General features: G+C 48.1%; 1 protein-coding gene and 2 long non-coding RNA genes across 4 annotated transcripts; 1 reads left to right on the top strand and 2 right to left on the bottom strand.

The window, feature by feature from the left end:
• Positions 1 to 102: 102 nt before the first annotated feature.
• On the top strand, positions 103 to 933 carry LOC140384918 (uncharacterized). Its single transcript, XR_011933216.1, has 2 exons — positions 103 to 219; positions 622 to 933. It is a non-coding gene; the product is annotated as an uncharacterized lncRNA (long non-coding RNA).
• Positions 934 to 39,312: 38,379 nt separating this feature from the next.
• tnni2a.1 (troponin I type 2a (skeletal, fast), tandem duplicate 1) lies at positions 39,313 to 48,326 on the bottom strand. Its single transcript, XM_072466312.1, has 5 exons — positions 48,151 to 48,326; positions 47,922 to 48,053; positions 47,115 to 47,204; positions 41,258 to 41,440; positions 39,313 to 39,469 (listed from the first exon to the last, which is right to left on the bottom strand). The coding sequence occupies exons 1-5, from the start codon at positions 48,178 to 48,180 to the stop codon at positions 39,380 to 39,382; spliced, it is 525 nt and encodes a 174-aa protein (XP_072322413.1). The 5' UTR covers positions 48,181 to 48,326; the 3' UTR covers positions 39,313 to 39,379.
• A 4,443-nt stretch (positions 48,327 to 52,769) lies between these two features.
• Positions 52,770 to 57,078, bottom strand: LOC140384535 (uncharacterized). Of its 2 annotated transcripts, none has more exons than XR_011933079.1 (3): positions 56,912 to 57,077; positions 55,965 to 55,997; positions 52,770 to 53,969 (listed from the first exon to the last, which is right to left on the bottom strand). It is a non-coding gene; the product is annotated as an uncharacterized lncRNA (long non-coding RNA). The 2 variants fall into 2 exon arrangements; XR_011933080.1 differs by having other exon boundaries at positions 52,772 to 53,969; positions 55,965 to 55,994; positions 56,912 to 57,078.
• Positions 57,079 to 71,845: the final 14,767 nt, after the last annotated feature.

The following is a 71,845-nucleotide window of genomic DNA, read 5'->3' as shown; positions in this document are numbered from 1 at the left end:
GTCTGATATTCATGGAGCGGTGGTTGTAAATATAAGACCAGGGCTGAACCTTCCAAGAAGCAGCAATCATTATCGGACTGCCATTTGTTTACACAGTGCTGGAGCTACTCATTCTTGGCCCAGAATTCCAGGCCTCTGCAGAAATGTGGATCACATCTGTTCTGGTCGACCTTTTTCGCGGAGCACGATCGTCAGGAGACGGCACAGCCTCTTTTTTTGGTAAGTCTTCATTCACTCACACAGTGAAAAGCTTTGGGACATTTAAATAGTTTAACTGTGTAGGATGGAAGGATGGGTAAAGGTGACAGGGTGGTAGGTGGAAGTGTGGTGGGTGGTAGGATGGTGGGTGGCAAGATTGTAGGTGATGTGGGAAAGGTTGGAAAAGTGGCAGGGTTTGTAGGGTGGCAGAATGGGTAGAGTGGGTATGGTGCTGGGACTGGGGCAGGTCATGTCAGGGGGTTGGGGGGAGTCAAGAGTTGAATTGAAGGGTCGGGGGGAGTCAAGAGTTAGGAAAGGTCAAGGGGGAGTGGGGGAGGGGTCAGTTCTATGGCTATCCAGGAGTTAGATATGTTTTGTTTTCAGTCTAGCATCTCCTGAGTATCTATTCTGATTATTTGGAAGGTTCAAGATGCAAAGGAATTGGAAGCTCCTGGGAAATACCCGCAGGGTCCTTGCTTTGGCACCTCCGAGGAGTTCCCCAGAGCATCTTCCAGTGTACGTTGGGCTACGACCATCCAAAGACCTGGGTATCTCGGCCATTGATTCCCCACGGATGCTGCGAGTCCTGTTGAGAATTTCCAGGAGTTTCTGTTTTTATATTAGTATCAATGAGCTGATCACTGACACTGTCCAGGCTTCCTGGTTGAAAGAGGAAGATTGACAACTAATGATGAAATTGGTGGAAATGAGAAACAAATAAAATTATGAAAGCTGTATGTTTTAATTTTATTAATGACATAGTCAAATCAGAAGAAATACTCATAAATCAACTTGAGTGCATACCCAAAATCAATGACAAAATGAACACACTATAAGTACTTCCATTCAATGTCATGAATAGGGACAGAAAATAATGACAAAGGCTATTATAATGCTGGCCTTTATATCTAGGGAACCAGAATACAAGGGAGTAGAAGGCATGATACAGCTGCACAAAGCTCTGGTTAGACTACACAGGGAATGCTGGAAGCAGTTCTGGGCACCTTAGGAATAATAATATAATGACAGCACAGATATATAGAACACAATGGGCTGGATTCTCCGTAGCCCCGTGCCAAAATCGTGTTTGGCGCGGGGGGGCGGAGAATCGACTGTCGCGCCGAAATTGGGCCCAGCGTCGGTCCGGCGATTCCCCGGGACCCGAGAATTGCTGTTTTCACGAATTACACCCACCGGCTGGAGGGCAATTGCCAGAGGCCTGCCTAGGGATTCTCCGCTCCCGACAGGCGAGTTCCGACGGCGTGGGACTAACATGCTTTAGCCGGTAGGGACTCTCGTGTGGCGGCTGCGGACTCAGTCCACGGCTGCCCTGGTGGGGATGGGGGGATTGGGCACCTGGGAGGGAGGGGCCTTATGGGCGGCGGGGGGACAGATCCAGGGTCAGATGCAAGGGCTCGCAACCGATCGGGGGGCCTACATCTTGCAGCTGTCTCCGCAATCCGAGTCCGCCATGTTGTCCTGCTAGCCCAATGCAGGGCATTGAATTGGCTCAAACCTTCTTCAAGAATCTTCGGAGTGAAACGCCAGCATTTTTAGGCCGGCGTGGGTACAGAGCCCCATTTTGGGAGAATCCAGCCCAACGACGAGGAGCAGGGGTAGGCAATTTAGCCCCTCGAGCCCGTTCCGCTGTTCGATACAATCATGGCTGATCTCCTCTCAGCCTCAACTCCACTTTCCTGTCCATTCTCCATAACCCTTCAACCCATTACTAATTACCAATCCCATGAACCATAGTTTTGGATAATAACCTCCTGTGTGGCATCATGAATGCTTAGCCATTTTAAGGGCAGTTAAGAGTCAACTGCAATGCTGTGGGTCTGGAGTCACATCTGTAAGGATGCCAGATTCCCACTAAAGGACATTAGTGAACCAGATGCATTTTTACACACAGCATGGTAGCCTAATGGTTAGTACAGTTGCTTCACAGCTCCAGGGTCCCAGATTTGATTCCCGGCTTGGGTTACTGTCTGTGTGGAGTCTGCATGTTCTCCCCGTGAGTGCATGGGTTTCCTCCGGGTGCCTCGATTTCCTCCCACAGTGGGTTAAGTGTATTGGCTATACTAAATTGCCCTTAGTGTCCAAAAGAAAAAAAGGTTAATTGGGTTAAGGGGATGGGGTTGAGGAGGTGTGTGCTTGAGTGGGGTTCTCTTTCCAAGGGCTGGTGCAGACTCGATGGGCTGAATGGACTCCTTCTGCACTGTAAATTCTATGAAACAATCAATTATGATAACCATGAGACTAGATTTTCAATTCCAGATTTATTTACTGAATTTAAATTCCACCAGATGTCAGTGTGGGATTTGAACCGTACCCCTATAGAATTTGCCTGGGCCTCGGATTATTCGTCCAGTCACATTACCACGACACCACCGTCTCCCTCAGAAGCTTTCTGAAAGTCCAAATAGACAACATTCATTGGTTCTGTCTTATCCACCCTGCTCGTTACGACATCAAAAAATACAGTAACAAATTGTCAGACAATGTTTTCTTTCCATAAACCCATGTTGATTCTTTACAATTGCATTATGACTTTTTCTCATGATTTGAAAGGGCAGAGTTGACACAAATTTATGAAAGGGACAATTTCTGGAAAAATCAAAATCAATTCATCTACTATCTCTGCAGCCACTTCCCTTCAATCACTGGGATGGAGAACAACAATTGATATGGAAAGAGGCATTTTTTGTCTTTTAATTCCATTAATGTATCTTGTATTTGTTTCCTAACACTAATTTACTTTATTCATCATTCTAACTTGGTTTCCCAATACTTCCAAAATGTTTTTCTGCCTTCCACTGTGAAGGAAGATAAATGATTTGCTTTATGTTTCTGTCTTTTGTTTATTCCCTGTTATAATTTCTCCCGTCTCTGCCTCTAAGGCATTTCATTTTTGTTATCAATTCCTTTGTACATCGCTATGGAAGATTTACAATCTGTTTTTATGCCTCTTGATTGACTCTCAAATCGCATTTTCTCTTTATTTATCAATTTCATGGTCATTCTTTTTTGAATTTTAAAACACTCCCAACCCTCAGGCTTGTTCTTGTCAGCCTTTTCCTTTAACCTGGTGCTATCTTTGACTTCTCTCTTCAGCCAAATTTGGACAAACTCCCCCCTCCCCGGTGTTTTTAATTCCATTAGGGAATGTACATCTGTTGTGAATAATGAATTAACTCTCTAAATGTTTGCTATTGCTTATCTATCATCATTACTTTTAATCGAGTTTCCCAATTTGCTTCAGACAACTTTGTCCTAACAACTGCAGAGTGGCTTTGTTTGGATTTATGACCCCAATTATAGACATAACTAAACCATTCTCAAACTCAGTTATAAAATGTTAACATATTATGATCACTCTTCCCTACAGGCTCCTTTATTGTAGGGTTATACATTGAACAATATTACATCTAAAATTGCCTGTTGCCCAGTTGGTTCCTAAATAAACTGATTGAGAAAGCTTTCAAGAATATACTTCCAAGCACTCATCCTCAACAACGTTTTTCATCTCCTAGTCTTGCTCTTATGATCTTATGATATTCTGTGAGCTGATAAATGGATACAGTGAAAATAACTCAAACTGTTTTTACGGAAAGCAATTATGTATTAACTCTTAATTTTCTGGATTGCAAAGGACTTTCTCATATAATTATAGTTAAACCCTGCACATTATTGCTGCATCACATTCCATTCGGGAAAGTCCCCATCATCTTGATTATAATAATGCCAGACACAGGCACATACAACGTGATTTTCCTGCCATTTGCCCACCACTCTCTCCACCCCTCCCTCAGGGAGGGCTCAGTGGTAATGGTTGGAGACCTGGGGCAAGATTCTCCGACCCCCCCGCTGGGTCGGAGAATCGCTGGGGGCTGGCGTGAATCCCGTCCCCGCCGGTTGTCGAATTCTCCGCCATCGGATATTCGGCGGGGGCGGGAATGGCGCCGCGCCGATTGGCGGGCCCCCCTCCGCGATTCTCCGGCCCGGATGGGCCGAAGTCCCGCCGCTAAAATGCCTGTCCCGCCGGCGTAGATTAAACCACCTACCTTATTGGCGGGACAAGGCGGCGCGGGCGGGCTCCGGGGTCCTGGGGGGGTGCTAGGTGATCTGGCCCTGGGGGGTGCCCCCACGGTGGCCTGACCTGCGATCGTGGGCCCACCGAACCGCGGGCGGGCCTGTGCCGTGGGGGCACTCTTTTCCTTCCGCCTTCGCCATGGTCTCCACCATGGCGGAGGCGGAAGAGACTTCCTCCACTGCGCATGCGCGGGAATGCCGTCAGCGGCCGCTGACGCTCCCGCGCATGCGCCGCCCGGAGATGTCATTTCCGCGCCAGCTGGCGAGACACCAAAGGTCTTTTCCGCCAGTTGGCAGGGCGGAAATTCGCCCGGCGCGGGCCTAGCCCCTTAAGGTTGGGGCTCGGCCCCCAGCGATGTGGAGCATTCCGCACCTTTGGGGCGGCGTGATGCCCGACTGATTTGCGCCATTTTGGGCGCCAGTCGGCTGAAATCGCGCCATTTCCGGAGAATTTCGCCCCTGAATTGTGCACCACATCCACAAAAACCTTCCAGTTGACAGTGATTATTAGAAACAGGCAGATACCTTGGCACGGAACAACAAACCTAAACATCGATGCACTAAATGGCAGTATTCTGAAGGAGGCCACCTCTGCATTGGATATATTCAGACCATGCTTGCATCATGCTGAGGATCATTCTAATCAATTTGCCACCCCAGTCCCACCTTAAACTTGCCGTCTGTGTTCATCCATTATTCCTAATCTAATTGTAAGTGCATGTCGCAGGGTGACAGCCCAGATCTTCGTCTACAAATCTCCTGTGAGTAACCCCAAGAGGTTGGTGGTGTAGAGAGAGAGGTTCTCCAGTGACTTTATAATTAGCTGGTGAGTCTCCTGGCACCTGGGAACTAATGGCAAGACCTTGATCAAGCACCTTTTAGTTCTAGTTCCCAAAAACGTGGGCCAGGCTCAACGGCATCTTGGCACTGCCAGCCTGGTATCTTGGAACTGCTATCCTGGCACTGCTAGGGTGCCCAGGTGGCACTTCCAGGCTGTAAGGGGCACTTCCAGGGTGCTATGGTGGCAGTGTCAGGGTGTCCATGTGCTAGAGTAGCCGCGCCGGTTGGCGGGCCCCCCTCCGCGATTCTCCGGCCCGGATGGGCCGAAGTCCCGCCGCTAAAATGCCTGTCCCGCCGGCGTAGATTAAACCACCTACCTTATTGGCGGGCCAAGGCGGCGCGGGCGGGCTCCGGGGTCCTGGGGGGGGGTGCCCCCACGGTGACCTGGCCCGCGATCGGGGCCCACCGATCCGCAGGCGGGCCTGTGCCGTGGGGGCACTCTTTTCCTTCCGCCTTCGCCATGGTCTCCACCATGGCGGAGGCGGAAGAGACTTCCTCCACTGCCAAGGGTCGGGGCCTGAAGGGGGTCAGGCCCATGAAAGAGGGAGTGGGGGGGGGGGGGGCGGTTACGAAGGGTGTGCAATGAAGGGCAGCTATGAAGGGGCCTCATAAAGATTGGGGGGGGGGGGTGGGGGGGTGCTGAGGGAGTTTGAGAGTCCTGAAAGCCGGGGGCGGCTGGAAGGCAGGGGCGGGGTAGCCTGAAAAGGGGGGCTCTTAGCCACCCCATAGCGGGGTGACCTCAATTGGAAGGGTATGGTTAATGCTCCTGTGTATGGGTGGGGATGTGGGTGACCCTCAAGCTCATTCCTGGGGCACCCTTTCAGAATGGCAGCCTGACTTATGAGAAGACGGTGTGGCCGGCGAGCTCAGCTTCCCAGTGATGAAAACATTTCTAAGTGTGGGCTTGACTGGGGAAAAGCTCCCCACGGCCCCCCAAAAAAGACTAAGGGCGTGATTTAATGCCCAGAAACAGAGTCCCATTTTGGGCGCATATAATGGGGTCGTGTGCCGAGAACGACTCCGATACCAAACCGGATTCTATTTTTTGGGGCCTCGGTTGGTAATGCCAGCTGAGGCTGCACTTAGCTAATTTCCGCAGGAAGATGTCGGGGCACCATTTTTAAATGCATCCCCGATCCCTGGCTGTCCTCAGGCTTCCATTGGGGCCTCTGGACCCCATCCCCCCCAATGCCCCACCTTACGTGTTGGGGGGTGCTCGAGATCCCCATCACCCCACGTCATAAGGGGCATAGATAAGGTAGATAGTCAACACCTTTTCCCAAAGGTAGGGGAGTCTAAAACTAGAGGGCATAGGTTTAAGGTGAGAGGGGAGAGATTCAGAAGGGCCCAGAGGGGCAATTTCTTCACTCAGAGGGTAGTGAGTGTCTGGAATGGGCTGCCAGAGGTAGTAGTAGAGGCGGGTACAATTGTGTCTTTTAAAAAACATTTAGATAGTTACATGGGTAAGATGGGTATAGAGGGTTATGGGCCAAGTGCGGGCAACTGGGACTAGCTTAATGGTAAAAACTGGGCGGCATGGACTGGTTGGGCCGAAGGGCCTGTTTCCATGCTGTAAACTTCTATGATTCTATGATTCTATAAGGGCAGGGGACCCCAGGCCCAATCCCTAGCATGGGCAACATGGCACCTTGACACTGCCAACCTGGCATCCTGGCAGTCCCCCTGCCAGGCTGGCAGTGCCATCCAGGCACACTGACAGTGCCATGGTGGTCAGGTGGCAGTGCCAAGATGCCAGGTGGCAGTGCCAAGGGGCCCGGGTAGCATCAGGGGTGACAGAGTACCATCCTGTCCAGAGCCCAACCATCCAGGCCTTGGAGACCATCCTAGGTGCTGTTGCGCCTGGTCCACATTTGAGTAGACCAATGGTAAACAACGCCACAGCTAGATGTGCCAGGCCTGGGCATTCGCTCCCGGGCCTCAGGAAAATCGGGCGCTGACATATTTAAATGAGCCTAATGGTTCCCGTAAATATGGAAATCTAAATCTTGCCTAGCGAGGGTGAGATCTGGGTTGCAATGTCTCACGAGATCTCATTAGATCTTAAGAGGCATTCCTAGCGTCACAAACCTCACGAAAGACCTCTCTCAAGATTTAACTGCCTCGTCATGTCAAGGAGTTTGGTCGATGAGGCTTTTCAATCTTATCTTGCCCATATGGTTGAATAACGGTGTGGATCTCACCCAAAAAGCCAGCGACAAACAACCCGCCAAACACATCCAAAATGATACTTCAAATTTTTTTTTTAATGTATTTTATTCCAAACTTATTCTAAAGTTCCAAAACATAAACAGTTTGGGGAACATACTCCCCCACACACAATTATACACTTAGCACAAACATTTTCCCCATTTTCAACTCGCTCCACTCCCCCGTGACAAACAGCTCCTCAAACCTGGCCACGAATATCCCCCCCCTTGCCTCAAAGCCCTCCGCTGAACCCCTCAATTCGAATTTAATCTTTTCCAGATGCAGAAAGTCGAATAAGTCTCCCAGCCAGGCCGTCACCTCCAGGGGCGTTGCCAACCGCCATTCCAGTAAGATCCTTCGCCGGGCGACCAGAGAGGCGAAGGTCACGACATCAGCCTTCCTCCCGTCCATCAGCTCCGGCTGCTCTGATATCACGAATATCGCCGCCATAGTGTCTGGCCCAACATCCTCCCCCACAACCCTGCTGCAAACACTCCCGGCCAGTATCTCCCCAGCTTCTCACAGCCCCAGAACAAATGCGTGTGGTTTGCTCATCCTCACCTACACTTTTCGCACTCATCTGCCACCCCCTGAAAGAACCCACTCATTGTTGCCCGAGTCATATGCATCCTCCGTACCACCTTGAACTGTATCAGGCTCATCCTCACACACAAGGAGGTCGCATTTACCCTGCGTAGCGCCTCGCTCCACACGCCCCAATTTATCTCCGCTCCTATTTCCTCCTCCCATTTTTCCTTAATCTTCATCACCTGCCCACCTTCCTCCTCCCCCAGCCACCTGCATATGTCTCTGATCCTGCCCTCCCCTTCCACATCTGGAAGCAGCAGTCACTCCAGCAGGGCATACTTCGGTAGCTTGGGGAATTCTTTCCAAACATTCCGCTTGAAATCCCTTACCTGCAGGTATCTAAACTCACTTTCTCTTGGGAGCTCTACCCTCCCCTTCAGTTCTTCCATACTGGAAACCTCTCCGCCAGATTCAGATCCCTCACCTCAACCAGCCCCACATCTCTCCACTTCCTATACATGCCATCGATCACCCCTCAAAACCGTGGTTTTCGCATATCAGCGTTAACACCGACTTCCCCTCTATCTTAAAGTGCTTCCTCAACTGGTTCCAGATCTTCACTGTGGATTGCATCACTGGGCTCTCTGTATATTTCCTTAGGGCCCGTGGCAGCGTCGCCATCTCCATAGCTCTCAGGCTGAACCCTCTACAAGATTCCTCCTCCAACCTAACCCCTTCTGCCCCTCTCCTTTCAACTACCGCCTCACTTCTCCACGTTTGCTGCCCAATAATAATGCAGCAGGTTCGACAACGCCAACCCCCCCCTTCTGCCCCCATCTCTGTAACAGGGTCCTCTTAACACTTGGTACCCTCCCTGCCCACACAATCTCTAAGATAACTGTATCCAGCTTACAGAAAAAGGCCGTTAGTATGAAAACTGGAAGCATCTGTAATACAAATAGAAACCTTGGGAGCATGTTCATCTTCACCACTTGGATCGACCCTACCTGAGTCAGATGCAGCATGTCCCACCTCATCAGATCTTCCCTAACCTCCTCCACCAGCTTTGTTAAATTCCATTTATACAAAGTCGCCCACTCTCCAGTTACCTGAATCCCCAGATATCTGAACCTATCTCTGAGGTGAGTCCCCTGCAGAAAGACCACCTCAAACCACCTCCGCCTTCAAGGTGACTGCAGGCAGGTGTGCGAAAACCCGAGATCTTTTCACTGATCCATTAAGCCCTTGCACGTTCCGTGTTATACGTCTCCATTCCCCTCACTGTCCGTCATTCTCCCCTTTCAGCTCTGCCCCTTCAAATTTCCAAGATGGCCCCGTTCGTCTCCCCTGACCATGCTTCTTCTCCAAGCCTGCTACGTTGCATCTCCCTCCCTTCCCCCCTCGGCCATCCCTCACGGTCATCTCCCCCACCTCATGTCCGTTCAACAGCATTACCTGCCAGTGTGGCAACTCCTGACCCCCCACACTCACCTCTATGCTCTGTGTAGAAGGCTCCCCGCAGACCTCCCCCTCACCCACCCAAACAAAGACACATTTCGAGCCACAGGTCGCCTCCCCCAAAGACAAACAAAAAGAAAAACACTGCCAAAGGCACCAGGAAGGTTGGGGGGGGGGGGGGGGGGAGGGGGGGGGGGGGGGGGCGTCTCCTTACAAACCTTTCACTCCTGCTATCCATTGTCGACCTAACAAAAAAAAAAGAAAAACTCTCCACCTGGGAGGAAAAGAAACCTTCCCCCCACCCTCACACTCCAACACCCACTCTACCTGTATCTTCCATTACTCCAAAGTGCCAGCACCTTGGTTTCCCAATAAAGTTCAGTTTTCCCCCAGTTTGTGCTCCTTAATAAAGTCTTTGGCTGCTTCTGGGGTCTCAAAATAATATTCCCGGCCCTCATCAGTCACCCATAGTTTTGCCTGGTAGAGCACCCCAAACCTGATCTGCCGTCGATACAGCACCGCCTTGGCCCTGTTGAACTCCGCACGCCGTTTTGCCAGTTCACCTCCAATGTCCTGTTTTATTCGGACCATGTTCCCCTCCCATTCACAGTTCCGCTTCTCCCTGGCCCACCGCAGGATCTTCTCTTTTTCACAAACCTGCGGAGTCTCACGATCAGCGCCCGTGGCGGCTTCCCAGCTCTTGGCTTCTGCCTCAGAGAACTGTGCACTCTATCCACCTCTGGGGCCTTGTCCCTCCACCACCAGCCCCACTAGCATCCTCGAGACATATTTCCTGGCACTCGTGCCTTCCACTCCTTCAGGCAGGCTGATGATACACAGGTTTTCCCTTCTCGACCTGCTGCCTTGCCCTTCTACATTTGCTGTCAGCGTCTTGCAAAGGTCTCCTAAGAGCCCCACCTCCGCCTCCAATGCCAGCACCTGATCGCTGTAGTCTGACATCACCCTCTCCAACTCTCGGATCTGCGACCCCTGTGTCTGCATACACTTTTCAACCCTTTCCATCGAGCCCTTCAGGGTTGCCACAGTCCCTTCGATGCCCTTCGATTGGTCCTCCTGAATCTCTTGCCTTTGCTGGCGGAATTTTTCCCTGATGAAATCCATCATCTGTTCCAGCTGGGGCCTTCCAATTTGCACTGACCCTTCCCCCTCCGCCATCTTTCCAATAGCTGCTTCACCACAGGTCTCTTCCAACTGCTTGGCCAGGTCAGTCATCTTCCCCTGCTGGGTTTGGTAACCAGCAGACATGCCACACCCGGCAGGGAAACTTCTCCTCCGACCTTCAGCCACACTTTTCCATCAAAGTTACTCCCATTTTGGGGTAAAAAGAGCTATTTTCTATGCCTTCAAGCAGGAGCTGCCCTGTGTGTGATCTCTCACGCCATGGCTGCCACCGGAGCGCCTCGATTCTTCAAAGAATTTTGGCAGCATTCTGCCCATAAAGTATGTTTATGCCCCACAAATTGGAATATGAAATATCCAAAGAGCCTCAGGACCTCCCCGAACTTGTTTCGAGAAAGCCAGCCAGTGGCTTCCCACCAAGAGATTTTCTTCTTTACGATGATTTCCATGATCTTTTGTGATACCATATGGAACTCTGTGTAACTGTCACATTGATTGATCTTCTGTTATTAGACAAATAATGATATCTGTTCCCAATGGATTTGCAGAGGCAGTTTTATGTTCTGCAAGAGTTACAGCACTGCCTTATTGTAAACAGACTGTGAGGACGGAGAGGAGAAAAATGAATGGATCCTGCTCATTCCACTCAACCACAGAGTGCTGTTTATTATAATGGATTCTTTGGCCAAGGACAACTATTCAGAGGCTGTTTCACCATGCAGCTGGGGCTGGTTTAGTACAGGTCTAAATAGCTGGCTTTTAAGGCAGGCCAGCAGCACGGTTCAATTCCCGTACCAGCCTCCCCGAACAAGCGGCGGAATGTGGCGACTCGGGGCTTTTCACAGTAACTTCATTTGAAGCCTACTTATGACAATAAGCGATTTTCATGTCATTTCATTTTCACATGGCAGCTCTGTTTGATAACCACATTCTTTTATAACATATAAAATGCCGGGGAGTTCATAAAATCTCTCCCTGATATTTTCTGGACACATTGGCGGACAGGAGCTGATATGAATTTGGCAAGTTCATGGCATCTCCTTCTTACTGATCTGCAACTGCAGAAATGAGCTGCAAGGTCATTAGGAATTTCAATTCAGGCAGCATTGTGCTCTGAGAATATATTAAGGGCCCGATCCAGTAGCCACGCAGCGTCTGAAAAGCAGCTCGTCACAGCGCAGCATGGCCAATATAAGTTGGGAGTCCCCACTCCCAGGACCTAGCCTCACTTTAATGTGTAGATTCCTGAAGTACTTGAGGCTTCGGGATTTAGCCCCTTCACCTTGGAGACCTTGGGCGAGCGCTGTTTGGTACTGGTCTCCATAGAAGGGCACCAGATGGAACGGCATGAGTGGGGGTTTCCCTGGGGATTGGAGACCCCCAGCTGTATGCCCTTTGGGCAGGGTGGTGCCCTGGCACTTCTGATGCCACCTGTGCACCTTGGTAGTGCCAGCTTGGCACCTGGCAGTACCAGCCTGGCACCCTGGCAGTTCCACCTGGGTGCCATCCTGGCATTGCCAAGGTGCCTGGGTGGCACTGCCAGCTGGAATGGGTACTGCCAGGTATCAGGTTGGCACTCCCAAGCTGGTATTTTTTGCACATGTGTGATCGGCCTGCGGGTGCCCTGAGTGGGTGTTGGGGATAGTGCTGGAGGGGGGAGGGGCGTAGCTGGGGACCCTCCCCATAGCGCTTTTGGGCTGGAGGGCATCGGGGATAACTTCAGGGACCTCAGACTGTCCAAAATGGGGCTATGTGGAGGCTTGGTCACATGTTCCGCGCTGTGGCCCCTTATACAATGCAAGTCGGGTTGTATAGCCATGTGTTTCTTAGCGCTGTGAGCGGCAGGAAACACTCGACTAAACGCGCTCACTGTGGGACTTTCTTCCGAATTGGTTGAATTGTGCCCTCAGTAATTTGATCTAACTTGGCCAGACTTCGCCAGCCATTGGGATTCTCTGTCTCTGCAGGCAGTGCACCCGCACCTATGGTTTCCCAGTGGCACGGGGTGGCATCAATGAGAAATCCCATTACCAAGTGGCAGGAAGACGGAATCCCATCGCCAGCGAATGGCGTGCCGCCAAGGCACACACGGCTGGGGAACCGGAGAACTCAGCCCCTTATGGCTGTTCAAGTGTTTATCTGAAGCAATGGCATCAGTTGGTGGAATAAGCCATTCCCTGTATAATGTGTACATTCGCAGGAGCTTTTAAATGCATTTCCAAAGAAAGATCTCATTAAGAAGACATTTAATTCTATTTCAGGAGCAGTAAGTGTTATGAAAACAGAATATGCTTGGAAAACGTCAGCAGGTCAGACAGGACTCATGAAGAGTGAAGCAAGTTAATGTTTCAGGTTGATGGCGAAAGGAAAACAATCTGAAAGGTGTCTGGTTCTCTCTCCACAGATGCTGCTAGGCCTGCTGTGTACGTCCATCTCTGGGTCTGCCGGCAGGATCTTCCAGTCCAGCTGTTGGCAACCCCAACGGGTTCTTGGTGGCACAGCTGGCAAACAATGCAAAAGGCCATAATCATCGGCGGGACTGGAAAATCCTGCCCGCTGGCCAATGCCGACCCACCCCCACCACAAGAAAGCACACTGCTGAGGAGGGGCGGAGAATGCCGCCCTTTGTTTTTCTAACAGTAGTTGTTCCCTGGGGTGGATAAATTTAAAATGAAATCTAAAAAAGAGTCCTTCCAATAAATCTGGGCCTAATAGCATAAGGAAAAGCCAACTGGGGCACAGAAATGAGGTAATTTATAAATAGAAAAATAATTTAGAAACTAAGAGGAAGTGTGCAGGAAGATTTTGTTAGATATTTTACAAACATTGGGGGTGATTTTCAGCCCATGTTTGCCGTCAGAGAGAACGGCAATATGGGCGGAAAATCTAAAGAGAATCAGGAAACAAGATTCTCTTGCGAGAGATCGCGTATCCTGATTTTCCACGCCCCTCGCTGGTGACATCATGAGGTTCATGCCCACAAAGAAGAAGAACCTAATTTCAATGGTTTTGCATGCATTTTAACATAAAATGCCTCATGATTCCCCCTCACTGAATATTTATACCTCGCCAAGGAAAGTCATGTCAGCGAGGTTTACAGAAGATTTTGAAAGACGAGATTCAGTTGAGGGGATCCCTACAGAGGCGCAAAGGTAAGTACAGCCCCTGTGGGAGTGGGACATGCCGGGCAGTACCCTGGCACTGTTGGAGAGTGACTTAGAGGGGAACCTCCAGGTGGTGGTGTTCCCAGGTATCTACTGTTCTTGTCCTTAGAGATGGTAGTGACCGTGGGTTTGGAAGGTGCTGTCTAAGGAACCTTGGTGAGTTACTGCAGTCCACCTTGTAGATGGTACACATGGCTGACACTGTTAATCGGTGGTGGAGGGTTTGAATGCTTGTGGAAAGGGGAACAATCAAGCGGGCTGCTTTGTCCTGGATGGTGTCACGCTTCTTGAGTGTTGGTGGAGCTGCACTCATCCAGGCTAGTGGAGAGTATTCCATTACACTCCTGACTTGTGCATTGTAGATGGTGAACAGGCTTTAAGGGGTCAGGAGGTGTGTTACTTGCCACAGTGTGGCCATCTAAAATGGCCACCGCAAGGGTTGATGGGAATTGTGGTCAGGTTGGGACACAGACAGGACACAACTTGTGTATATTACAAACAACTCAGACTTATACAGAAACTCACACCTGCTAGAGGTCACTCACAGGTCTTCCCTGGACAATGGGCTACAGACTGAAACTTACCATAACTGGCAGACTCAGGGGCACGTATTTGCCTTATTTGGGAGTGCCGACGTGCCTTGGACAATAACAACTAGGACCCGCCCAGCCATCAAGGTACCTGCCCTAATTGGCCAGAATTGATTAGGGTGATTGAAATCCTATCGATCCATTGTATCCCTACCTGGGACCGCCCAAAAGAGCGAGAAAGATCGGCGGATAAGAAGAACTGCGCAACCAACATTCTGTTTCTTTTATGGGACCAGCTTCTGTCATCCATCTGCAGCACATCGACCAGCCAAGTTCAAGGACCCACGATTTCCACCTGAAAGACGACACACAGCCTAGACGAACCAGACAACCTCCAGCCGCCACACGTGGGGAACCAGATAAAGGCCTTATCTAACCTACACATTTGGAAGTTAAGTAAAGGTCATTTAACTGCTAGATATAGTCTAATCTGTAGTAGCGTGTAATTTATTAAGTATAGAACTAATCCTCGGTTCAATAATAAACTGTGATTATACTAAATACTTGAGTGGTCAATGTGATTTGGACACACTCGCACATTATGGTTATTACAAATACAGGTAGAAGTCAGCAACAATAGGATTCCTAGTCTTTGATCTGCCCTGGTAGCCACAGTATTAATTTGGCTAGTCCAGTTCAGTTTCTGATTAATGGTAACCCCCAGGATGTTGAATGTAGGGGATTCAGCACCGGTAATGCCATTGAATGTCAAGGGTAGTGGTTAAATCCTCTCATATAGGAGGTGGTCATTGCCTGGCACTTGTGGTCATTGCCTAGCACTTGTGTGGCATGAATGTTACTTGCCACTTGTCAGCCTATGCCTGGATATTGTCCAGTTCTGGCTGCATTTGGACATGGACTGCTTCATTGTCTGAGGAGTCACGAATGGTGCTGAACAGTTCTTGGACAGGGAGGGTTTGGGCATTTATGGAGGAGTCAAGGAAGTGGGGGTGGTGTTTTAATGCAGCAGGTGGGTAGGAAGAAAGGGGATGTTCTATCTGGGGTTGGTGGCGGGGGAGGTGGGGGTTGGCCGCTGCCTCATCTGCAAAGGGCAGCCTCCGTAGATTGTATCCCCCTTCTTTCCCACCTTCTGAAAAACATTTTTTTTTAAATGTGTTGCCCACTCCCGCCTGTCCAATTGTTTTATGGCCATTTGACCCTTGATTATTTATTTAAATACAGCTGGCATGTAGCGGTTTTGGTGCCCACCTACCTCCTGTAATATGGGGGTGAACTCAGGGGTGAGTGGGAGGTAGTAGGGTGGATACTGTCCCTTTTTCCGTGCTCCCCCAGTCAAAAGCAAGCCCAGTGTGGGAGATGTTAAATGCAGTCCATAGTCACAGTGATGTGAAATATTTTGTACAGGTTTAGCAAAACCTTTTTGCTTTTGTACTCTATGCCTCGCTTCATAAAGTCGACCGAAAGCGCGAGTTTCAATTTAATACATTTTACAACCATGGCTTTGTCACACAATTACACCCAACGTGGTTGCTTATATTAGGCAGCACGGTAGAACAGTGGTTAGCACTGTTGCTTTACAATGACAGGGTCCCAGGTTCGATTCCCGGCTTGGGTCACTGTCTGTGCGGAGTCTGCACGATCTCCCTGGGTCTGTGTGGGTTTCCTCCGGGTGCTCCGGTTTCCTCCCACAAGTCCCAAAATTAGGTAATCTGGACATTTTGAATTCTCCCTCTGTGTACCCGAACAGGCGCCGGAATGTGGCTACTAGGGGCTTTTCACAGTAACTTCATTACAGTGTTAATGTAAGCCTACTTGTGATACTAAAGATTATTATTATTATTATTATGCCGCCAGCTACCCTTTTTGAACCTGGCCCTATGCGATATCTGAACGGCAGCACCCAAAAGATTTGAACCCCACAAGCACCGGAATCAATAATTCCATGTACAAATTAGAATATCTTGAACTAACGATGATGCTGGCAATAACGTATGACTCCTGATTTCACTTGCAAAATTAAAAATAGCAAAACCTTCCAGTACATTAGCACCAATCAATTCACCCTCAATAATGTGCTATTTCTCCCCACACAAAGTGGAGTTTGTTAACAGAAAAAATTGAATGATAAATATTTTCACGTATTAAATTGGAACTAAACACACTTACAAATGCCGAGCATGGAGTGTGTAATAGGACAGCAAAGCTCTGTCAGTGCTGCAAGTCTGAAATATAAGCAGTCAAGGCTGCAAATACTCAGCCGGCCAGGCGGCATCTGTAGGGAGAGAAACAGAGTCAACACTTCAGCTTCATGACTTGAACCAGTTCTAAAGTAGGATCACTGATCTCCTTCTCTCTGCATAGATGCCAATAGATGTGCTGAGAATTTCCAACATTCTCTGTTTCTACTGAAGCAAAAATAACGCCTTTTCCCAGCCCTCCAAAAAGCAATCGGACATCTTGTGAACCTTTCATTCCCCTTCAGCAAGAAAGCCAGCAGCAGCTCCCTGAGATTTGGTTTGGTACAATGTTAAATATGAATTTTAAAAAGAATTAATGTATGAAGGAAACATAAACAACTTTCTGACAAACAAAACCAATCTCAAAGCAGTAAATAATCTTTTAAAAATGACTAATTCATAAATGACTATTCATAGAATTATAGAATTTACAGTGCAGAAGGAGGCCATTCAGCCCATCGAGTCTGCACCAGCTCTTGGATAGAGCACCCTACCCAAGTCCACACCTCCACCCAATCCCCATAACATAGCAACCCCACCCAACACTAAGGGCAATTTTGGACACTAAGGGCAATTTATCATGGCCAATCCACCTAACCTGCACATCTTTGGACTGTGGGAGGAAACCGGAGCACCCAGAGGAAACCCACGCACACACGAGGAGAATGTGCAGACTCCGCACAGACAGTGGCCCAAGCTGGGAATCGAACCTGGGACCCTGGAGCTGTGAAGCAATTGTGCTAACCGCTATGCTACCGTGCTGCCCATTAAAAGGTGATGAGCAATAGAGCTAGCGATTAAAATATTTATTGCCTTTTTACTGAAGGAGCAGAGCTAGAATGAGACAATGAGGCCCCAAGACCCAGTCACCAGGGAAAGAGGGGGGCTGGGGCGAAGACACAAGGAGTGGGTTTAACTCACACCAACCTTGTGTTTGCGTCTGATGGTGTGCACTCTGAGCTGGCCTCAGCGGAATTCATACAAAAGTCAGAGTCAGAGGTGGTTTGCTTTTCAGCCTGGATTTTCTTCCTCTCCTGGCCTTGTGTGTGGTTACAATTTTTGTCAAGGAAAGAAAGTGTGTGAGTGTGTGTGTCTGTATGTGTGCGAGCGTGTGAATGCATGTGTGTGTGTGTATGTGCGCATGTGTCTGTGTGCATGCATGTGTGTATGCGTGTGTGTGTCTGTGCATGCGTATGTGCCTATGTGTGCTTGTGTGTGCATGTGTGTGTATGTGTACTTGTGTGTACAAGCCTGTGGATGTATGTGCATGTGTGCCTGTGCATATCTGTGTGTGTGTCTGTGCATGCATGTGTCTGTGTGTGCATGTGTGTGTGTATGTATGTGTGAATGTGTGTGTTCATGCATGTTTTGTGTGCATGCCTGTGTGTTTGCACGCATGCGCATGTGTGTACATGCGGTGTATCTGTTTGTGTGGCCTTGTACATATGAATGCTTGTGCATGTGGGTGTCCACACTGAACAGCCTCTGTCTGTGTCAGTGTGTCTGACTCACTTCCAGTGTCAGAGTTCTCACATGCACTCTCTCACCTTCACTCTTACGGCCTCACTCTCACTCACTCTCCCTCCATTCCTCCCACCTCCTGGGCCCCAGTCTTTTATCTGTTGGAACCCTGTAATATAAACATTCAAATGTATATTGGTGGCTCACTGTTGTGGTTTGTCATGTAACTAAATCCACTGAGCCACGATTAACCCCCATTATTTCTTCCAGAGTTGTCTTACCAGTTCTAGTCAGGATACTTCCTTGTCCACTTTATTGAGCAGACCAGTTGTGTAGAATAACAGAAATAAATAACAGGTATAAATTAAAAGAGACTGCTCCTGGTACGGCAATGCCCCAAAATAACAAAGAACAACGGGCGCTTATCAACATCAAATCGTAATATGAAAAGAGGAGTTGATAAAGCAATCCAACCCCTGCGGTGCCCACCGGGCATGGAAGGCCTGAGGTGTATGTGGGGGGGGGGGGGGGGGTCATGCAGTGCCAACCGGGGCCACAATGTAGGCTGTTGGACCTGTTGGACCTGGTTGGGCATGGGGGTATACACCATGCTAAAATGTCGGCCTTTCATCCCCTGCAGACAATGGATATTGTCTGAGAGGGTCACCCGCATCATGGTGGCCTCTGCGCCCTCCACAACATCGCGCAGCAGAGTGGCGATGTGTTGGAGGTGGAAGTGAAACACCAGGCCTTATCCCATGAGGAGGATGTGGAGGAGGGCGAGGATGGGCAGGACATGGGGCCCAGGCAGGCACACAACGTGTGCACCATGGCCAATGAGCACAGGACGCTCCAGGTTCACCAATAGGGGGGGGAACTGGCCAGGGGCACAGACATCGCATCCCACACCCACACCCCCTCACTCCGCCCCCTGCCACCCCTCCGTCTGCAACCCCCTCCGTGATACATACCTGCCGGACTACGGGGTGCGAGACCTGAGTTGGCAGTAACAGCGGGTCTGGTCCATGGGATGGAGGCTAATGACAACCCACTCTGCGATGAGCTGTGGTGCTCCAGATCGTCTGACAATGTCTGCGCCACATCACCCGTTGACTGTGCCGCCACCTTCTGGGTTTGTGTCACATCAGCCAGTGACTGCAGCATCTCCCTCTGGGAGTGGGTCACCTCCCTCTGTGTCTGTGCCACGTCGGCCAGCACCTGCGCAATGCCATCAATGTTCCCAGCCATGGCCAGCTGTGACTGGGCCACGCTCAGGAGCGCCGCTGCGATGTCCAGGTGGCTCTGGCACATGGCTGCCTGTGAGGCGGCAACCCTGCCCTGGGCCACGGCCAGCACTTGCACAGAATGCCCCAGATCAAGGACATGCTGATCCATAGCACAGACCGTCGGCCACAATGCCTCCACCTCAGATGCCACCCGTGCGGTGTTGGCCTGGGTGGCACGTATAGTCGGCGCCACCTCCTGGTGCTGCACCTGCAGTTACTGCATGCTTGCCGACAACTCCTCATGTAGTCCCTGGCTCTGCGACTGCATCTCCACAATTGATGGGACTGTTTGTTCCAGAAGCCAGAAACCTGTCTGGATGGCAGATAGTTCCTGGGGTCGGTCTGCCCTTCGACCGTCTGTCCCCCTCTGGTGTTCCTACCTCCACCTGCTGCACTGGAGTAGATATGCGTCGCTGGTTGTGTTTTTAAGAAATAACCTGAAACTCCTTTATCTGATTCAGATATAAACAGACCCCAATCTGAATGACAGTGGTTTACGGAAAACAAATTGTTACATGAATGGCTTAGAACACTGATCAAAACACTTCATTTTTACTTACATTTGTTCTTGGAATCTGAATGCTGCTGGCTCAGCCAACATTTATTAACCAACCCCGAATTGATATTGATAAGGTCATAGTGAGTAGCTTTTTTGACCCATTGCAGTCCATGTGTAGGCACACACGCAGTGCTGATAGGTAGGATTTTGATCCAATGATGATGAAGGAATGGTGACAGTTTTCCAAGTCAGGACGGTGTGTGACTTGGAGCAGAATCGTAGAAACCCTACAGTGCAGAAGAAGGCAGTTCAGCCTATGCAGTCTGCACCAACCTTCTGAAAGAGCACCCTACCTCGGCCCACACCCCTGCCCCATTCCAGTAAACCCATCCAACCTTTGGACACTAAGTGGCAATTTAGCATGGACAATCCACTTAACCTGCACATCTTTGGACTGTGGTAGGAAACCGGAACACCCGGAGGAAATCCATGCAGACATGGGGAGAATGTGCAATCTCCACCCAGACAAGTCACCCAAGACTGGAATTGAATCCGGTCTCTGGCACTGCCAGGCAGCAGTGCTACTCACTGTGCCAGCGTGCCGCCGGTGGTGTTCCATGCGCCTGCTGCTCTTGTTATGTAAAGCACACATCACAAATATTTGTATCATGACAGTGCTACTCTAGAAAGAATCCGTCTGAGGAGCCTCCAGAACAAATCTGAACCATAGCTCACCCAATGGTTCAGCTGGCAACCAGGATGCTCTGGCAGCAAATGGGCTCACATTGCTGTTAGAGTACTCAGCAATACGGCCAAGGGTGTAATGTGTTTGGTTTTCAGTTGACGGAAGGATTAGGCGAAGCACTGATTCTTCCCCATTTAGTCAGATGCTGTGCTGACATTCATGATGAAAGCATAAATATGAAAAATGGTCAACTGAGTGTGGCACAAGGGGTCATTCTCGAATGTCAACTTTCTCGAACTATAGCACAGCATAAGTCAGCAACTTCCAGAATGTTGGGGGAAAGAAAACTACAGTTCAGTAACTCGTTATATTAATCAGAGAATGTCAAGTTGCGTCCTGTCAGAAATGTTGAAGTACAGGGAGAGTTTGTGGTGCAAGTGCTGTTAAACGAAACGTCACATGTTGAGAAAACTGGGCGGAGCATTGTTGCCGGGCAGGGAGTCTAACTTTAGACACTCCTAACCGCAGAACTGTTAGCTGATTTTATTAGCAAGCACAAAATGAATCAAGACTCAGAATGTGGGTGAAATTCATCTGGAATTGATCAATTCTTCAGTGGGCAAATTGCTGCTCTCTGCTGGACAAAATAAGCTGTGTAAAACCAGAATACAATGATGTAGAGCCACGCTTCGTAATTTCTCATTAAACGTGCTAAATTTATCGAATTTAGAACAATTTTGAGCACTACAGAAAGATTATTTTCAGGATGTAATGATTTTAAAACATATGGAGTTTGAACTTATCTGACTGACCCCGGAGTGGGGGTGGGTGGGGTGGTTGTCATTCAGATGCAGTGAGCCCAGAAGTCGGCATTTTCCAACACATTGTAAAGTTTTAGCTCTACAGCAAACAAAGTGTTGTGTTTGGTCTTTTGTACTTTACGAAGAAATCCACCAAACACTTCGACTAGGCCAAACCAGAATCTTTTATTGAGTCTCATGTGGTAAGATAGCAATCTGATACAGAGCACGTTATCATGGAGTCTGCTAACTACTCCTCTGGAACTTGCACCTGACACTGACCATTCACATGAATGTCTTATCACCTTCTCAATCTTCTTCTGAAGATGGCCAGATCTGTCTCCCTTTATAGAGGAGTCACAGGTCACATGACCTTGGTCTATAGATCGCATGGTGTGTGTGTGTACCGCCACCTGCTGGTTGGAGGTTGCACATCTTCCAACTATGATATAGCCCATAGGCATATCACCACACAAAGGACATCATCAATAGATTCTCTGCCCAGAGGTCAGCCTGATTGACAGGAAGAGCAAAGATAGGGGAGGGGCTTCAGGGCACAGTAGGCCCAAGCCTGGGGTTGTGTGATCTTGGCAGAATGGTGGGGTGGAGGGGATGATCAGGGTGAGGGGAGTGGGGGGTTGGTTTGTGGGGGCAGGAAGAGGGAGATCAATCTCAGGTAAGTTTTGATTCTGGGAGTGGGTGTGGGGGAATGAATCCCAGTGTCGGTGAGGGGGTGGTTGACCAGGGAGGTTGTTGATGTAGGGGATGGCAATCAGGGGGTTTCTGCCAATCCCTGGAACCTGGCCAACATCTTCACATTTAAATTTGACTCAAAGAAAGTGCCAAACCATTTCCTTGGATACAGTTGGTTCATTATTTGCCTTACCATCTCAGTTAAGGCCACAAGTGGATGTGTTGGAGGCAGGTTTGGGTTTGAATCCTGATAATTAAGACTTTAACCATCCACTTGATCTAACCCAGTCTGTGTTTTTGTAATTAAAACTCCCTTCATGTTATTTACTCATTTTAAAATGGTGTTATGGTTGGGTTTGGGCTCCATTCTATGAGATGCTATGTTGACTTGTAGTGATCTTTACATGGGTATGTACATAAGGGGTTAATGGGAAATTGAAAGATCACTAGGTGGCACCACTGGCGGGTATAAAAGCAGACGCAAGCGGCTCTCTGCCTCTTTTGGTGATTAGAATGTGAAGAGAGCAGGAGCATAGATCTAGCTCAGGGCTACTAGTGTGGTCAGACATAGCTACTGTATATAAATGTTGTAACCTTTCTACTGGTATTGATCTTAAAGGCCCCTAGTCGCCACATTCCGGCGCTTGTACGGGGAGGCTGGTACGGGAATTGAACCGTGCTGCTGGCCTGCCTTGGTCTGCTTTCAAAGTCAGCGATTTAGCCCTGTGCTAAACGAGCCTCAAGGCATAATATCAAAGGTCACACAGCCAACTGACTGGGTCAGCTCACTGATGTGTGTCAAGAAACCATCAGGTTACCTCAGATTTAGATTCCAAAGATCTGAACAAAAACATTCGCAGGGAACACTACCCCATCCCCAAGCGAGAGGAGATAACATGTGAAATGGCAAATGCTCACCTATTCACCAAACCTGATGCTTCCCAAGGCTTCTGGCAGATGTAGCTCGACGATTCCAGCAGACTGTTGTGTACATTCAACATGCTGTTTGAACGATACTGCTATAACCGTATGCCTTTCATGATCATCTCCGCATCCAAAATCTTTCACAGAGTCATGGAGCAGATGACAGAGGGCATTGAAGGTGTCAAAGTATATGTCGATGACATCATCATATGGTCAACGACTGAAGAAGACCACATTGCTCGATTAAGACAAGTTTTCAAAAGAATTCACCAATTTGGGTTGAAACTGAACCAATCCAAGTGCACCTTCGCACGCTCATCTCTGACCTTCCTGGGTGACACTGGGCGAAATTCTCCCCCAACGGCGTGATGTCTGCCGACTGGCGCCAAAAAAGGCGCCAATCAGACAGGCATCCCGCCGGCCCAAAGGTGCGGAATGCTCCGCATCTTTGGGGGCCGAGCCCCAACATTGAGGGGCTAGGCCGACGTCAGAGGGATTTCCGTCCCGCCAGCTGGCGGAAATGGCGTTTGTTGCCCCGCCAGCTGGCGCGGAAATGCGGCGCATGCGCGGGAGCGTCAGCAGCCGCCGACAGTTTCCCGCGCATGCGCAGTGGGGAGAGTCACTTCCTCCTCCACCATGGTGGAGACCGTGGCGGAGGCGGAAGAGAAAGAGTGCCCCCACGGCACAGGCCCGCCCGCGGATCGGTGGGCCCCGATCGCGGGCCAGGCCACTGTGGGGGCACCCCCTGGGGTCAGATCGCCCCGCGCCCCCCCCAGGACCCCGGAGCCCGCCCATGCCGCCTGGTCCCACCGGTAAATACCAGCTTTGATTTACGCCAGCGGGACAGGCAATTTCTGGGCGGGACTTCGGCCCATCCGGGCCGGAGAATTGAGCGGGGGGTCCCGCCAACCGGCGCGGCCCGATTCCCATCCCGCCCAATCTCCGGTACCGGAGACTTCGGCGGGGGCGGGATTCACGGCGGCCAACGGCCATTCTCCGACCCGGCGGGGGGTCGGAGAATGACGCCCACTATATCAGTGCAAGGGTTGAGGCCGGATAATGAAAAGATCGCGGTAATCCAGAACATGCAGCAGCCAAGAGACAAGAAAGCGGTGCTCAGGTTTCCTGGATTCATTAACTTCCTAGGCAAGTTTATACCAAACTTATCAACAAGGACGTCAGCATTATGAAACGTGATAAGGAAGGACAGAGAGTTTGACTGAACTCCACGCCATTAAGAAGAGTGGGTGGATCTAAAGCACCAATTGATGGCAGCTCCAACTCTGACATTCTTCGACCCAACGAAACCCACAAAGGTCTCCACCGACGCCAGTCAACATGGAATTGGTGCGGTACTCCTCCAACAGGATGACCAATCGGACTGGGTCCCAGTTGCATATGCATCTAGAGCGATGACCGCCATGGAGTGCAGGTATGCACAGATAGAGAAAGAGTGCCTGGGGCTGATCACAGGTATAACAAAATTTCACCACTATGTGTATGGCCTTCCCACATTCCCAGTTGAGACTGATCATAGATCGCTTGTCAACATAATTGAAAAAAATCTCAATGATATGACGCCACGCCTATAACGCATGATGATGAAGCTGAGGAGGTATGACTTCACACTGGTCTACACTTCTGGGAAGGACTCCATCATAGCTGACACACTGTTCCGAGCCATTGACACTGACAGCTCACCTCCTGCGTCCATTGACGATGTAGAAGCTCAAGCACAGTTGTGCAGAGAGACTTTCCCGGCATCTGACGAGAAGCTGCAGCAAAACATCAACTGGCACAATGCAAGGAGCCTCTCCAGCAGCATGAGATGGCTACGTCACCGTGGAACAAAATTGGCATAGACTTGTTTCACTTCATGGGTCAAAACTATGTTCATATCATTGACTATTACTCCAACTTTCCAGAAGTAATGAAACTCCCGGATCTCACGTCCGCATCAGGCATCAAAGCCTGCAAGGAAACATTCTCGAGGCATGGTATTCCACAAACAGTCATGTCCGATAATGGTCCTTGCTTTGCGAGCTGAGAGTGGACGGAATTCTCCAAGAAATACAACTTTAAACACGTGACATCGAGTCCACACTTTCCCCAATCCAACGGCAAAGTAGAGGAAGGTGTACACATTATCAAACAACTCATAAGCAAGACCACTGACTCGAATTCCGACATACACTTGGCTCTATTATCATACAGATCATCACCGTTGAGCTCAGAGCTATCACCAGCTCAAATGCTCTTCAATCGAGATGTGAGAACAACGCTACCAGCGTTACACTTCAGCAATCCGGATCACTCATAAGTGCTTGACAAGATACCACACCAACGTCACAAACAAAAACAGCACTATGACCGGCATGCAAAATCACTGCAACCATTAGCGGTCAATGACATGGTTCGACTGCGACACCCAGGTGGAGAATGGTCCAATGTGGCAACAGTGCTAAGACAAGCTGCCCCACGATCATACATTGTAAAGTCCGAAAAAGGTGTGCTGTTCAAACACAATCGACGAGACCTGTTAAAGGTTCCACTTCCTGAACCTGTCTTTCTGATGTTAAACATACAGGACTCACTCACTCGACAACACTTGACACCATCAGCTGGTGAACAGACTGACATTAAAACCTCAGTGTCTCCATGCCCACTTAGAAGATCAACTCGCACACCCAACCGTCTGAACCTGTGAACATTGGACTGATGCAATCATTGATTTCTGTAATGCATTTGCACACAATACCAACTATGTTTGTTCCATTCTAGTAACAACACTGAAACTATGTAAAAAAAAAAAGAAAAAAGGGGGATGTAGTGATCTTTACATGGGTATGTGATGCGCAATCAATTACTCTCAAGGCGAAGTGATTCATAACTGAAGGCTTTAATCTGCTAGAACTCTTCCCCAGCAGCTTTGATGCAGAAAGTGAAGGCTGCTGGGATGGCACCGGTTCTTATACTCCGCCTCTCAGGGCGGAGCTATGTACAACAGCCAATGTTGTAGACTCCTGTGTCTAACCAATGGTCATCCACCTCTTAGGTACTGCAATACCTGGTACTACCACATTCACCCCCTGTTGAAAAAGAGCCCGGCGGGGGTGGTGGCCAGCGTTAATAGTCGCCCTTCGCATGGTATGACCAGGTATGGAGGTACCGTGATGTTGAGGGAATTTACAAAGTGTTCATAGTGCAGCAATCAGTCGATCGGATGGCCTGGTCATCCTTCTGGAGCGCCTGGGCTTCGGCGGTGATTCTGATGAGGGTCCTGACGGTTGCGACTCCGGGAGCGTGATGTCGTCCTCCCTGGCAGCATCGTCACCCCTAGGCGGCGCTGTTGGGGCAAAAGGTGGACAGGGGGGGAAAGCTCCTGTAGGGGGCGTCAGTGTGTGGTCGGGCCTAGGCAGGAGCGGCGGGAGTACTGACCCTCCAGTCAGGTGCTGCAGGGAGGGTGGGGGTGGGGCAATGGTTCGGGTGCGTGTGGGGCTCCAGCGGGCGCCAGGTCCCGAAGGGAGACTGTGTCCTGCCAGCCGTCAGGGAACGCTACATAGGTGTACTGGGGATTGGCGTGCAGCAGGTGGACCCTCTCGACCAACGGGTACGACTTGTGCACCCTCACATGTTTCCGAAGAAGGATGGTGTCGCTAGCCAGGTTGGGAGCGAGGTCCCGGAGGAGGACTTCCTGGGGAAAACAAGGAGACGTTCATGAGGTGTCTGATTTGTGGTTGTACAGAGCAGTGACCGGATGGAGTGGAGGGCCACCGGGAGGACTTCCTGCCAGAGGGAGACTGGGAGATTCCTGGACCGTAGGAACAGCAGGACGGTCTTCCAGACCGTTCCGTTCTCCCTCTCTACCTGCCCGTTTCCCCGGGGGTTGTAACTTGTCGTCCTGCTCGAGGCGATGCCCTTGCTGAGCAGGAAGTGGCGCAGTTCGTCGCTCATAAAGGAGGACCCCCTATCACTGTGAATGTATGCGGGGAAACCGAACAGTGTAAAGATACCCTGGAGGGCCTTGATGACGGTGGTTGTGGTCATGTCTGGGCAGGGGATGACGAATGGGAACCGGGAGTACTCGTCAATCACGTTAAGGAAGTAAGTGTTGCAGTCAGTAGAGGGGAGGGGGCCTTTGAAATCCATATTGAGGCATTCAAAGGGACGGGAAGCCTTTATCAGGTGTGCCCTCTCTGGCCGGTAGAAGTGTGGTTTGCACTACGCGCAGATTTGGCAGTCCCTGGTGACTGTCCTGACCTCCTCGATGGAGGAGGGCAGGTTGCGGGTCTTGATAAAATGAAAAAAACGAGTGACCCCTGGGTGGCAGAGGTCCTCGTGGAGGGATCGGAGGCGGTCCACTTGTGCGGTGGCACATGTGCCGCGGGACAGGGCATCAGGAGGCTCGTTCAGCTTCCCCGGACGGTACAAGATCTCGTAATTGTAGGTGGAGAGTTCTATCCTCAACCGCAAGATCTTGTCGTTCTTAATCTTGCCCCGCTGTGCATTATCGAACATGAAGGCAACCGACCGTTGGTCCGTGAGGAGAGTGAATCTCCTGTCGGCCAGGTAATGCATCCAGTGTCGCACAGCTTCTACTATGGCCTGGGCCTCCTTTTCCACCGAGGAGTGGCGAATTTCGGAAGCATGGAAAGTACGGGAGAAGAAAGCCACGGGCCTGCCCGCTTGGTTGAGGGTGGCCGCCAGAACTACGCCGGACGCATCGCTCTCGACCTGGAAGGGGAGGGACTCGTCGATGGCGCGCATCGTGGCTTTTGCAATGTCTGCTTTGATGCGGCTGAAGGCCTGGCGGGCCTCCGTCAACAGGGGGAAGGTTGTGGATTGGATCAGGGGTCGGGCTTTGTCTGCGTAATTGGGGACCCACTGTGCATAATAGCTGAAGAACCCGAGGCAGTGCTTTAGGGCCTTGGGGCAGTGAGGGAGGGGGAACTCCATGAAGGGGCGCATGCGCTCAGGGTCGGGGCCTATGACTCCACTTCGCACTACGTAGCCTAGAATGGCTAGACGGTCGGTGCTAAACACGCATTTATCCTTATTGTATGTCAAATTAAGGATTTTCACGGTCTGGAGAAATTTGCGGAGGTTGGTGTCGTGGTCCTGCTGGTCATGGCCGCAGATGGTGACGTTATTCAGATACGGGAACGTTGCGCGTAAGCCGTACCGGAACCATTCGGTCCATCTCTCGCTGGAAGACCGAGACCCCGTTCGTGACACCGAAGGGAACTCTTAAAAAGTGATAGAGCCTCCCATCTGCTTCGAGGGCAGTGTACTGGCGGTCACCATTACGGAGGGGTAGCTGGTGGTAGGCAGACTTGAGATCCACCGTGGAGAAAACCTTATATTGCGCAAGCCTGTTCACCAGGTCGGCTATGCGGGGGAGAGGGTACGCCTCCAGCTGCGTAAACCTGTTGATGGTCTGACTGTAGTCAATGACCATCCTATGTTTCTCCCCGGTCTTCACCACCACTATCTGAGCTCTCCAGGGGCTGTTGCTCGCTTCGATGACCCCTTCCCTTAGCAGCCTTTGGACCTCTGACCTGATAAATGTCCGGTCCTGGGCACTGTACCGTCTGCTCCTGGTGGCGACGGGTTTGCAATCCGGGGTGAGGTTCGCAAACAGGGAAGGCAGGTCAACCTTAAGGGTCGTGAGGCCGCAGACAGTAAGGGGGGTATAGGGCCGCCGAATTTAAAGGTCAGGCTTTGCAGATGGCACTGGAAATCCAGCCCAAGGAGAGTGGCTGCGCAGAGGTGCGGCAGGACGTACAGGTGGAAATTGTTGAATTCCCTGCCTTGGACAGTGAGGTTCGCTAGGCAGAACCCCTTTATCTCCACCGCGTGTGACCCGGAGGCCAGGGAGATCCTTTGATTTACGGGATGGGTGACAAGAGAACAGCGCCTTACCATGTCGGGGTGAACAAAGCTTTCCGTGCTCCCAGAGTCAATCAAGCAAGACGTCTCGTGGCCGTTGATGGAGATCGTCGTTGTAGCTGTTGCAAGCGGTCCAAGGCCGACTCTGGTCCAGAGTCACCGAGGCCAGCTGAAGTAATTGAGCGTTCTGGTTGGGCAGCGTGTCGTTGGCTGTGCTGGGGCCCCATTCAAGGTGGCGTCACCCATGGGTCGCACATGGTTTCCGGGGATGAAGAAGATGGCGGCGGCGAGGGACAAAATGGTGACGCCCACCCGTCCAGCGTGGTGTCCGGGGGGCAAAATGGCCGTGCCCGCGGGTCGCACGTGGCCTTAGGATAGGGGGGTGGCAGTGAGCGCTGGATGGTCGGGGCCTGAAGGGGGGGTTGCCGATAGTCGCTGGAGACCGCGGCCATGGCGCGGGCCTGGCAGACCCCCACATAGTGGCCCTTCTTGCCCCACCCTTTGCAGGTGGCGGTGCGGGCCGGGCAGTGCGGGCGGGGATAATTCGCCTGCCCGCAGAAGAAACAGCGGGGTCTGGCGGCGTTAGCGGGCCGTCTCGCCGCACAGGCTTGCGGGGTCAGGGGGAAGGTCTGAGGGGCTGCCGCAGTGGGGTGCCACGCAGCCAGGGGGCCGCCACGCGATCGGGTGCAAAGGATAGCGCGTTTTTATAGGCAACATCCATGCACCCTGCCAGGGCCCGTGCCTCTGTAAGTCCCAGAGTGTCCCTTTCTAGGAGCCTTCGGCAGATATCGGGGGAGGTCATACCTGCCACCAAAGCATCCCTGATCAAAAGTTCCGTGTGCTCGCTCCCCGAAACTGGCGGGCAGCCACAGTTTCGGCCCACCACCAGCAGCGCCCGGTAGAAGTCTTCCAACATTTCCTCGGGGCTTTGCCTCCTAGTCGGCAGCAGGTGACGAGCGTAACCTGGTTCACAGGGCGGATATAATGTCCTTCTAGCAGCTCGATCGCGGCAGCATAATTCTCCACCTCCTCGATAAGAGGGAGATCCCAGGGCTGACCCGTGGGCGTAGGAGATGCATCTTTTGACCTTCCGTGGGGGTGTCGGCAGCCGATTCGAGGTAGCCCTTAAAGCACGCCAGCCAATGTTTAAAAATAGCAGCAGAGTTATCCGCGTGGGGGTTGAGCTGAAGGCACTCTGGTTTGATACGGAGATCCATCCTTCCAACTGAAGTTGTAGCAGATTAAATTGATGCGCAATCAATTACTCTCAAGACAAAGTGATTCATAACTGAAGGCTTTAATCTGCTAGAACTCTTCCCCAGCAGCTTCGATACAGAAAGTGAAGGCTGCTGGGACGGCACCAGTTCTTATACTTCGCCTCTCAGGGCGGAGCTATGTACAATAGCCAATGGTAGACTTCTGGATCTAACCAATGGTCATCCACCTCTTAGGTACCGCAATACCTGGTACTACCACAGTATGTACATAAGGGGTTAATGGGAAATTGAAATATCACTGGGGGCAGCACTGGCGGGTATAAAAGGAGACGCAAGCGGCTCTCTGCCTCTTTTGGTGATTAGACTGTGACGAGAGTAGGAGCATAGATCTAGCTCAGGGCTACTAGTGTGGTCAGACATAGCTCCTGTATATAAACGTTGTAACCTTTCTACTGGTATTGATCTTAAAGTAAGAACTCACGCAGTTGTTAAATTCTGTTACTCAATAAACCTTTCAATACCTCTGGACGACTTTGAGCCCTCTTCATCAAGCTGCAGCAACTGGATTGAGTAACGCATGTTACAGACAGTAGTTTTACCAAACACACTATAGTAAGGTAACAAAAGAGACTAAGTTCACTATGTTGGGTCAGTCATGCACCAGGGCTACAACAACCTCTCTGCTATCCAGCTGTCCATTCTTACATATGTTGCTAGCTGTACTGAGAGGATTCACAGAAGTGGTGGTTAAGGACTGAGGAAGCCAGCCCTAGTGGTACAAGGATTTATTGAACTATGTACAATACTTTGCCCACGCAGTAACTCTCTCCCAATTCAGTCCCTGCTGGGACTGTCTGGGCGCTGCTAGGGCCAGCTTTATATGTAGGTTTAATGAGCTCCAGCTGGGTGGCCTTGCCCCCTACCTGGGAAGCTCGCACTCCATGAGTCCCACCGGGAGATTGGCAATGGTTTCCCCTGGTCCTCGTGCGGGTTATGACAGGTAGAATGGAAAGAATTATGTCAGATAATGGAAGTCTATCTTAGGGAACTTCCACTATGCGCCTCCAAGTTACTTTATCAAACATGGACTGCAGAACATACAAAACAGTGACTGCATCAATCCATGTAACACATGTGGTTGCAGCGCCATCTATTGACTTACTGCAAGGGGGTGCTAGGTGACCTCCATACCCAGGAGCGGATACCATTGTCCATCAGATATCCCTCATTCTGCACATATTTAGGAAGGAATGTATAGATCATACATTCACTGAGGGGGAACATGGAGATACACATTGAACACAGGGACACCACGAACTTGGAAGTCTGATAAAAGCCAAGGGGAGAGATTTTCTGTGCCTGTTCGCCACGGGCATAAAGCCCAGCAGGTATGAACCTTATTACATGGATTTGAGTTGTTTTAAATATTCAAATTAGCTTAACGTCATTGTTTCAGCGTTCGCCAGATGTTCCCCCCACTACTGGTTTCCAAAAACAGAAACTAGTCATGATGAGCACACCGGGGGCTCAGAAGTAAGTATAGACCCTGGGTGGTGTGGGACCTAGCCAGGCAGTGCCCTGGCACAGTGTCCAGGCAATGCCAACCTGGCAGTCTCAGGTTGGCACTGCCAGATTGGCACTGTCAAGGTGCCAGGGGATTAGGTCCTCTAGGGAACCCCATTGAGGGGTGTCCATTATGTTGGGGAGGGCGTGATGGTTGAGGGGGAGGCTGTGCCTGCATGGCGGTGGAGTGAGGTGCAGAGTCTTAGAATTGGGTGTGCTCTGAAGCCGGTGAGATTGGGAGAGGTGGCCATCCTGATGCCTACGTGATGGTGGTGGTGGTGGGGGGGGGGGGGGGGGGGGGGGGGTCGGTGCCTGTCCCCACCATTGATCTGAAATGTGGATTTATTGTCACGTGTACTGAGGTACAGTGAAAATTATTGTTCCGCATACAGTCCAGGCAGATTGTTCCAAGCATGAAAAACATTGGACATATGATAAATACACAATGCAAATACATAGACATTGGATGAACATACAGAGTGTTGTGCTACTCAGCAGAGAAGATGTATAGAGAGATCAGTTCAGTTCAGTTCATAAGAGTCATTCAAGAGTCTGGTAACAGCAGAGAAGAAGCTGTTTTTGAATCTGTTAGTGTGTGTTCTCAGACCCTTGTCTCTCCTGCACGATGGAAGAGGTTGGAAGAGAGAATAACCTAGATGGGATGGGTCTTTGATTACGCTGCCCGCTTCCTCAAGGCAGCGGGAGATGTAGACAGAGTCATTGGGCTGGATTCTCCAATTTTGCAGCTAAGTGCCTACGCTGGCGTGGGAATTGTGGCGTTCTACGATGCCAAAATCAGCGCCAAACCCTCGCCGATTCCGTGACCGGTGAGGGGCTAGCAGCGGCGCCGGGCAAAACCCCCCGGCTCTCGCGCCAAAAACGGCCGCAGAATGGTCGGGTCCGTGGCCCCGCATGTGCACAATGGTGACCTGCAGCAGTCGCGCCGTACAACATGGCACCAGCCGCGCGCAGACCCAACCTGCCAAATAGTGACCCCCTGGAACCCCCCCATCACCGCCCCTCCCCCAGTCCCCCCAGCTGTCGTCGAAGCCCTCCCCGGTCAGTGGCAAGGCTCCCCGCCCCCGACTGTGGCAGCGCTGGACACAGCCGCAGCCACCACACGAGGTTGATGAAAACTGAGAGCACAAGTGATCCGCACCGTCGTGAACTATATTGAGGGCAGAGCATCAGGGGAGGGTTTTCAGGTGACGTCCAGTGGCCGTGCCAACTGCTTGTGCCCTTCTCCCTGATGGGGATTTTGGAGGGGGCGGAGCATCAAAAAACAGGCACCCACCCCAATTCTGTCGTTAAAAAGGGATTTTCCGCCCGATCGCCGATTATGATATCGGCATCGGGCAACGGAGAATCCCGCCCTTAGTGTTGACGCCGGGGCAGAATTAATGGACTTTCATGACAGCAAAACTGGCGCCAAATCTGCACTGATTCATGACTGTGGAGGAGCTAGCACCATCACCACATGGAACACAATCGATTCCAATGCAAAGTGGAGCGTAATTCGCCGGGTCCGAGATTGACAGTCGGGAGAATGATAAGCTGCAGCCGCATACACACATTACAATCCCCATACACACTTATCCCTGCCAACAAGAAGGCACTGGTTGTGCTGGAGCGTTCCCATACAACTGATAGGTCGGCTGGGCCAGACGGCACCTGGGGGCGTGGCCTGGGGGAGACACCTATACGACTCAAAACCCTAAGTTCACAGTGGACTGTCAGCGGCTTGCGCAGCTGCATGGCTGCCTTTCTGGCTGCGGCAATGGTGTTCGTGTCCGCCCACCTCCTGGCCACCCCCCGCTACAACCCCCCGCCCTGGCAGAAGCCCCCTGACCAGCGGCGCAACTGTCAGAAAACTATGGCAATATTGATATTTTATGTGCTTAAGCAAGAATTCTTCAATTCTCTCCCTCTCCTTTAATCATCTTCTTACGCTGTGGAGATTAATTTTTTTAACGTGACTCATTCCCAGAATATGTACTGCCTTCATCATGTCGTTTGTAACCACGCTGATAAAAAGAACATTATGCAGTAATTAGCCATTCCTCTTTGCTTCACTGGAAAACCTAACTGAAATGTCTTTGCTGTGAGCGCTTCTATATCGGGCTGGATGTTTCCATTTTCAGGGGATCTACTGCATTATGTCAGTCTCTGAAGACACTGCACAGTATGAATATAACAAAACAGTTCTCGGATGGTGTCTCATTTTGGTATGTAGTAGAAGTGTTCTTTCCAGAGATATACCACAGATTAATGTCAAAGAATCTTCCAGTGATCTCATTCTCTCTGTATGAATATAACCAACTGTCAATGGAATGGAATGTGTTGGCTACTGATGTGGGCCACAGACCTCCTAGTTGGGCGTGGGAGGGGCTAAATGGAAATTTGTCGTACGTTGACACCAAGCCAATTTTAACGGTTAAAAATCTATCGAGGGTATTTTTCCGCTGGCCTGAAGATGCTGACTTGGGCTAAGGTATGGTTTCTTAGACATTGGCCTCTCTCCAGTGCTGCAGTGAGGGGCAAGTGACCCGGAGCGGATTTCAGTTTAATTTATGTAAATGACGATGCTACAAAGTTAGATTCACTCCACGTAGAGTTATCTTTTCAAAGTGAGAAAATATCTGAGAGTTTGAAAACTAGTGTGTAACACTTCAGTTGCAGAGTCCAATTTTTTCTTCAGTTATTGAGCCTTTGTAAATCAATAAAATGAGTGGGCATGATCTATGCCCTACTCTGGTGGGACGAGACCTAATAGAGCTGGCACCTAGCTCCACAGAGATTGGGCGGCATCTTTAAATGGTGCCCCGAACACCACTACAACCCAACAGCCCCCAGTCCCCCACCTGAGATCTGAGGAGCTCTCCCCCCCCCCCCCGCTAATAGTTATCAATGGAATTCCCCTTCCCCCATCCCACCAACAATCATCGCTGCCATTCCCTTCCACCTCCCCCGCCGCCCCCATAACAATCATCACTGGCATTCCCTCCCTCCATCACCACTGCGGAGGTATTGCAGACACCCTCCCCCCCTTCCCCCAGTGTCTGATCTCTCCCCCCCCCCCCCCACTACACATAATTGGATCCCCTCCCCCCCCACCATCATGAGTTTCCCATTAGGGCCTGCCTCTGGCACTACCCTCGACATAGGTTGTCACTGGCAGGTTGGCATTTCCAGGTTGGCACTGTGCCAACCTGTGCCAGGGGGTAGTGCCTGGGAATGTCCCCCCCCCCCCCATCTCCCTGGGACTATACTTACCTCTTCATCCCTGGAGGGGCGCCTCAACTAAATCTCATTTGGCCAAACCTCTTGTAAGCCTCGCCAATGTAATGTCATGTCGGCAGGATAGGAGGATTTAGTGAGCGGGATCACGTTTCTCGATTCTCTCCGGTATTTCTGTTCATGTCGTTGATCCCGAGCATATCTAGTGCAGGCTCATTGACATCTTAGTATATCTTAAATAGTTCCAAGTTCTTACTTCTATGACTGTGCTCGGATTATCTTCACTTTGCATCAAGATATTTTCTCTGATATCAAAATTGACTTTTCTATTTAACTATTTACAACTTTTAATATGTTTTTCCCATCTTTGAAGTAATGATCTAAGTATATTATTAATATATATGTGGGGAAAAAATTAATCCATTTTTATTCAGAGGATGTGTTGATGTCTTGGGCAACACTTACTCTTCAACCAACACCACCAAAACCAGTCATCTGCTCGTATATTCCATCACTTTCTGTTGGACCTTGGTATGTGAAAATTGATTTTAATATTTCTTGCACATTTAAGTGATGACAGAGTCTTCCAAATTCCCAGAAAGGTGTTGAGAGTATTGAGTTGTAAATACTTGCGCTGTTTACTGTCAATTTACTTCTAAGATGAAAGGGAGTTGGGTGATATAATGATGTACTTTCAGAGACTTCATTAGTGAACAAAATATTTATTTACGAGGATCAACATGAGCAGCAGCGTGTCTGCAGCCAGTTCTGGAATGCTTCTATCTAAGAGAGATCCACCTCAGGGGTAATTCCCCACAAACATGGACCAGTCGAAACGGAACCTGGGAGGGTCTCCCAGGTCATTGGAGATCCCCGGGTGGCTGGGGCAGGGCAGGTTGGCACCTGGGCACCTTGGCACTACCAATCTGGCACCCTTGCAGTACCACCCTGGCAGTGCCAGGTGCACTGGCGGCACTGCTAGAGTGCCTGGGGCATTGCCAGTATTCCAGGCTGGCAGTGCCAGAGTTCCAGTAGGTGAGGTTGCTGGGCATATCCCCAGGGGGGGGAAGTGGGCCAAAAGAGCCTGGGAAGCCTGAAAAGGGCTTCTGGACAAAATGGCATCCTGATCTGCGAGGAGCCTTTCCTGCTGTGCGTTTCAGGTCGCCCGCAGGAAATCCCTCTAAGGGAGAACCCCCCGAGGCCAAAAAAATGACAAGGTGACGTTGGATAGTGGGGTGCTACTGCCGCTGCAACCACCAGGAAACACCCTGCTAAATGCACCATTCAGCAGATTTTAACTTGGGCCTGCTGAATCACGCCTCTTTCTCATCCTTTTCAGTTTTTAACTGCAACTTTGAATTTTTAAAACATGTTATTGGTATGTATAGGAATGATAGAAAAATATCATAAGCATTTTCAGTATTAGGGCATGATCTACTGGCTGCGTTGTGTCCGGACGACAGCGCAACTGGTGGGTGCTGCGAGATCCCTGGGATCTACCAGCTCACCACGCCCCACGGGATCTAACGGATCTCACGAGACATTGCGATCAGAAACCCGCCTGTTACGGGTGGGCTCAGTATTTGGTAAATCTGCATATTAGAGTGAGACAGCTAGTCTTACTCTAAAATACAGATCGCCTGATCTACCGAGGTCCTGGGATCTAATTCCTTCGCCTTGGAGAAATCAGGTGAAGGAGTTAGATCCGAGGACCTCGGTCCTCACAAATGGGGACCAGACAGAATGGCCTTTGGAGGGTCTCCCAGGGGATCGGGGGCCCCCAGGTGGTTTCCGCCTGTGCAGGGTGGCACCCTTGCACTGCTGGTGCCATTTGGACACTCTGGCATTGCCACCTGCGTGTCAGCCTGGTACTGTCAAGGTGCCAGGCTGGCATTTTTCTCACACCGGGGATCGTGCCTGGGGGTGCCCTGTTCATGTGACATAAGAACATAAGAACTAGGAGCAGGAGTAGGCCATCTGGCCTCTCGAGCCTGCTCCACCATTCAATGAGATCATGGCTGATCTTTTGTGGACTCGGCTCCACTTTCCGGCCCGAACACCATAACCCTTAATACCTTTATTCTTCAAAAAACTATCTATCTGACGTGGGGTGCTGGGAGACCCGAGGACCCCCTCAGAGGTGAGTTGGGGCTTTGGGTGGATTCTGTCAGAGGCGGGGGGGGGGGGGTGTTGGTGGTGGTGGTGGTGGTGGGGGAGGGCGGGGGGGTTGAGGGTTCGAGAGATCAACATAGCATTTAAAATTGTGAGCCATTAGCCACTTGCAGTGAGGAGTTCTGGCAAGTGGAGCTCCTCAGTGCAGGAAACAGGACGATGCGCGGCCTTGGTGGGACATTGCCCGCTGAGGCCCCAAATTGCAACAAAGTTCTGTTAGATAGCATGGTGCTGTGAGCGCCAGGAAGCACAGGGCTAAACGCACTCGTCACGGAAGTTTTGCAATTTAGTTAGATTGCGCCCTTCATCTATGAATAGCACCAATTTAAATTTTAAGGCAATGCTAAGCAATGTTGTGAACCTTTTGCACAGTTCAGTAGACTTGTGCTATGGTGTTCTGATTTTCACAGTATTAGCTCTTTCAATTGCTTCAGCTAGATTTTGGAAGTAATTCATTATCTAATTACCTTCAAGATACCTGCAAAAGTTCCTGTGATTGAAGTTCTTGGTTGCAGCACAAAAAGGACAATAATGCATCAGCTACCCATTTCACAGGCTGCCTGATTTTTCTTTTCCATTGACTTTGGAAAACAAAATTCACCATCCCCATGCTGATTCACTTTGACTCAATATATGCCAATGCTATGCATTTTTCACTAATGTATACATTTACTATTGTTAAATTTAATTTGGCATGTGTCATCCACTTGCACAAGAGATCAAAAAGCTTTCACTGTCTCTATAGTCTTACCTATTTTTTTGCATCATGAGCAAATTTGTCCAGGTTATTATTAGTTTAATCAGGCTATTTAAGAAACAATAAGAGTGCAATCACCGACTCTGATGAGTCTCCAATCAATGTAGCCACAAGTATTAGTCATTGACTATGTTTTATTCAGTGGCAAATACTGCCTTAGACCCATGCAACTTTTATTTTAATTAGAAACACTTGTATGGAATATTATCAGATGCCTCCTGAAATTATATCACAGAAACTTTATCATCTACTTTATTTGTAACAATTTTCAAAGAGATCAAGGATATTTTCAGTCAGAACATTATCCTTCTAAATGCTGACTTTCTCTTATTACTGCCCTCTCTCTGTCCCTATGGAGAGTCACCTAGCTCTACCCCACAATTGTACTTCCTTAAAGTGGTGGGACAGCAAACAGGAATTAGCAGTTGGGACCCCTGCATGCCTTTATGGTGAAAATTTGATAATTGGGCGCCATGGCTGAAAATGAGGTTCTGACATGAAAGGCCGTGATATTATTCTGCCAGTGCAGCCTTCTGCAAGACACCCTGTGGCCAAAATAACCTCCTACTACTGACAAAAAGCAGGCTCCATTACCAGCATTGGGAACATAGTGGAAAGATGCTGATGATTATCCAACAGCAGATGTGACCAAAAGAAGCCTCAGAATACTCGTGGTTACAAAAATCAACCCTGCATTCAAGAATTTATTTACACTGTAACTTTAGATGTGTAGTACATAGATCATAAAATAAATGTTCTTACAATTGATAACCACTTATTTTTCTTTTTGCCATTCCTTATTGAGTACTTAACATATAATTGGGCTGCATGAAGATATAGGATGGGCCATCGTTCGCTGTCAAAATAACAGTGAGGCTAATGACCACTTGCTGTTATTTATAGGTGAATTGTACAGCAACCTCAGGTGTGGGGGAAAATATGGAATTTCCACAATTGTTGCCAGAAATGTGCTGTTCCCTCATTAGCTTCACGAAAATGGTGCCTTGTTGTCTGGCTCAGCATTGAATTGTATTGAATCGTGTGAAGTTTCTGTATTTGCGCAGTAGATATGAACTAAACTCACCACAATTATTTAAACCTTGTTCATTTCAGTCTAAGCACCCCTTAAACACATGAGAAGTGTTGATTACTGTCAAGCAATCTCTTTGACACAGAATATTAACTAATGCAAGTATGAAGTATTATTCCCTCAGGTTTTATTATTGTCGGAGAACAAAATTGAAATTTATTTTTAAACTTTCCTTTCTATCTCTTTTATTTCCCCTCTCTTAATCCATTCTTACTTTTCCGCTCTTTATTTCTCTTTCTATTTGCGATTTGGCATTGAATGGTCCTGCTCTCACATACACTTCCTCCTCAGTCCTTGCACTGTTAATTTCACAACCTTTTATCCGATTGGTTAACTCTTCCGATTAAAAGAGTTTGCAATGTTCAACAAGTCTCTCTCGCAGCAACCTGATCAGCTTCGTCTTTCAGTATTATGGGGCTTAAGATATTGTTAGGATGAAATGAGCAAAGGTAAGCCTAACCAATGCCCAGCTACAGCAAATTATGATGTGATATCAATTAGTCAAAAGATGGATTGAATTTAATCTAAATCCCAGCTCCTTCATTCCAATAGCTATGTTACCTTGTCATTCCAAATGTGACTAACTAAATCAGCACAACATATTTCCAATATTAATGCGAGTGTTGACCTACATATATTTTATTACAAATATTAGAGCTAATACAGCATTTGGTTTCATGGTGACAAGTTTTATTCAGCGCCTTCAAACATCTTCTTTCTGCCTTCCATGCCAGCCTTTTCTTCAATATTCTTACGCCAGTCTCCAACATCACGCAGATCCTGCAGGAGGAGTAATTTGTGAAATTTAAGGTTCAGTAAAACATTGACCCAAGATGTGGCTGGACTTGTCTGTCCCCAAGTCTGTCAGAAACACTGAACAAACACCCGATATGAATGCACAGTACATAGTAATTATCCCCATTAAATCCCAGTTTCCGGGTTTTTTCACATGTTAAACGGCCATGTGAAACTGAAACTTACAGGCTCCAATGACCTCAGGAATCATTTTCTGGCTTTGTTATATTCGGTAACTTCATCCAAGACAGAAAGGGACAACACAAAAGCAGCTCTCTCTATAGATCCTGATAGGTATTCAGTGATCCCTGCTGAGAATTGCATGGATGCCACCTGAGGTCGCATTAGGCTTGGAATTGTTGTTCCCCTGTTAAACTGTCTGGCTGATAGTTACTTCCTAGCTGCATACATCAAGAAAGACAACAGGTGGAATTCTCCGTCGACTGCTACCGGAATCGGGAAACGCCATTGGGCAGAGAATCGGTTTTGACGCCAAAATTGTGGCGGGCGTGGTTTCACGCCAGATCGCAATTCTGCGGTGCCTCAACAGTGGCGTGAATGCGTTCCAGAATGCACGTGCAGTAAACACCATTGGCATATCATTAGCGGGCCTGACCCGGTATTCTCTGGGACCTCTGCAATGCTCCGCCTCCACGGGGGTGAATTCCCGACAGTGAGGTTCAATCGTGCTTTTAAAAATCGTGAAACAAGTGCCATGGCATCTTAATTTGGTTTAATAGTCGTAGTATTTATATGACTAGTCCAGTTCAACTTCTGCTCAATGGTAAACCCTGGGATGCTGATGGAGGGGGGTTCAGTGATGATAATGCCACTGAATATCAAGGGGAGGTGGTTTTGTTCTCCCTCGTTGGAAATGGTCATTGCCTGGCACTTGTGCGGCTTGAATGTTACTCGTCACTTATAAGCCTAAGCCTGGATATTGTCCAGGTCTTCCACATTTAGAGATGGACTGCTTCAGGATTTGAGGAGTTGCACATAGTACCGAACATTGTGCAAACATCAGCGAACATCTCCATTTTTGACCTTCTGATGGAGGAAAGGTCACTGATGAAGCAGCTAAAGATGGTTGGGCCAAGGACACTACCCTGAGGAACTCCTGCAGTGGTGTCCTGGGACTGAATGATTAACCTCCAACAACCACAATGATCTTCATTTGTGCTGGGAAAGACTCCAACTAGTGGAGAGTTTCCCCCTGATTCTCACTGACATCAGTTTTGCTTGGGCTATTTTGTTGAAGTTGGTTATTTCCAGGAACCTTTTTGTGTTCTTGATATAGGCTTCAGAGAACAAGTGGTCGGGGAAGATGAGGGATGTCTAAAGGAAGGAATCCACAGGGAAATAAATATTTAATTGAACAAGTGAAGATGGAGATACTGCATCCGTAAAGTACATCATTTGGGAACAAATGAGTTTGAATCTATGAGACCAGATATTTCAACCCAAGAGAGGTCAAATCACAGAGTGTCTTTAAGACAGAGATATTTAGGTTCTTGAATAATAAGGGGATCAGAGATTATGAGGAGAAGGCAGGAAAATGAGGATGAGAAACATATCAGCCGTGATTGAATAGCAGAGCAGACTCTATGGGCCGAATGTCCTAATTCTACTCCCATGCCTTATGGTCTTATGGCCTAAGTACTTTAAACTAGCGGTTGTAACACCACAGTCAGGCGAAGGAAACTTTGTTTCAAAAACAATCGATCAAAGGGAGAATTAAGATTTTAGCCACAGTTTTCCGGAATGTCACCTTACCTTCTCCTTCTCAGTGTCCTCTTTCTTCACTTGCTTCAGGTTGGCTCTCAAGTCCATGGACACCTTGTGTTTGGAGCCCAGCAGAGCTCGTAGCATGGCATCAGCAGACATACGGACTCTCTTCAGTGGTGGTCTCTTGAACTTGCCTTTCAGGTCAAAGACTTTCAAGTTCAGGTCATCAATCTACAACATTGACGGAGTGAAGCATCAACATTTACATAGGCCCCAAACTCTGGAATTCTTTCCCAAAACAACTCTGCTTCACGGCCTGGCTTTCTTTCTTGAAGATATTCCTCAAAGTCTAGCTCTTTAACTAACATTTGGTCATCTGATCTAATATTTATTCAGGTGGCTCAATGTCATACTTTGTTTTACAATGTTCCTGAGAAGTGCCTTGGGACATTCCATTATGATAAATGCACTATATAACTATGACTTATTGTAAACATGTCACCTCAAAAGTTATTGCAGAAATAAAAGCTAATGATGTGGGGGTAACATATTTGCATGGATAGAAGAACAGAGAGTATGCATAAATGAATCTTTTTCTGACTGGCAGGATGTGACACATAGAGCCTGCAGGAATCTGTGTTGGGGCCTCAACGTTTTACAATTGATATCAATGACTTAGATGAGGGGAGCAATGGTACCATAGATTATCATAGAATTTACAGTGCAGAAGGAGGCCATTCGGCCCATCGAGTCTGCACCGGCTCTTCGAAAGAGCACCCTACCCAAGGTCAACTCCTCCACCATATCCCAAATAACCCAGTAACTCCACCCAACACTAAGGACAATTTTGGACACTAAGGGCAATTTATCATGGTCAATCCACCTAACCTGCACATCTTTGAACTGTGGGAGGGAACCGGAGCACCTGGAGGAAACCCACGCACACACGGGGAGGATGTGCAGACTCAGCACAGACAGTGACCCAAGCCGGAATCGAACCTGGGACCCTAGAGCTGTGAAGCAATTGTGCTATCCACAATGCTACCGTGCTGCCCCTGCTACATGGTAGATACATTTTCAGCTCACACTAACATAGGTAGAAAAGTATATTATGAATTGGATATAAGGAGGTTGTAGACAGATATAGATAGGTTGAGTGATTGGGAAAAGATCTGGCAAATGGAATATAATGTGGGAAAATGTGCAGTTGTTTACTTTGGCAGGAAGAATAAACAGTTGGTGGAAATTAGTACATTTCTAATTAAGAAAGCTCATGGTCTTTTTCTCAAGAGGGTTGGATACAATCATGGGATGTTATGTTACAGTTATACAGTAGAGCTCTAGTGAGATTCCACCTGGAGCACTGCATTCAGTTCTAGGCATCACACAGCATTGTCTCAACAAAATTATACCAGGGCTAAAAGGGCTAAATTTGAGGAAAATTTACATAGACTAGCTTTTAATCCCTTGAATATAAGAGATTAAGAGAGTGAATTTATTTAAAATGCAAAAGATGATCAAAGGCCTTGATAGGGTAGCTAGATCAGAATTATTTTCTCTGTTGTGAGCATCCAGGGCATAGGGATATTAACTTAAATTGATAACAGCCTTTCGGGGATGATGTCAAAAAGCAGTGGAAATCCAGAGATCTAGAACTCTCTCCCCCAGAAAGCTGTTGAAAATTTAAAAGTTGGAATTGATAAGTATTCGGTTGGCAAGGTCGGTTCCAGACTAAGGTAGTAAATGCAGTTAACGTACAGATCAATTATACTCAAAATGAAGGGCGGAACAGTTATGAGAGGCTGCATGGTCTATTCCTGTTCCCGTAATTCTCCTATAATCTACAACCCAAGGTTAACATAATCTAATTACCTGGACTACTTCCTGATTTAGTTCATCTTAATCTTTTATTTACAATCAAAAAAAATGTTTGTAGCATTGTGGACTTTTAATCTTACTTTTACCCATAAAATGGGTGCACTAATCTCCCATAAACATGTTGCCCAGTAGAAATCCAAGCCTTCAATGGACCCTGAAAGGCTCTATCCCTTCAATGATAAGCATGTTGTTCAACAAGGAGATACATTAAGCTTTGTGTCATGCCAGCTCACACCAAGCATTCTTCCTGTGTGAAACTGAAATTGTTAGTATGTCCTGCTAAGAGAAAATGCAACTTTCGAGATCATGCTGGAAACATACTATTTAGTAGACACTTTTTCATTGATAACTCTTAGCTTTCTGTTTATCTACAGCAGAACTTCACTGATGTTCATTAAGAGAATGTTAAATTAGAGACTAACATGAAACTGTTATGCGTTGCAGGGAAGCAGTATGGTTTATTTGACAAGATTGCTAGAAACATTGCAGTGGCAATAGCAATTATAGGCATTTAGTCACATCATTGTAATCCTTGTTTCTTTGTGGAAGTGATTTTCATAATATTAGGTATGTTAACAGGTGAGGAATGTGCAAATATCAGAAGTGCTTCTGTCTCTGTTCTCCAGTGCTCTACATCACTGGGACACGTTTGACACCATTTGTCCTAAATTCATAGCTCCAAATGAGTATAATATATTCAACAGGATAGAAATTGAAATGTGCTGTGTTTATTAGGTATAAACAAATGCAGAACATATCAATTTAGCAGTGGGACAGACTGCATCCGATATGTTAATTTTGTCAGACCCATTTTTAGACATTCCAGGAAACCATCTAAAATAGGAATCGGACCATTTTAATGGTGGGCATAAAATATGTTCAATGACCCCTCTATAAAGGTTGTTGCCCACTTGCCGGGCAGTCATTTTGTTATGGGCCAGGGCTTAGAAACTCCAAAGTGTATTATGGAGTTCACCTGACCGACAACCTTTATTTTGAATTTGGCTGGGATGAGAACAAGAGCCTTTCCTTCAGGTGTGATTCATCAGTCTTCCCAGAAACTTTCATCAAAATAAGCTTTATTCTAAGAACTTAGTTAACATATACATATAAACATACAGCAAGAATTTTTTTAAATCAATTACAAACATAAAGACACCACTCAGCTACAACACTCAATCTATGTATAACACATAATGAATTCCCCCTTAACTGTTCCAATTCAAAAACAAACTCCACTAAACAAAAAACCTTTATTCAAGGGCGTGGCCCAGCACTCTGTATTCTCACTTGAATGAGACTGGCTTTCTCTGAATATATCTTTAAAGTTACCAAAGCAGGTAGCCACAACTTGTTTACTTCTGGTACAGTTTTTAAAATGAAAATATAGAAAGACAGGGAACACTTCTTTCTCCTTGAGTCCACAGCAACCAAACTGAAAATGAAACCAAATCACCTCACACAGCCACAGCCCAATTCCAACCACATAATGACATCACTGAAGCCATGTGATAAGACAAAAACGTTCTTAAAGGGACACTCACATGGCAATTCGGCCTGCCCTGTTTCGCGTTCTCCAGTGGCCTAGGTGGATGCCAATTAAAAGTTAATTTTTAGATTCTAATCCAATAGCCCTTTCTATGAAGCAAGGACAAGCAGAGTGCTGCCCCCAACTTGACAATCCTTGTGATGGGCCTGCATCCCTTCCATTACCTCCTATAATCAGCTACCCAATTTTTCTTAGCTGCCTCTGGAAGTACAACTCAGGCCTCTGTTCAGGCCCAGACTAATTTTGATGCCATTATATTTTCTAATACATTCAGAATGGCATAAGATTTGGTTAGTAAAGTGACAACAATATCCTTGACAATAGTACTAATCAAACCCTAACCTTTTGTAAAGTAAAAGAAAATATTACACCATAATACAACCTTTTAATGTAAGCCTCGGAGAGAATGCATCCATGAAGATATGGATGGGTCCAATTTGAACTCTGTGTAAGTGAATGGATTTTGAGTGAGTAGAAAATATCTCTCCCTATGGGCTTCATGATGCAGATTTGTGTTTGATTCCACAGAAATGAAATATTCTCCTGACTTTCACATGGGACACCAAACGTGTGTTTGGTTTCATTTCGACCAACAAAGTTGCACATTCTCTCTTCACATGTACTTTGGTTAACTGTTCTGTTACAGAACAGCACACTGACGCATTGCATTATATGGAGCTCGGTTGTACAGTTGGAAAAGTTGCAGAGCTAAGGACATAAATTTCCCATAGAAACCAGATGAGTTGTCAGCAGGATATTTTTCAGTAATGTTGGAAGAGATCTGAAGGGATATCCCTAGCAGGGATATTATAGGGTTCATAAGAAAACACAAATATTTCAAAAAGAATAAATGTTTTTTTTTTAAATTAGGCTGAGTCACATAATGGCTCTTGTATCTGACCTCAATAAAGGATCAGTGGTATGCCTCCATGGCATTCTTTACAATGCCAATGTATCTGGGAGACATTTAACAGCGCACATGCTCAATGATGACATAATATTTCTGGGATGCTTACCAACATTTATTTGATATACTTAAGATACTAGTCTTAAGCCAATGTTGATGGAGCCTATTTTGTACATTAAAGCTTGAAAATTGCAATTGATTTTTTTAACTACAAGACCTGTGAATTATTAACATAATAAATAGAGGCAAAACTGCAACACCAAAAACATTAAATCATTCACAAAATAACTAAGTATCTTATTGTGGACAATATTAATATTGCAGAGATAGGTTGAAATAAAGATGGTGAATTGCTACTTGGAAAAACAGAGGTTCCAGTTTCCTCCCAGCTTCTGTTGGACAACTAACTGATGTGGTATGGCAAAGGTGCACTGTACCCGTGAGGAAAGGACTCTGGGCTTGAACTTATACCTGGTATAACTGTCTCTGGGCACAGGACTGCCCAGGTGGAGCTTTACGCTGGGATTGATGAGCAAGCAAATGAGTGAAGCTGCAGACCTGAAACTCTTGGTTGCTGCATTTGATGTTATAAGATCATAAGAAATAGGAGTAGGAGTAGACCATTTGGCCCATCAAGCCTCCTCCATTTTGCAATAATCGTTGTTGGTCTGATTCTGGCCTAAACTCTACTTTGTTCCTGCCACCGCTTTAGTTTGTGCAGAGTTTTGCTGTATATTCATTATCAGAGTTCCTGGAGAGCTCATCTGATTAGTCACCCAGTGAGTGAAGTTGGGATTGCTGCCTCATTCACACTGGTGCATTGGACCTGCACCAACCTCACTTCCTCTTTGTTGTTCCAGGAAATGAGAACTCTTCAGGTGCAATGAAGAGAAAAATCCACACCATTGGTTCACCTGTTGTAAGATCAATTGGTGGAAGAGGAATGAGAAGTGTTTAAGTGGCAGTTTTATGGTGGAGATGTGGAACTATCGAACATTGTGTTTTACTTGATTACATTTGAGAGGTCAACAAGTATTTGTGCAGATTAAGTGGCTGGGATTACATCCATCATTGAGTAGGTCGTCCGTGGTCTTGTGAAAGTAGTGAGATTAAAGAGATGAATGGCTGTTTTTCATTTAACTCTTAATATTTAGGTGCATTGATTAATGACAGTGGTGCAAAATAGGACAGTGAATCAGTGGCGACTTCAGTGAAAAATAAAATTGAATGCAATGTGAAGTGAACTGGTAATTCATTATTCGTCTATTTTGTACTATTGGCATTGGCTAATTTCATGTCCAAAGAGTGAGTACATCAAGATTGTCATCCATTGGTTAACTTTCTTGTCTCCTTTTACCCTGCTTTTGGTTCCAGTATTAATGCATTACTTTACAGCTATTTCACATGATGCAATAAGATGGGCACAGGTTTAAAAGTTCAGAATCTTTTCTATAAAGTGGTTAGAAGGACTTTTTGTATTAGTGTTTGCCATCAGTCTAAAATGTTTCTCCAAAAGAGAACCAAATATAGTGAAGTTGATCCTGGGGGATGCTGATAAAGGTGACCATTACCTCTTTGGTGCTCTTATTAACTTTGGATTCCATGTCATATCTCTCCTCATCAACGGCCTCTATCTTTGCATGAAGTTTTTTGCATAAGTCCTGTTGAGACAGACAGTGAGAAATTTCAACATTGTGAAGAGATTGGGCTTTACTTTTGTATTCTGCAACCACAGAGCAGTTTAAAGCACACCATCATTCTTATTGGAATTGTCAAAAGGCAGCTGCATTGGATGGAACAGTAGCACCCATATGGGAAGTCATAATTGACTGATGGTTACGTCCTGTTTGAATCCTTCCACTGCCAAGTAGAATTAGAGGAATCTACAAGATGTCAAAATGAAGAAGATGAATTTACTTTTTGGGCCTCGATTTCTTCAGAGGTATTGTTGCAATACCACTGTAACTTTCCCAGGAGTGGACCAGAAACAAGTTGTCTGTACCAATTCTCACTGAAGTTATGAAAGCATATTTTCCAAACTTTATTCAAAGTGATGGTTGTGATCTGTAAACTATTGTATTAAATTTTACAAGTCAGGTCACTTGGTTGTGAATGAGAACAAGGTTTTAAGGGCATGTGGGAAGCAAGCCTCTTAAAATACATTTGTTTAGCAAATCGTGGTTTTGGGTCCATGTTGAAATGACCCCCTTTTCTCAATGAGAGCACAGATTACTGTCCAAACAAGTGGATTGAAAACTCCCTTCTACATTACCCTGGCCAATAGCTCCCTGACCTAAGATCTTTCAGTTCAAGAAGCGGCGAGCCTTTCAGAACAAAGAGAAAAAGTTTACTTTTTCAGAAAATTATGTTAAAATAACCTGTAATTCTGCCATTGAAAGTCCAGAAGCATGCAGGTCTCCACAATGTTCTGCCATATACCTCTCCTTCTCTGCTATCCGATCTGCCTCTTCCTTCTCAATTGCAGTTTTGGCAAGAGAGAGCAATAAACTCTGAAATGCATGAAGCCATGAGTTCAATGGAAACACATTCAGATAATGAGCATGACAATCCTTATAAAGCAAATAGCATGAAAGACTGCCAAGTTACCTTCAGATGCATTCTGCGAGAAGAGGTCATCTTGGATTTTTTCTGTAGTGATCCAGAATCAGAGAAAGGAAAGAAGGTTTTGCAATGTGAGTTAAATGCGGATTAATTCAAATAGTTGGCAGACCAAAATAGCATGCTGTTCGTGTGCAATAACTTCCAGTTCATTAATTGATCTCTGAATTAAGTTCAAACAAACTTTTCTCCACCACCCATACTATTTTAAAACTCACACTTGGTGTCACCCAACCACTTGACTCATTTCATCTTCTGTCATTTTTTTCCCCCCAGCCTTATTATTTCATTAATTGTTTTCCATTTTTTTTTAAAATTGGACTGACCCATATTCTTGTGACTTAAGGGTCTTTTTATGGGCAGCTGAGCTTTGATTGTCCGTCCAAACCTTGTATTCTGCCACCAGTGAAGCAGCCAAATCACTTTTAGTCAATTTAATTTAGTTGTTAAAATGATTAAATTGGTTTGATTTCATATTTCTCCATGATAATATAAACTCGGTTAAAAACAATGGAACACAGGACTGATATCAGTTAAAGTATCCACAAAACTGTTGTATTGTCAAAAAAGACTGAAGAGCTAAAGGAAGTTAGGGATGGGCAATAAATGGTGGCATTGCCAGTGACACCACATCCTCAGATGACATTTAAAAAGTGAATTGGTTTGATTGACTTTTGCTCCTTGATGCACGTAATAGCTTGCATTTAACAACATGGAAGAATTTCAGAAAATATAGTCTCAAAATGGAGGAAAGATCTTCTGAAGACTCATTGAACAACTTAGAAAATAATAGGCTCTCAGAAATGATTACAGGGCAATAATTTATTAAGTAGGCTTGGTCTGTTACTAATGTCTAATTTACACATATATAAATCGTGGCAGTCTTGTATCTCATGAGACTGCAGTTTGAGCCTTGGTGATTAACTCTGTATTAGGCATCACCTTGTGTGACTTAGGAGCCTCACTCTTCCAATGTCGTTCCAGACAGTTAGTCTCCAGAGGTCATGCCATCAGCAACTGTCTCCCAGTGTCGTTGTCAATATCCACAATCTTTATATCTTGCTTGTTGGTGTCCTTGTAGTGGAGGTATGGACATTGTGACCCAGTGGACAATTCACCATTTTTTACGGGTGGCACGGTAGCACAGTGGTGCTCACTGTTGCTTCACAGCGCCAGGGATCCGGGTTCGATACCCGGCTTGGGTCACTGTCTGTGCGGAGTCTGCACGTTCTCCCTGTGTCTGCGTGGGTTTCCTCCGGGTGCTCCGGCAAGTCCCAAAAGAAGTGCTTGTTAGGTGAATTGGACATTCTGAATTCTCCCTCAGTATCTGAACAGGCGCCGGAATGTGGCGACTATAGATTCAGAAGTCTGAAGACCTGCACATACAGACATAGGAACAGCTTCTTCCCCACAGCTACAAGACTCCTCAACGACTCCCCCTCGGACTGATCTGTTCCCTGTAAGAACACTATTCATGATGCCCTGCGCTGCTCTTGCTCATGTATTTGCTTTGTTTGGCCCCTTGTTCCGCACTGTAACCAATCACTATTTGTCGATGTACCATTTGTCAATGTTCTCTGTTGATTATTCTTTTTGTCTACGATGTACGTACTGTGTACGTTCCCTCAGCCGCAGAAAATTTTTTCACTGTACTTCGGTACATGTGACAATAAATCAAATCAAATCAAATCATCTAGGTGATTTTAACAGTAACTTCATTGCAGAGTTAATGTAAGCCTACTTGTGACACTAATAAAGATTATTATTATTATTATTATTATTAAAAGATCTTTGGGTATCCGGCTTTCATCCATCTGATGACTATGGTTGTATCAGCGCAGATGCCATTGGCTTAGTGGAGTCTTTGCTGATGGTATTTTGGATAGATGCGTTCAGCTGAGATCTGTGGTCTGACAAGGACAATAAGGCTAAATACTTTTCCCATGATGCTGAGCAGCGAGACGCTTCAATCGTTACTGGAATGCCTGATGTGGCACTTGGTTTTATACAGGATCACAATCTTTGCATCAACGTATCCTGGGTCACTGCCCACTCCCTCCAGCAGAGGTAGAGAGGTTTATGCAGATGCTGGAGGAATGTCGGTTTCCCATGCTCAATGAGTTCAGGCAGTACAGCACCAAAAGCTTTGCCAATGGCAAATGTGGGTTTACTAAGTTCCTCCACTGTGGGTTTTGTAGAATGATCTGCCATGGCAGGCAGGCCGTCTATGGTGTCTACATTTTCCTCAGTGATGGTGTTTTCCCTGAAGTACAACTCAAGTAGTGTTCTATCCATCTATTTATTGCGCACGGTAATGCCCTCCTCTGCCTTTGTTTTCAATTAAACTGTTTTCTTTGAAGTTGGACATATTGATCTCGTCATATGTACCCCTCACATTTCCGAAGTTCCCTGACATCTGGACATTCTGGCAAAGTTGTAACCAGAAGTAGCTGGCACAGCAGACTATTAGACTCTACTTTGGGGAACTCTTAACACATTTGGAGTCTCCTAGCTCTATTTTTTCTTGTAACTAATTAGAGTCCACATAACTTCAATGAAAGGTTCCTTATATAAATCAATGTTTTGACGTAAATGTGAAGTAAACTTGAGTATTTCTGTTGAAGCTTTTCATCTTGTAGTCATCAGGACAGATGCAAGAATGCCAAATTTCAAAGGAAACAACAATTTATTCTGCATGAGAAGAAGAGTGCTGATTGGTTGAGACATGAGAAAGCAGGTCCAGGCATTGCGTCTTTTTTGAAATAAACAAAAACATGTGTGAACAATGGTCCATGACAACGCCTCGACAAGTCAGAGTCAACTTGTCTTCTCACTTCTTTAAGAATACCCAAGTTCTGTACTTCCAAGGAAGCAAAGGTAAATTTATTCCATTTCAGAATATTTATTTTGCAGAAGTAAGGAATGTCATTCTGAGGGTGTGGTTAAGGTCACTTTAGCATTTGGAGACTGACTGTCGCTTGTGGTACCATACCTTAGTATGGGGTGCTATCTCCAGGTAAGGAACAAAGACAATTTGAGGCAAAAAAGATGTCAGATAAAATATATAGGATGTTGAATGAGTTTTCATGAGAAATAATTTGTGTGAATAATCTTGGCAGACTGAGTAGGCTGAAAATTCAGGGCATTCAAAGCATTCCTACCAAAATCCAACAATTAATTCAGTACAGAAAGAGGATCAAACCTCAGGCCATTCTGCACTGAATGGATCTACTTCACATTGAGCGGTGCGATTACACATTGAGCTATTGAGAAATTTGTTAATAAATATATATATTTTTAATGATCTTGAGATGCTCCACAGCTGATATTGTCCCCAAACCATGGGTGACTCTATTGTAAGATCACTTTATGACATGGTCAAACTAGCTAAAGATTGATCCCTGATGGCTATTTGCAATCAGCTTTTTGAACTTAAATGAAGTCTGGTCAATCTGCCTGTAATGATACAATAATGGATGGTTCATTGTGTCAGTAAAATACTTAGTATGAGTTGCCCTTCCACACAGCTTCATACAACCAGTAAACAAAGAGTGTGCAGTTTAAGCAATATACAATCTTGTTTTAGCAACCAGTTGAAATCCTGATAAATATTAACTGAATTCTTCGGCTTTATTTAATTTTCCCAGTGTTGTGGAATCTGCCGCTTGATCCAGAGGAACACTCTAGAATACTGTTGACAGCAGAGGTAAAAGCACTCACATGTGGTATTTATGAGTTTGTTCACAAAGTTGGAAATGACAACTTTTAGCTAAACAATTTTAAAGTTATGTGAGCTGGCTTATATGATTCACTTGAGGGGCAATGAATCACTGAGAGAACAGAATTGAACACACTGCACGATAATGATTTAAAAATAAACCATATCTTCCTTGCTTTTGTACTCTATACCTGCTTTCTTAACAGTCTAATTAACTTGGCCTGCCACCTTCAAAGATTTGTGTACATGAACCCCTATGTCTCTGTTCCTGCACCCCTTTAAAATTGTATAATTTTATTGTAACATTTAGGCTCAAGTAAGCAAAGCAAATCCTTACACCCTTCCCTCAACATTAATATCGACAGAGCACGTTCTCCCCATAATCAGAACCAATTATTTGAGTCTCATTTTGATTAGTAACTGTGTATGTCCCATTTAATAACAGAGCATCCATCAACCCTCTTCCAGCAACGCTTCCTGTATAATTATTCTCTTGCCCTTTGTCACCATCGCTCATTGTTCTTCCACAATACAGAATAAACTTTATTTACATCGTCAGGTACGCAGTCCAAATAATTAGTTAGGAAATGAGTCGGAAATTCCAAATAAATTACCGTAAAAAATTAGAAAAACTATCTGAAAGTGATAAAAAGCAGAAGCTAAGGCTGAGGTAACAATGTGGCCACTGAACTGAGCTGATGGGAGAAGAAAAATCAGTGAGGATTGGTATTCCTGTTTGCTGTCTCCTGAACAATACTGCAATATGTAGTACAGAACAGCAATGGTCAGAATTTTATGGCTATAGTTTGACAGCCTAATGGCTATGGAGGACCCCCCTCCCCCCCCCCCCCCCCACAACAAGCGAACTCCTCCATCACCACCACCACGGAAGTATCAGAGGACACTCTCCGCCCTCTTCCCCCACTTCACACATTCGGCGGCGCACACCCCTATCCCTCCCATCACACAGACAGGGGTGGTTACTCCTCTGGCAGTGCCTCTAATGTTGGGGCAGTGCCAAGGGGCAGTGTCAGGGTGCCAGGGCAAATGCTCAGACTCAGCCCTCAACCCTGGGGACTCCAGTCACCTCCGCACCCCTGACGTGGTCAGCATGATTGGTTTTAATTTTCTGAAACCAGTAGTGATTCGCGGCATCCTGACTTCACGTTGCCAGGGGGGCGGAGGTGGGGGCATCCCAAGGTGACAGATGCTGTAGCATAAAGCCGTTTAATTGTATTTTAATCGATGCAAAATCATGTCACCTGTGGGAGACGGGGTAGATCCCAAACCACGATCTCCCCGGCGCACATTCCGTAATGTGAGTTTAGCAACCTTAACAAGATTTGTGTCCGCTGAAAATAGACCTGGAAAATCACGCCCATTATCTTTCTTTGTCAAGTAACAAAAAGCTAGCAGTGGCCCAAGGTCTACAACTGAGTATCAGTCATCATCTTAAAGAGACGGGGGAAGAATGTAGTGAAAAGCCTATCTTTCATTTCAGATGTGCATTAAAGAAAATCTAGTGAAAGATTATCAATCTGAAATGTTTCTCTCTGCACAGATACTGCCAGATCTGCTGAGTGTTTCCAGCATTTTCTGTTACTATTTCAGATTTTCAACACCTGTAATATTTTGCTGTTGTACACTCTGATATATGTTACTTGTAATTCATCAGCTCCAATTGCTCTTATCATTGCCATGTCCAGTGGCAAACTAACATAACTTCATCTGTACACTATGTAGCTCCAGACACAGCTCGAATTTTGAGTGTAATTGTCCATAATTGTTCTCATAGGTCAAGTGGATAAAGTTCAACCATTACACGTGCTTACTATTTTACTTTACCACAATGGGGAAAGATTGCTTTGCATGGGAGCATGCAGAATATTTCACAGTTAGCATTAGGTTTTACAGATATTTTAATGATAGCGCTATTGACACTATATTAGAACACAAAACACTATTGTGAAATGGTTTGGGCTGCACAGTGAGTGCGATCTTTAAATTATGCATGCTATTACATTAATTCCAACACATGCAGTCACAAACACTTTACCCAGGGATTAACACTGAACAGCATACCTCATCACTGTAAAGGAAATAATAATTTATTAGAATGCAGACTGAGTTCAAATTCTCTGCAAGTCATTACTTCTTAACACAAAATTAATGGGAATGGGAACCAGAAAAAGTAACCAAGAATGTGTAATCATCACTAAATATTATATACAGTTATATAGGCCCCACGAAATAGACCATTTGGCCTAACTTGTTTGTGTTGCACATGAGTTTCCTCCTTCCCTACTTCATCTAACCCTATCCTTCATCTAACCCTATCAGCGTATCTTTCTATTGCTTTTCCCCTCATGTGTTTATCTAGCTTCCCTTTACTCACCTCAACTGCATCTTATATTAGTATGATCCATATTTTTACCATTCTTTTGCCCAGGTGACTCCTGAATTTCTCACTGAAATTATTAATGGCTACATTATACTTTATATTTCATAGAATCCCTATAGTGTAGAAGGAAGCCATTCAGCCTACCGAGTCTACACTGATAATCTGTAAAAACACTCTATGTAGGCCCACTCTCCTGCTCCATCCCTGTAGCCCCACAACCCCACCTAACCTGCACATTTCTGGACTCTAAGGGGCAATTTAGCATGGCCAATCCACCTAACCGGCATTTCTTTGGACTGTGGGAGGAAACCGGAGCACCCGGAAACTCATGCAGACATGGGTAGACCGTATAAGTTCCACAGACAGTCACCCGAGGCCGAAATGTTACCTGGGTCCCTGAAGCTGTGAGGCAGCAGTGTTCACCACTGTACCACCATGCCATCCCGTTTGGTTAACTCTACAAGTGTTCTCTATCAAAATTTTCATTGGGTGCTATTAAACAGCCTCGTTGCGGCCGACTCGATGAAGCATCAAAGCCATTAAATCTCGCAACAGGCCATTCGCATGACGTATGACACTCGGGACGCCTTGTGGGTGGTCGGCCTCTGGGAAAGGTGGTACATTGGCACCACGATGCCACCCAGGCACCTTGGCACTGCTAGAATGATGGGCCAGGCTGCCAAGCTGGCAGTGCCAAGGTGCCTAGGTGGCAAGTTGCCCATGTCGGGGATCGGTGCCCTGTCCCTGTCCTTATGAGGTGGAGTGAGGGGGGGCGCATGAGGACCTCCTGATCGGTAAATTGGGGCGTTGGTGGGGGGGGGGGGGTGGTCTGCAGGCCACAGTGGGGGTCGAGAGACTGAGATGGCATTTAAAAATGGTGCCCCGATCTCTTCGCCAATGCAAGCAGCGGTGCAAGTGCGGCCTCGGCAGAACGCTCGCCGCAGTGCCCCCCACAAAAAAACCCCCACAGTGCACCCCCCCCCCCCCCCGCCAAAAAAAGTCCTGTTAGAAAGTGGGGTCATTCTCGGCACTGCAGGCTTCGGAAACACCCCGCGATTCGTTCCCAAAACGGGACTCTGTTTTTTTATTCATTAAATCGTGTTCGTTATATTAAAGGACTCCAACAGGTCACCCCCTCGGTTTTTTATTTTTCGGATTAAAAAAGCCCAAGCCTATTCAGTCTTTCCTGATGAGCATATCTTCTCAGTTCTGGCCTCATCCCTGTGAATCTATTTTGCACCATCTTCAATGTCTCCATATCTTTTTTATAATGCGGAAATTACCATTCTCCGAGTTAGTCTAACTGAAATTCAGTACAAGTTTAACATAACTTCTCTGCTTTTCAATTTTATCCCTCTAAAATGAATCCATGTGCATGGTGTGACTTTTTCTGGCTTTCGTAACAAGCGCTACATTTATAAATTTCTGTATTTGTACTTCCGAGATCATTTTGCTCCTCTACCCTATTCAGATCCTTACAAGGGCCTGATTTTAAATCAGTGTAAACTTGGTTTTGAATGAGTAATAATCTCACCCTTACCAAAGCAGCCTGATATTCTTCATATCAAAATGCATTACATCACATTTATCTATATTGAAATTAATTTGCCAATTATATTCCCATTACACCAGAAACAATCCGAGCCAATCATAAAATATTTTAAAATGGCAGGTAATACTCACTCTCCCATTTTGATGGTTGTGCTTTATGCCCTGCTAATAAAGAACAATTGAATTACCAACCTCATAATTTTATCAAAAATTATGATTTTATGGATAATGTTCAAAGCAAATATCAACTGCAATATTTTTCTACAATGGTGCTATTGGTGGCATTGCCTGTGTTACTCAATTAATCAACATGCAGATGGGGGAAGAAAATCTCAACGTCAAAGTATTGATGACTTTTAACCGTTTTCCAAATCAGACCCGAGAGGGAAAGATGATCTGTGCAGAAACTATATCCCGAAGAATGGGTGGAATTTCGATATTAATTTGAGAAAGTGTTTCTAAATTTGGTCAGAGCTCTAAGAGGAGCAGGTGCCTGCCGAAGGGTTTCTTAGTGTCAGTCGTTTTTCAATCTCGCACAGCCGAAAACCAGTGCCAAGTGACAGCAAGACAAATACCAAGAAAACAAGGCGTTTTCTCTGCCAAAACCAGAGAACTTCTCCATACGTTTATGTCTTTGAAAACATTTGACCAGTGAGGAAAAATGCCACCGTTAACTGTTAAATGTATAATGTACTTATTGCAAGAATATTTGAAGAGTCAACATTCTTTTAGACCCCTCATTGTAAATAAAGATTTTAAAGCAGCAATAATATGCCTAAATTGGAATAATCATATGACTGGCAGTTTTAAAACATTTGAAAACGTAATTAACACACCAATCAAATATTTAAGGTGTATCTACTGAGAGATATCAAACCACAGCCATAGGCCAATTAGGCTTTCTTTCACACAGAGATAGTCTCAATTAAACTTCAGATATTTTTGATAAACAGTTGCACGAAAGATATGAGTTTGCAACTGTGAAACGTGTGGGCAGCAGGTTGAGAATGTTAACATATAGCAGTTAAGATGACTAAAATGCGGATAAAAAGATTTGAAAAATCAAACCTAAAGCTCACCTGGGATAAAGAAGACGTAGAGAGGGCAGGGAGTCTGGAGAGCCGAGGTGAAGACTAGTAAGCCACAGGCAGTTTTCAAAAGCAAGCAGTATAAATTGCTTTGTGTGATGGGTCAGCAAAACCCAGCTTTCTCTTTATGGCAATAAGTTCTTCTTAGACCAATAGACTCCAGCCTCCAGAAATACCCAAGCTGTGCTTTCAGAGTATAAATAAACCAGCTGCAAGACATCTTCAAGGAACTGGTGAGCGGCGGAGACTTTTTAAATAAACCTGTGACAACATTCACTCACTTGAAGAGACTGCAAAGGATGAATTGCTATTGCGCTATCAGTAATAATGGTTTTGGTCCTGTATGAGCCCATTTAACAGATCAGCCAGTATCTGGAATATTTTAATTCTCATTTCGTCCTCTTAAGACATCAGAAAGTTAAAATGTTCAAGGGAGAAATAGTACTGGTAATTTTCTGAGGACGTTAAGTTGCAGTGATATTGTACCTTTTGTGTTGTTGTAAAATAGGTTCTACCTCACAGCAAGACAAAAAGTGGCAGGGTAACTTTGGAATGAGGTCTTGACCTGAAAGACTTTAGAGGTGCCCTCTTACATCGTTTGGGCATGACACCGCATGGGATATAAATCCAATGCATATTAAGCAGATTTAATGTAAAAGTTCTTGTGCACTATGTAAGGTGTTCTTATTACATTAGTAACATAAGCAGTACCTTTGTCCAGAGGTTCTGGCAGGATTCCTCATGACCTTTGGCTGAAATTTTGGTGGAAGGTCAAGTGAACCCAAAGAGAAATGGCATTAATAGCTAAAAATGGTTGTTTATGCCATTTCTCTGGAATGCCATCCTGCTCCGCACGCTGACTCTGAGACGCACTGCTACAGGGGCGATGGGCCCGGGAGAGCTGGTAACTGCTTTCGTCTCCCTGTAGGGAGGCAGCGGGTCGGCCTCCAGCACTCCCTCCTCCCAATTGGTGCCCATTGGAGCCTGGGGGCACCTCAGGGTAGTGGGGCAGCTGGATTGAGCTCTGGATGCCCCTGTGACATCTGGCTCTGCCAGCCCTGATGGCTCCCCAATACCGGCATGGTAGCACAGTGGTTAGCACCGTTGGTTCATAGCTCCAGGGTCCCAGGTTTGATTCCCGGCTTGGTTCACTGTCTGTCCGGAGACTGCACGTTCTCGCCGTGTCTGCGTGTGTTTCCTCCGGGTGCTCCGGTTTCCTCCCACAGTCCAAAGATGTACAGGCTTGGTGGTTTGGCCATGCTACATTGTCCTTAGTGTCCACGGTTAGTGGCGTTACTGGGTTACGGGGATAGTGTGGAGATGTGAGCTTAAGTAGGGTTCTCTTCTCAAGGACCAGTGCAGATTGGATGGGCCGAATGGCCTCCTTATGCACTGTAAATTCTATGATTCTGTGATTTGCACCATGGTGTCGATGCCCTCGGTGATGCCCCTCTGTGAGCAGGCCCCCTCTGCAGTGCCTCGCCAATGTCCACCTGCATCTGGGACATGATCCACAGTGACCAGGACATGCTCTAGACATAGATGAGAGATACTCACATCTGCTTATAATTAACCTGGCTTCTGCAGCTTTGTTTGATATGTTTCAAATTTGGAGACATGTGGTCTTGAAGTCCATTGAGTTGATCTTTGGGCAAAACCACAAACAATAGTACGTGTAAATTCCACAGATGGGTTCTGTCTGGGAATGTCCATTCAAGAGGGAGTCCCCCACCCAGGATTATTCAATTAGCAACTTTCTGGAGACTTGAGGTAGTCTTGTGCAGAAATTTCAAAAATTGCCTGATATGTGGATGGTGTTACAGAGCCTTTACAGATTAAAATAGCAGCATGCTTTTGTATTTATGATTATGCAAGATAAGAATCATTGAATGATTACAGCACAGAAATAAGACATTTCTCCAGTCATGTCCATGTAATAGCAACTCAGCTGATCCTCACTCCCCTGTCATTTGTGTATAGTCCTGTAGATGTTTTCTCTTCAGATAACTATCCAATTTCCTTTTGAAAATCATAATTGAATCTGCCTCCACCACACAATCAGGGAGTACAATCCAGATCCTAACCATAAGCTGCATAAAAAAATATTTTTCTCACGTCTCGTTTCATTCTTTTACACCATAAATTGGTGTCTTCTGGTTTTGAGTCCTCTGCCAATGGGAATTGCTTTTCCTTATGTACTCTATCCATACCCCTCATGATTTTGAACAGCTCTATCAAATCTCCTCTCAACTTTCTCTTTCCAAGAAGAATAAACCAACGTGTCCAATTTATCCATGCAACTGAAGTACCTCATCCCTAGAATCATTCTCGTAAACCTTTCTTGCTTGCTCTCTGAAGCCTTCACATACATCCAAATATGTGGTGCTCAGATTGCACACAATGATCCATTGGAGGCCAAACCTATGGTTTCAAAAGATTCATCGTAACTTCCTTGCTTTTGTACTCTATTCCCTTATCAATGAAACCCAGGATGCTGTATGCCTTATTCACCGAGTCCTCAATCTGTCTTGGCACCTTCAACAAGCTGTGTACTTTTACACTCAGGTCACTCTGCTCCTGCACCCTCTTTATAATTGCACCTTTATTTTACATTGGGTTTCCTCATGCTTCCTATCAAAATGTATCATTTTTGTAATTCTCTGAATTGAATTTATCCCCCGTTGTCTGCCAGCAGCCTGACTATGTCCCCTTGAAGTCTATTCACCTCCAATTCACAGTTCAGAATACCTCCAAGGTCAGGGTCAGGAAAGTGCCTGATTACTTCAGAATAGAGGTTGGATTTCCAAGAGGAAAGTGAGGCGAAGCTCCCACTGGTTTTCGAACAGTGAGAGACAATCCCTGTCACCCATATTAAGTTCCGACCATGGAAACAGAAAGAGAGGCGGAATTAAGTGCAATCTCAAGTTGTACAGGATATAGAAATTCCTATGGGTAAATTTTCATCGTGCACAATGAGTACAGAGGCATGGAGGATAACCACAGGAACTCCAACAACTCCAATGATGATGGTGGGTAAGCAGCTGGCGAAATAAATTCTTACTAAAATAAATCCCACCACAAGAGAGAGCTCTAACCAAGCACTAATGTTTACATTTGATTAACTTGTATTTTGTTGTGGAGCACATGCAGACGTATTAAAAGATCCATCAAAGGACAGATCACTTTCGGGGTCGGTTTGCAGGATTGAGGTTCGGGGTCGGTTTGCAGGATTGAGGGAGCTGGAAGCAAAGTATGGGCTAGAGCAGGGAGAAGTGTTTAGGTACATGCAGGTTCGGGATTTTGCCAGGAAGGAGATGCAGAGCTTCCCAGAGGAGCCGGCCTCCACATTGCTGGAGGAGGTGTTGACGACAAGGGGACTGGAGAAGGGGGCAGTGTCAGCGGTGTACGGAGCTATTCTGGAAGAGGATAAGGCACCACTGGAAGGGATCAAAGCAAAGCGGGAGGAAGAGCTGGGAGAGGTTATAGAGGAGGGGGTCTGGTGTGAGGTGCTCCGGAGAGTGAATGCCTCCACCTCATGTGCAAGGTTGGGGCTGATAGCTGAAGGTGGTATATAGGGCGCACCTCACGAGGGCAAGGATGAGCTGATTTTTTGAAGGAGTAGAGGATGTGTGTGAGCGTTGCGGGGGGGGGGGGGGGGGGGGCGCGAATCACGTTCATATGTTTTGGTCCTGTCCAAAGCTGGGGGAGTACTGGAAGGAGGTGTTTAGGGTGATTTCCAAGGTGGTGCGTGTGAAACTGGACCCGGGTCCCCAGGAGGCCATATTTGGGGTGTCGGATCAGCCAGGGTTGGAAACGGGAGCAGAGGCAGATATCATAGCCTTCGCCTCATTGATCGCCCGAAGGCGGATCCTGCTGGGATGGAGAGCAGCCTCTCCACCCAGTGTCCTGGCGTGGCGGGGGGACCTGTTGGAATACTTGACCCTTGAGAAGGTTAAGTTCGAACTGAGGGGAAGCTCGGAGGGGTTCTACAAGTCACGGGCACTATTTATTATTCACTTTCAAGAACTGGATAACATCGAACATTAGTTGGGGGGGGGGTGGGGGGGAGGGGGGCTGTGTACATTAAGGGTGACTATGGGTAATCCCTGATTCCTTTGTGTCATTTGTTTATGTAAACATGTGGGCTGAAGTTTGGGGGTTGGTAGGCAGATGGGATCGTTGTTATTATGGGGATTGACATATCTTGTTGATTATTGTTTATTGGTGATGGATGTAAATGTGGGAGAAAATGTGAAAAAGGAGAATTAAAAAAAAAAAAAAAATGTTTTAAAGGACAGATCGCTGCAGAATATTTACATCCCAGAGTAATTAGAAGGCAACATGGATTTTTCCTCCTCTAAATCTAGCGGCAAACTCCCAGCCAATTGTCAAGACTAATGTCAACCACATACTATATCATGAAGCCTTTGAGATAGAACAAATGTGCAGCTTAATTTAAGCTGGAGAAAAAAGTAACAAAACAGGCGAACAAGCATCAGCAAAATGGTCTTATTATCACCCATGGAGCCATTAGACTCTACTCCCTCAAGGCAGCTGTAACATCTCAGGCAAGACTAGGAAGTGACGACTGTAGAAAAACTTTGATTTATTTCACTTAGATATTTTCACCTCCTATTCCCCGAAGGGTCCCACACATGGCCCAGACTTGTGCCGGGGTACTTATGTCCCAGAGGCCCCTGGTTGAAAGGGGTGGCTCAGCCCCCCTCATTTAGAAAATCATTATCAAGTGAGGCCATAAGGACTCTGAGGATCCCTCGGCCTTATGTTGGGTTATAACATAAGCAAAGAAAGAATTCAAGGCCAGTGCCGGTGGTGCACGAGGTTCATGAACAAGCACAATTTAGTACTCCCTCAGGAACCAAATAATTCACAGCGTTTGATGCTCAAACTCAATGATAAATTGTCCAAATTCCACTGATTAGTCCCCTGACATTGCAATAAGAATGAGGATCAATTGACCTTCTTTGGAAATATGGATGAAACATTGGTGAACTTTGGCATATCAACAAACAAGACCAATACCCAGATTGGTGAAAATTCCATCCTTGTAAAGATGGCCATTAAAATAGTTCACATCTGCTCCATTTTGTATGGTGAATGGCACAAAACTAAAGCACATGTGATCTTCAAATGAGAAACTCTCCCCAAAGAGAAATTTCTTAAAGGCATTGTCGTTCATGTTCATGAGGAAGGATGGGTAAATACGGTTGCAAGAAATGGTTCAAAGCAGCATGGAACTTGAGACCAGGCTGACTATGCAAAGTCATCTGGGGCATGTTCAAATCCCAACTCGTAGTCGATGTAACCAATGATGTGAGTTCCACCAACACCGAAATGACAGTTATTCCTGGCGGTCTTACGAGTGTTGTTTAGACTCTGGATGTGTGTATAAATAAATCTCTCAAAGACAATCCAAAAGATGTGGAATAATTGAATATTGGGAAGCAAGAAAACATTCACTAGGTGTGGAAATATACATGCACCCTCACTGGCAACATGTGTCAATGAGTCATAGATAGGTGGAATGAACTTGGTCCCAATATTATCCAAAACTAACTCCCCAGAGAGCAATGGAGGTCGGGTCATTGCATATTTTTACGGCTGAGTGAGATAGTATCTTGATTGACAAGGGAATCAAAAGGTGTAAAGAGAAGTAGCAATGAGGCCACAATCAGATCAGCCATGCCACTGCTCCTAGATTCATGTTTGTACGTATGTTGTCAAAATATCATTTTTAAAATGGGAATACTAGATGTGCTTGATGGTACCGAGGACGATTGCTTGTGGAATGACATTGCTGAAGAAACAGCTGATGATGATAATGCTGATGATGAAGATAAAGAAGATCCATAAGATGATGTTATATCACTCTGCCATTGGGATCCAATGATCCAAATGGTGATCAGCGTGATTTTGAAGGATTTAAGTGTAAAATGTTATGGTTAATTCAATCTATATTTATATTTATATTGCTCTGGATGAAATGAATATAGTTTGAAATGTTTTAAAATGAATAAATGTCAGATATTTACTGTGGATGAAATACAGACAGCCCTCGGACTTACGACACAATTGGTTCCTGAAAATCGCACTCTGGGTCGAAACGTTATGGGCGTCATTCTCCGACCCCCCGCCGGGTCGGAGAATGGCCGTTGGCCGCCGTGAATCCCGCCCCCGCCCCCGCCGAAGTCTCCGAAGGGAGAAAAGTCGGCGGGGCGTTAATGGCGCCGCTGCCGTGGAGAATGTCATGGGTCTGCGCAAGGCAGCCGATTTTCGGCCTGCCGATATTCTCCCTTCCGGATGGGCCGAAGTCCCGTCGACGTGATGACCGTTCACGTCGACGTCAATCAAACCTCCTTTTCATCGGCGTGACCCGGTGCTCCAGGCTCACGCCGACCAGCGAGGAGGTGAGTGACGGCCTGGGGGGTTGGCTCTGGGCAGGAAATGGCGTGGCCGCAGACTGATTGCGTGAGGAGAGGTGTGTCTCGGCTTGTGTGTGTGTGCGGCGGGGGGGGGGGGGGGTGGTTAGAGTAGGCTGGGCTCCGGGGGAGTGCCGGGAGGGGGTCCGTGCCGGGGTGGAGGTTGGGGGTTGTGGAGGGGGTCCGTGCCGGGGTGGAGGTTGGGGGGGGGGTCCGTGCTGGGGTGGAGGTTGGGGGTTGGGGAGGGGGTCCGTGCCGGGGTGGAGGTTGGGGAGGGGGTCCGTGTCGGGGTGGAGGTTGGGGGGGGGTCCGTGCTGGGGTGGAGGTTGGGCAGGGGGTCCGTGCCGGGGTGGAGGTTGGGGGGGGGGGGTCCGTGCTGGGGTGGAGGTTGGGGAGGGGGTCCGTGCCGGGGTGGAGGTTGGGGAGGGGGTCCGTGCCGGGGTGGAGGTTAGGGGGGGGTCCGTGCTGGGGTGGAGGTTGGGGGTTGGGGAGGGGGTCCGTGCCGGGGTGGAGGTTGGGGGGGGGGTCCGTGCTGGGGTGGAGGTTGGGGGTTGGGGAGGGGGTCCGTGCCGGGGTGGAGGTTGGGGGGGGGTCCGTGCTGGGGTGGAGGTTGGGGAGGGGGTCCGTGCCGGGGTGGAGGTTGGGGGGGGGGTCCGTGCTGGGGTGGAGGTTGGGGGTTGGGGAGGGGGTCCGTGCCGGGGTGGAGGTTGGGGGGGGGGTTCCGTGCCGGGGTGGAGGTTGGGGGGGGGGTCCGTGCTGGGGTGGAGGTTGGGGAGGGGGTCCGTGCCGGGGTGGAGGTTGGGGGGGGGGGTCCGTGCTGGGGTGGAGGTTGGGGGTTGGGGAGGGGGTCCGTGCCGGGGTGGAGGTTGGGGGGGGGTCCGTGCTGGGGTGGAGGTTGGGGGTTGGGGAGGGGGTCCGTGCCGGGGTGGGTGATGGGAGGGCAAATGAGTTGGTCCACCTGGCCAGGTGCCAGCCTCCAACAGTTGGACCCATGCGGTCCATGCCACCTGGCTGGGGGGAGGAGGGGATATGGGCAATGATGACATGTCGTCGTTCCCCTCCCCCCCACCAGGCCGTCATGTTTTCAGACCATCCAGCGATGTTGGCCGCCGTGGTGGCAGCCGCTCATGTCTATGTTGCCCTGGATGAGGAGGAGGAGGAGCGTGCCAGAGAGGCGGCGCAGGCTGCCGCAGAGGGGCAGGCGGCAGCCGCCCAGGCTGGAGGGACACCTGACCGACAGGACGAGGAGGGGGAGGAGGACGTCGTGGCCCCACGGCAACGGAGGCACCCGAGGGCGCCCCGTGTGTACCGGCCCCGGCAGTCATACCAGGACCTCACGGACCGGGAATGCAGGAGGAGACTCCGGATGAGCCGGGAAACCGTGGCACACATCTGCCACCTGCTGGCACACCTGTCACCGCGTGGCACTGGCGGGGGACACCCTCTCCCCGTGTCCGTCAAGGTTACGGTGGCCCTGAACTTTTATGCAACGGGGTCATTCCAGGCACCGAGTGGGGACCTGTCCGGCATATCGCAGACATCGGTGCATCGGTGCATCCGGGCAGTGACAGATGCCCTTATGCCATGGCGCACCGCTACATCCGCTTCCCCGTGGACCGGGCCAGCCAAGATGCCCGGGCCGTGGGCTTCTCTGCCGTTGCCGGGTATCCCATGGTCCAGGGCGCGATCGATGGGATGCACGTCGCCGTGCGGCCACCTGCAGAGAACAGGGCCGTGTTCACTAATAGGAAGGGGACCTATTCAATGAACGTACAGGTGGTCTGCGACCACCGTATGATGATCCTGCACGTCTGCGCCCGTCACCCAGGCAGTGTACACGACTCATTCGTGTTGTCGCGGTCATCCATCCCCGGCATGTACGAGGGACGCCATCCCCGGCTGAGGGGCTGGTTGCTGGGCGACAGGGGCTACCCATTGCGATCGTGGCTGATGACGCCTATACGGAGGCCACGCAATGAGGCGGAGAACCGCTACAATGATGCCCATGTAGCGACAAGGGGAGTGATCGAGAGGTGCTTTGGCGTGCTGAAGATGCGTTTCAGGTGCCTGGACCTCTCTGGGGGCGCCCTCCAGTATCGGTCAGATAGGGTCGGCCGCATCATAGTGGTGTGCTGCGTCCTGCACAACATAGCCCAGCAGAGGGGCGATGTGCCGCAGGCAGAGGAGGGCGGAGTGGAGGAGCAGCAGGAAGAGGCGCAGTCCTCCCCAGATGAGGGGGATGGGGGCAATGGTCAGGGCAGACGGGGTAGACACAGGCGGGTGGCTGTCCACCGTTACCGGCTGGCCCAGCGGGCACGGGACAGACTGATAGACGCCCGCTTCACTGACTAGATGGGCGTGGGAATCGGGTAGTATGGCCACAGAGCGCACACCATGGCAACAGCCGACCACCCACACCCCCCACCCATCCACCCACCCAGCACCCTCACCCCCCTCCCCAACCCCACCCACCCCACCCGCATGCACAACACCCCCCCCCCATTGCCGATCCACCTGCTGCACAACGGGCGGGGCTCACACAGTTGCGGGTGGACGCGTGTCTATCGCAGGCCATGGAGGATGATGACAACCCGCCCTGCGGTGAGCTCCTGGCTCTACATCATTGGACTATGTCTGACCCATGGCCACAGTACCACCATCCACCCGGACCATCCCTGCATGCGGCTGTGACACTGCAGCGCACGGTCCCGTCCTCTGCCCGGGGGATGTTGATGGCGGCCCAGGGGGAAGGGGGCAGACTCACCTGGGGCTGAGGTAAGACCACCCGTCACACACACACTTGCGCTCAACGTACATGACACGCCCGCACACTTTGGACAGAGCACAAAGGCAGCTTCGGTAGGTGGAACATTGACTTTTATAACCAAAGGAGTTCATGCACGTGCCCTAGCCCCTAAAACTCATCTGTGCCCTGCACCCGTGCCAACTTACTCAGTGTCTAATTGTTTGGCCTTACGGGCCCTTTGACTACGTCTACGTGGTTCCCCAGACGGTACAGCAGAACTGGAGGTGGACTCCTGTGATTCCTGCCCTCTGACACTGGATCCCTTTGGCGGCCGTTTCCTGGGGCGTCCTGGCCTAGATGGGCCAGGCTGCGGCCCGGGCGACTGGGATGGCGAGCTGCCAGCCTGTCCTGCCCGTTGCCCACCCGATGCACCTGGGACGGAAGGGGGGGAGTCCGAGGTGTCGCGGTGTACCGGGACCTCCCCTACAGAGGGAGCCGGGACGGACCACACCACCTCCTCCTCCCTCGGGGTGCCCGATGGCCCCCAGGCCTCTACATGGGTGGGGGATGCGAACGGACTGGCCATCCGACGCGCCCCCGACATCTGGCGCTGCCAGTCCTGGAGGCCCGTGCTGGTATCGACAGGGGTCTGCAGGTTTGCAGCCATGGAGCCCAGGGGGTTGTCGAACCCTGTCTGCGACAGTGCGACGCCAGCTCGCACATGGCCACTGGCGCCGATGCCCTCAGCGATGGCCTGCTGAGACTGGGCCATGGCCTGCAGAGACTGGGCCATGGCCTGCAGAGACTGGGCTATGGCCTGCTGAGACTGGGCCATGGCCTGCTGAGACTGGGCCATGGCCTGCTGAGACTGGGCTATGGCGTTGAGCGCCTCTGCCATCTGGCGCTGGCACTGGCTCATGGCCTCCTGTGAGAGGGCAGCCATTTCCTGGGCCACAGACGCCGCCTGCACGGAAGGCCCCAGGCCTCGCAAACCGTTCCCCATGTCTGACACCGTCGCACCCATTGCCTCCACCGCGGACGCCACCCGTGCGGTGTCAGCCTGGGTGGCACGCATGACCGGGACCACTCCCAGCTCCTGGACGCGGGTGGACTCCTCCACCTGCGACCGCAGCCGCCGCAAGCCACCCGTCACCCTATTCACTCGTCTCCGTGTCGGTGGTTGCATCGGATCTATGTGTGGGTGTGGTAACTGCAGGAACCCGGGATCCATCTGGGCGGCAGATGTTCGCTTGGCCTGGGCTGCCCTCCGACCGCCCGGTCCCTCTGCTGCTCCTACCTCCACCTGCTGTACCGGGACGGCTGTGTTGTGCGCACCAGTGAGTGTACCAGACGCCTCATCACTAAAGTGCCCAACCGTGGTGAGTGTTTCTGCGATGGTGGAGGGTGTTGGTGACAGCAGTGGCGTTGTGTCGTGCTCTTCGTCCCACTCTGAGTCCATGGCACTTTGGGGTGGGGGTTCGTCTCCACCCATCCACTCTGACTCACTGTCCGGTATTTCGTCTTCCCGGGTAGGGGTGTCCTGGGTAGTGCTGTCCCGGGTAGTGCTGTCCCGGGTAGTGCTGTCCCGGGTAGGGGTGTCCTGGGTAGTGGTGTCCCGGGTAGTGGTGTCCTGGGTAGTGGTGTCCTGGGTAGTGGTGTCCTGGCTCGGATGTGACGGGGGCCTGTGGCTGCCCCCCTCATCGCTGGGTGGTCGCTCCCGCACGTGACGGGGGTGTCGTCTCCCTGTTGCTCCAGGTCTCTCTGTCTCCTGTGGTCTCCGAGGGGCATCCTGCGGGCGTCGCATGCTGGAGGGTGCGGGTCTCTCCGTCTCCCGTGGTCTCCGAGGGGCATCCTGCGGGCGGTCTGCATCTGCGGGGATGGGTGCCTGGACGTTTGGTCCTGCGATACACAATGAAGCATGCATGGTTAGACATCAGGCAGTGATCAGGTGATACGGGGGAGGGGGATATAGGGGAGGGGGGATATGGGGACGGGCTGTTGGTGGCTCACTTGCTCGTGGGGCCCCGACCTCTGCATCAGCAACCTCCCGGTCCTCAGGTCCGCCAGCCAGTTCCAGGGCCCTTTCCTCGTGTACGGTCAGTGGCCTCTCATCAGCGGGCCCTCCTCCAGTCCTCACATGCTCCCTATTGTTGTGTGCGCGCTTCTCCTGTGGGGGGGGGGGGTGGCAGGGGTAAAAGGCAACAGTGTTAGGCAGGTATATGAATGCACGCCATCGGTTGCGCGTGCATTGCAGAGGTTAAGGTTAGGGCTGGATTCACTTGGGGATATGGGGGATATGGGGGAGGGGGGATATGGGGGAGGGGGGGATATGGGGGAGGGGGGATATGGGGAGGGGGGATATGGGGGAGGGGGGATATGGGGGAGGGGGGATATGGGGGAGGGGGGATATGGAGAGGGGGGGATATGGGGAGGGGGGATATGGGGGAGGGGGGATATGGGGGAGGGGGATATGGGGAGGGGGGATATGGGGGAGGGGGGATATGGGGGATATGGGGGAGGGGGGATATGGGGGATATGGGGGAGGGGGGATATGGGGGAGGGGGGATATGGGGGATATGGGGGAGGGGGGATATGGGGGATATGGGGAGGGGGGGATATGGGGGAGGCTCACCCTGCCTGCTCTGACGAGGTCGTTCACCTTCTTGTGGCACTGGGTGCCTGTCCGTGGTGTTAGGGCCACAGCGGTGACGGCCTCTGCCACCTCCCTCCACAGACGCCGGCTGTGGCGTGGGGCAACTCTGCGGCCGTGCCCGGGATACAGGGCGTCCCTCCTCTGCTCCACCGCGTCCAGGAGCGCCTCCACATCGCGTGACTCGAACCTCGGGGCTGAGCGACGGCCAGCCATCAAGTCGGGTGTTGCGGTCGGGTGTTCCGGTCGGGTGGGGGGGAGCTGCGCGGCCTTATGAGCCGCCACGCTGTGCGGCGCGTATGACGCTGCACGGCGTGAACCACTGCGCAAGCGCGGATCCCGTTACGTCGCTGCTAGCCCATTTCGGGCCGCAGACTATCGGCCCATTTTTATGACGTGACGCAAGTGGGATTTGCGCCGTTTTTTGCGCCGATCGGCGGAGTTTCCGCCGATAACGGAGAATTTCGCCCTATAAGTCAGAATGGATTTTCCCATAGGAACAACGGTATAAATGCAGGACTGGTTCCTGAACCAAAGCCGGAAATCACTCAACGGGCATTAGGTGCTGTTACGTGCTCTCTACTGTTGCCCTGACTGTTGATGCCTGCACGCTAAAGCACAAGTTCCTTGGTTAGTGTGGGGGACATAATGAAGGCATTGATCACTGTCAGTTGTCTGTTAAATCTTGATCTTCTTTTATAATAATCTTTATTAGTGTCACAAGTAGGCTTATATTAACACTGCAATGAAGTTACTGTGACAATCTCCTAATCGCCACACCCCGGTGCCTGTTCGGGTACACTGAGGGAGAATTCAGAATGTCCAATTCACCCAACAAGCACACCTTTTGGGACTTTTGGGAGGAAACTCCGGCGGAGCACCTCAAGGAAACCCACACAGACGCGGGGAGAACGTGCAAACTCCGCACAGACAATGACCCTAGCTGGGAATCGAACCTGGGTCCCTGGCGCTGTGAAACAATAGTGCTAACCACTGTGCTACTGTGCCACCCATAATGTGAGCCTGAGTCCATTTTGAAAACAATGTAAGTGTATAAATACATTAAAATTCTGACAGTTGTTCCAAGAAAATGTAACATAATAAAACACTTCCTTCCAACCTAATAAAAGACGTTTCGACCTGTGTGGCACAAAATGTCGATATGCATGTATGAACTTGCTGGTGTGGCATCATAAAGTTACAAAATGTTGTAATGTTGAAATGGGAGTGTTAATTTATAAACGTGCATCGTAACTCGAATGTCATAAAGTTGCGGACTGCCTGTACATATATTTGTAATGTTATAAAATAAATAAAGGGGCTACTTAGCGTGTTGATCTGATTAGTGCCAACAGAGTGGGTTTCAATCCTAGTAGATTTGGGGTCTGCCTTGTCGGCAAGTTACACCATAGCACACATGGTTCAAGTTTTTGTATTGGGTACACTACAGGGAGAACTCATATGGCATCATTTTACTGTACTAGGTACATTACAGGGATGCTCAGGCTGCATGAATGTACTGTATCCGGTACACTACATAGGTAGCTCACTGCATGGATATACTATTCTGAGTACACTACTAGGAGGGTTCACGCTGCACTAATGAACGGGGACTGTGTGATTACATGAACAGCTTATACTGCATCAGTGCAGGGTACACTTCAGGGTAGGCTCATGCTATGTCAACAATACTGGGTGTTTTATAATGAATTGTGCAGGGTTGTGCAAATCAAATAATGTGACAAACTGATATTTTATATTTCTAAATAAGTTCGGAATCTGCCCAATTAAGCAGTATCTATTCTGCTTAACAAGTTAACTTTGTTGAAATTTTGTGTTTCACTGATAATTCTTTGTATGTTTTGGAATCCTTTCTCTCTCCAGGCATGTACCTGGTTGCCACATGAACTCACCGATACTGCCTGCAACTCTCCCTGGTACACCTATTCCATGTGTCTCCTATTCTTTCTGCTTTAATTTTGATTGAATTCACTATTTCATCCTAATTCATGAATATGTAATTGGGTATTCCGCCAGTTAATGAAAGCTTCAACAGTATGAATATGTTTTCTTTATTGGGCGGCACGGAAGCAGAGTGGTTAGCACTGTTGCTTCACAGCGCCAGGTCCCAGGTTCGATTCCCGTCTTGGGACACTGTCCGCAGAGTCTGTACGTTCTCCCTGTGTCTGCGTGGGTTTCCTCCCACAAGACGTGCTGTTAGGTAATTTGGATATTCTGAATTCTCCCTCCGTGTACCCGAACAGGCACCGGAATGTGGCGACTAGGGGCTTTTCACAGTAACTTCATTGTAGTGTTAAATGTAAGCCTACTTGTGACAATAAAAATTATTAAAAATTAAATTTAAATTATCAAAAAATAAAATTAGATCACTTGTAAAAAGCTTTCTGCAAGTTCACGCACAAATTCCTTTTAAAAATCATGAACTCCAATGTAGTAACTTGCTCTGGTGCTACCTAGAATGCATACTGGGATAGCAAAACTGTTTGGGATTTTGTGGCTATAACTACTCTAGTCAATTAATTTTACAAAATATTGTTGAATATAAAAAGCGAATAATTTTGCACTAATTATGACATTTTTCCAATAACATAGTGGACAAGAAAATAAAATCCCCATTGCTTTTAAAATGGTGGTTTTGGTGATATGTGTGCCTTGGCCAAATGAATGGTCTTAACACATGCATAACTAAGTGTTAGTAATAATGTGTAGCTTTACCTTTAATTTGTATTTTATTTGTGTGTTGAGAATGATGAAACCCGGGTTTGGTTTCATGTGGATATCAGCGAGTGCAGGCAGAAAGTGAAAAACTATCGTGGACAAAATTCTGCAAACTGCTGGGGACCTGAGTTTAGGGAACTCACCTGTTAGCTTTCTAGTTCATGTAATAGTGAGCCCAGATTGATGTTTACAGATACCAATTGAAGAAGAGCATCATGTTAATGTTCAGAGGTCTGCCAAAAGATAACTATTTGAAACTAGGTCAGTCCAAGCCTTGGTGTTGAGATAGTGGTAAATCTTCACTGGGGCTTTTGTGCCTGTAAGGATATTGCTGGGATAAAAGGAACAGT

Source organism: Scyliorhinus torazame, chromosome 10, assembly GCF_047496885.1.
Source record: "Scyliorhinus torazame isolate Kashiwa2021f chromosome 10, sScyTor2.1, whole genome shotgun sequence".
NCBI lineage: Eukaryota > Metazoa > Chordata > Chondrichthyes > Carcharhiniformes > Scyliorhinidae > Scyliorhinus > Scyliorhinus torazame.
Note: the sequence above shows the minus strand (reverse complement) of the source record. Positions and strands in the feature narration are given on the sequence as shown.

What these genes read in the sequence shown, in the direction of transcription:
- tnni2a.1 (XM_072466312.1), bottom strand. Translation starts at nt 48,180, where the DNA reads ATGACCTCTTCTCGCAGAATGCATCTGAAG. An exon ending in CTCGCAGAATGCATCTGAAG is followed by an intron (nt 48,054 to 48,150) that starts GTAACTTGGCAG and finishes CATGCATTTCAG; the next exon opens with AGTTTATTGCTCTCTCTTGC. An exon ending in AGGACACTGAGAAGGAGAAG is followed by an intron (nt 39,470 to 41,257) that starts GTAAGGTGACAT and finishes CTCCTCCTGCAG; the next exon opens with GATCTGCGTGATGTTGGAGA.